The 72,089-nt window shown below is 32.5% G+C and overlaps 1 pseudogene; it reads right to left on the bottom strand.

Moving 5' to 3' along the window:
- Positions 1-29,088: 29,088 nt before the first annotated feature.
- On the bottom strand, positions 29,089-34,433 carry LOC101954512 (ran-specific GTPase-activating protein pseudogene; annotated as a pseudogene).
- Between the last annotated feature and the right edge of the window lie 37,656 nt (positions 34,434-72,089).

Here is a 72,089-nt window from a genome sequence, read left to right as displayed (position 1 = left end):
CGAAAGCAGTAAAACAAGACTATTGAAAAAAATGAGCAAAGTGCTATAGGACATTGGAATGGGCAAATATGTTTTGGAAAATACCCCAAAGCATAGGAAACAAAAGCAAAATTAGACAAATGGGAGTGTATCAAACTAAAAACCTGCTTAGCAAAGGAAACAGCATGAGGGGACTGCATACAGAATGGAAGAAAATATTTGCAAACTATACACCAAATAAGAGGTTAATATCAAGAATCTATAAAGAATTCCAAAAAAATGAACAGCAAAATAAATAATTAAAATAATTAAACACATAAATAAATAATTAAAAAATATATTAACCAGTGGCCAAAGAACCTGATTGAATAGTCTCCGAAAGAAGACACAAAAATAAATGGCTTATTATTCAACAAGTATATAAATAAAATTGTTCAGCATCACCAATCATCAAGGAAATGCAAATCAAAACTTCAGTGAGATATCAGTCCTTCCCACGAAGAATGACTATTACCAAAATGACAAAATATAACAAGTGTTGAGGATGTAGGGGAAAGGGAATCTTTGATAGAAAAGAGTATTTTAAATCTATTGATAGAAAACAGTCGGGAAGTTCCTCAAAAAAATTTGAACTAGAACAACCATATGATCCAGCAATCCCACCACTATACATTCATGGAAAATTAAATCTATGTTGAAGAGACTTCTACACTTCCACATTTATTGTAGCTCCACTCCCAATAGCCAAGGAATGGAATCAACCAAAATGTCCATAAGGTAATTAATAGATACAGAAAACGTGGTACACATACACAGTGGAATACTATTGGACATAAAAATAATGAAGTCAAGTTAAAGTCAAATAGGATCATAAAGTTTCACTGTGCTATTATACAGTCGGATGACTATAGATTAAAAATAATAAACTGTATACATTTCAAAAAGCTAGAAGAAATTATTATGAAAGTTTTTACCATAAAGAAATGATAAGCATTTCAAGAAATAAATATATTTAACCTGATTTAAACATCATACAGTTTATACATATATTGAACATTACATGGTTCCCTATTAATATATGCATTTCATTTTTTGTTTGTATTTATCAGCTAACAGTACAAAAATAATTTAAAAATAAATATCTACATAATGAATGAATGATATAGGCACATATAAGCATTTATTTTATGAATAAATAAAATCAATTTAGTGCTCTTAAAGGAACGTAAAAGTGACTTCTATAGTGTCTAGAAATAACTCTAAAAATAACTTTTTAAAAATTTTGGTACAAGGTCATAGATTACCTCATACATGCCTGACTATATGACAAGGAAATATAGCGTAGTGTCATTATCTGTGTTTTTTTGTTATCTTTACCAGAAGGCTGTGAAGTTTCAAATCAGACATAAATGATTGCTTTTCTCTTTAAAATTTCAGGAGATGTTTGAGTATTTTAAAAAATTTATTTTATAACCCAAAATGTTTGTCTTTTGAATAAATGCAAACAAGTCAATTCTGGATTGAAAAACTCCCAGAAATTAATTTAGTAAAAGATAGGTACATTAATTCTTAAAGAATGCTATAAAGAAAAATAATATGACAGATCAAGGCAGAATCTTGTTCTAAATTCAATACTATTGACATAGGGGGGGGGAAGTGTATTGTGGATTCAAAGCAGGAAGTCAGTATCTTGAGTTGAAAGTAGATTTGAAAAGAGCTCCATGCCTAGAAACTAGTGTTATAAAATAGAGAGAACACTGATTTATGGCAGGGATAGGCATACATTAAGGCTTGAAGGACTGAGTAGTGATGGCATCTTCATGAGAAGGAACAGATGCTATAGTTTCCTAAATGTCCAAATAGGTGGGAATAAGAAAACAAGGTTGAACAGGAAAATAGTCTAGTTTGACCTTGTGACTAATGGTATTGCTTGAGGTCTTTAAAACCAGTTTTCTCTATTAATCATATTTATGAAATTGTTCAGCTATCTCTAGATCAGAGGGCAAGGAAAGAATTTAGGGACCTTTTGGATTCTATTAAAATTCTGTTTTGGGACATGAAGCCCTGGACTTAGGTGGTTATGTTAAGAACACCAAAGAAGGTATAGATATAGGAGGCAATGAATAAAATTAAGATTCAAGATCATTTAATAAAATAACAGCACAAAAGCTAGAAATATACTTTTATATTAATTGGAAAAAAATTGGTCTTAATATAAATTTTATGAATTTTGAATTTGTTAGGCTTATGCTCTCAAATATTTCTGCAAAATGCAAGTTTAGGGTAATAATGACAATTGCTAACTGAACACAATTACTTGGTTGAATAAGCTTAAAATAGATAAGAAATAAAACCATAATCTTAACAGTTTTCACTGTAATATCCTAAGAAATTAATTTAACAATTTTTTTTAAATCTAATTGGTCACATAGAAATATGCCCCATTCTGCTCCTATATTTTTATGATATTTTGTATGACTTTAATTGGCATTTAAAAAATGTTGATCTATATCTAAAATAATATATGTTTATAGCCTATTCTCAAATTGACAGTTTTACCCCAGTTGCTATTCATATCATTGCTGTTATTCATCTTATTTGTCTTGAGGATTTTCCTCAGTTTTTACTGGAAAACAAATCGGAGTTTGAAATTTTCATGAGTAAAAGAACCTAAACTTAGGAAACTAGTTTCCATATTGGTGATTTAACAGAAAGCTAATTGCTAAATTAAATCACTGCTATAAATTATTTTTTGGTGTTCCTATTTGTGTACATATGCAGGGGTTCATATTTTAAATGTAACAAGTACATGGCATGTGCAAGTTGGTGTATTTCCATTGATACTTAATGAGTATTAAGTCACAAAATTGCATATGTAAATTTAAAATTTGTTATCATTATTCTTATTTATTTTTTTTCTCTTCTGGAAATATTATATCATTTATTTGGGGGTTCTCTGACATTTTCAAACTCTACTCTATAAATTGTATTTTTCACTGTTCAGGTATTATACCAAAGATGGTTGAGAATATAGTTTGGAAAGTCCCCTGTATGTACCCATTTTTTTTTTCATCATGAGATAAAGCAGGAAATAAAGTAACTCTCTCAGCCAGGCGGCTCTGAGATTTTTTCCAGCACTAAAATGACCTCATTCCTTAAGGGATACCCAAAGAACACAAAAGTCACATGTGCTAGCTATATATATATATTTATGCTAAATAGAATTTTAAATTCTTAAAGTGAAGAAAAACTGCTAGGACATCACAACCTAAAAGCTGAATGACCTAAAATTGGTTTTCCAGTTCCCAAAAACATTAGCTTCAGAGTTAATCTCTATGTGCAGTTCTAACAGATCTACAATGCTACATTCATTTTGAAACCACAATATTGATTAAGAAACATTTTGTGAACTGTAATTAAGTTATTTCTATACCTTCCCCCTTGGCTTTTCATCTTTTCCATTCCAGCAGCATTCAAGGCTTTCCCTATCCACAGGAGAAATGTTAAGTCTGATCCCTGACTTTTGGCGAGCACCTTAAATAGCAAAGGCTGGGTCAGTTCCTTAAGTTTCCAACTACTGTCAAGATCTACTAGCAGTCATTCAGAAGTTAGGTTACTTAAACTTTATTTTTTTTATGACATGCTAGCCATTAATTTGGTAAACATCCAAAAATTCAACCCAATCTAAAAAGTGGATATCTTACTCCTGTACGCGACTCAAACACTGTCTTAAGATAATACAAACTTCTGCTTTCATTTCAAATAACTGATTTGAAATTGAAGTATTTTTGTTCTTCTTACTAATGGTATTTTTGTGTTTTCTTTTATATTTTCAAACTTGGATTTAAAGGTCTTAAAAACCATGGTTGTAATACAATTGCTAGGAGTGATAATGAATTATACTTTTCTTCTTTTTAATTTCATTTTATTTTTGCATTTTGATAAAAGACCTTTATAAGCATTGCATTTTAACACACAGCAATGGAAGAATATATTTTCTCTCAAGAACACCTTTACTTTGAATATTTGTTTAAGCTTTAGAGAGGGAAAGTCTACTGTACAATTGGTGGTGCCAGTAATTGTTAACCTCTCTTTTAAATTCATTTTTTGCCTTAAAAAGAAAACAAGCAGCATCCTTTTCCTGTCATTATACAATTGTATAATAACAGAGGGAAACTTATTTGTAACATTTCATAATTCTCAGTTCCTTCAAGAGAGCCTGTGTACAAATATCCAGTGTTATACATATTGGCCTAGATCCAAAATATCATTGAGTTCATTAGCATCAGAAATGGATGCAGTAAACATCAAGTCACCACACACTAAGAACATTGGGACCATAGAAGGCATTGTACAAAGGCCACATGAAGGACTACACAGGACTCTGATGGGCACATCAATCATTTTCAAGGATTTGTAGAACTGTACTGAGAAAGGAGTCAGAGCTTCAGAATACATATGCTGATGAAGACAAGCCTCCCATGCCCTGTCTGAGTTTGAAGCCTTCTGTGTTCATGAGATCTGAAATTGTAGACTGGAGAATAGGGACAAGCAGTAGCATATGTCAGGATGTATGTCCTGATTTCTATAACACCCTCATTCTGAACTGATGTTAGTACTTATCCTTTAGAGTGTGTATCCATCTTTCTCATTCATTATTTCATTCCTATTACTTCTTGCAGGATTATTTTAACTTCCCTCATATTCAAATGATGTTGGGGAACAGTATCATCCACCTTAAATGCTACATGTGTATTTTCCTCTTTAACATCTTTTCTTAGCTACCACATCTTATCTATCGCTAGGAGGGTGCTTTATAGACACTTTGAACACAATAGTTCTAAAATAATCTTATCTCTAGACTCTAATCCCAAAATGTAAAGTTTTTCTTTAAATTCGATAAAATGTAAGTCAAAGAAATCATTGATGTTGATAGTGTTAGCTTCTTTATACCATAGGTAACTAAATTTTAGCCATCATACACTTTAATATCATTAATATAGATCCCATCTCTGCTATCTTTACTTTTCGTATTCCAATAACTCCTTATGGATAGTTCTTGACTTCATGTTGAAATTTCTTTTGTAATTGTTTTTCATTATTCTTGCAAAGAATTGTACCTAGATTTTATTTTGCATTATTTCCTGCATATATGCTTGTAAGGTTTTCATCATTCATTCATTAATTTAAAATATTTACTCCATTCAGCACATAAAAGGTAGAATAGCAAAAATAAATTCAATGTCTTTACTGAGCTGATTTTGCAGTGGGGAGAACATGAATGACTTCATTTTTAGCTAAGATGATTTGAGATTATTACAGTGATAGTAGTTAATGCTAAAATAAAAACAAATCTGGGTAATAAAATAAGGATTGATGGTACATATAAGGGAGTTTAAAAGTATTACCACATGAAGCCCAAAGAAGAGATCTTTAGGAAAGTGACTTTTAAATTAAAAACAAAAATGATGAAGATAAAGTCATATAAAAGTGTTGTTAAAGAATGTTGCTAATAAAACAATAGAAAAATCAAAGGTCCAGATAGAGTAAACTTGTTGTCTTCAAGTAATAGAAAGAACCAGACATCCTGAGGATAATGAAAAGCTGGAAGATTTAGGTCAGAGAGTGGCAGAGTCTGCCTTCTTTAACCCTAGAAAACCATGTGTTTACATTTTTTTTTACTGTAGCAGTAGACTTTTGCATTCTTTGAAGTAATGGAGAAGTAAGTTTTGACCTATACATTATAAGAGTTGCATCATTGTATGGAAACAAGAATAGATACGATTTTAGAGAACCAGTAGAACACTGGTGGCTGGGTAAATTAATTGCATGCTGCTATAGAAGTTTTGAATGTATTTATTAAGTTGACTCTGCCAGTACTTAGAGACCACTGACCATATCATCAACATATGAAAGTTAAGCACTCCATTTATCTCATGATAATTACAGACAGATGAAGAATAAGCAGCGGAGATCTGCATAAATATCATTGCAAATGTAGTCACTAAGATAATGAGAAACGGCTTAATGGAGGACAGGTCTCCACTGTAAAAACATACTGGGAAGAACACATGAAAAATTAAATGGACAGTAAAAGAGGGGCTTTCAAAGAATTTCAAAGCAGGGTTTTTCAGTGTTATACAACAAAGCACTCTAGCAATAAATTGCCTAGTTTCAAATGTCAGGTCCTGTAATTACTTGCTGTGTAGTCTCTGTCAATCACTGAGTCCATGAACTTTGGTTTCCTCATCTATGAAATTAGTAAGTATGTTTACTAACTTATGAGCTCCTTTTAAGGATGAAATTCTGGTTTAGTGCATAGTGTACTGCCTGGTAGAGACATGGCAATGAGTAGACAGTAGGTATTATAGCTTATCATTATGGCTGATGTAGTGAGGTGTGTCTGTGGAAGAAGATAATTGAAATAAGTGGAAGGCTCAATACAGGGATTGCTGTGTTTTCACTTCATTGTGATAGCAACTGGTAGCCATTCACAGTTTTCTATGCAAAAGCTATATATTGGAAACATTTCTTAGAGAAAGTTTGTGAGTTATATTGTGGAAAATAAGTTATATGGAAAATTGTATCAAAATATCCAGCTGGAAATCCATTCTAAACAGATGACAAATGTTGAGAGTCTATACTAAGCAACAGACCATCAAGACAGAAAGAAGGATATTCAGAGAAATGTTATCTATTTTACACAGCATGGAATTTTATTGAATTTCTGGAATATGTGGGGAGTCAAGAAAAATAATAAAGAAGGGATATGTTTTCACAGGAAAATTTGGTTTACTTTTGGACATATGCAATTAAAGAACCTACTGGGATATAAAAATGAAGAATTAATTATTTGTTAGAACTGAGATATTTGCATGATATGCATGAGATGACTGAGATACCACAAGATTATGCAATGGGTTAAAAGTTATTCAGGATGTAGAAGAGCAAGGCTTTAACTTTGATCTGAATCCAGATTTATATTCATTATCATGTACCCTTTTTCATTGATAAGCTTGCCATGAATATTTCTAGAAAGGATGTTTTTTCATCCTTTGACTCTCACCAGAAAATTGTTTTTATTAATTCTGGCTGTAATTTGTACAAATGGCTGATAAAGCCCTAATCTCATTATGTTTCAAATATTTGCTCAGTGTTTTTATTTTTATTTTTCCTGAATATTTTGTGTGTTACTTGGATTTTTTTTCTGTGACTGAATTACCATAGAAAAAAGAATTAGAGAAGGAAAAGTTTATTTTGGCTCACAATTTCAGAGTTTCAGTCAATGGCCAGCCAACTTCATTGATTTGGACCCAAGGTGAGACAGAATATCATGGCATAAAGGTATGAAGAAGGGGACCTGCTTGGGATATGACATCCAGGAAAGAAAGAGAGAGAGAGAGAGAGAGAGAGAGAGAGAGAGAGAGAGAGAGAGGGAGGAGCGGGAGAGAGATATGAGTCAGGAATGACATATATTATCCACCAGGCACACCAAGACCAACTTTCTCCAACCAGGCCCTACCTGCCTACAGTTTCCATCCCATAATCCATTCAAATTAATAATCTATCAAATGGATTAATCCACTGATTAGACTATATCTCTCATAATCTAATTATTTCACCTCCTACATTAACACAGGATCTTTTGAAGGACACCTCATGTTCAAATCATAATACTTTGGAAATGTCTAGAATTTTGAAGTTTGCACTCATAAGGACACAGAATAAGTAAAATTTACATGCTCTGTTCCACACTGTGTTTTGTAGAAAAGATGAAGGTTGGACCCTTTATTGAATAAATTGAATAAAGACAGAGTTAAACATATAGAGGACAGTAACCAAGAAAGTGCACTATTTTATAGAATCCTTTTGATAATGTCACCATTATGTCCAACTATTCAAAAGACCAGTTGAGCTATCTGAATTCACAGCTCTGCCCTCATATATGTAAGTTTTACCCTGTAGAAAGAAAATCTCTTACATCTTAGAAGGCTGTGCTGAAGTTCATCTTATGCCATTCAATATCACAGCAGGAATATCACAGCCCATCAGTTCTAAAAGTTAATGTACCATCCTTCACAAGATCCTCTGTAGACTAATATTGCCAAAGGTTAAATGACATTAATACAGAAGTTCATGACTGCATAATGCAGTTTATAATCCTGAGGATATACTTTAACAGCAACAACTATTCTTCTCATATTCCCCTTGTCTTTTAGATATAAAAACTGCTCTTGTGGAAAATTATCATTTCCCAGAGGTACAATTCTTGGTGATGGGGCTACATGGGGCACAGAATAGCTCCAACCTTCAGTAAGAAACAAAACAGAAGAAAGCAACTATGATCTAACAACAATTCTATTCTAACCCTTTGTTTTCTTATGTTACAGTTTCTTTACAAAACAGAGCATGTGGAACCCTAGATTTTACTTATTTTTGAGTTACTGTGAGTGTATCCTGTTTGTGTGGCTTACGTTTGTGTAACATTGTCTTTTGTTTTTCTTGTCATTCTATTCTACTAGTGGTTGCAGATCTTTGGTGTCTCCTATGTGGTTCTTGACTCCAAATGACCCCAAATGACTTTACGACTTTGTTGATGCTTGTATTTGAGATATTTAAACTGCTTGAAATGCATTATTTCTGATAACATATATTAAATCCTTGTGTACTCACCTATTTTCAGGAACTAGATTAGACATATAAAGACTTTAAGAAAGCTTTATTGAACTGATTGCAGAATCCTATGTCAGTGAGGAACTCTTCGGCATTCCAATCCTGTGGATATTCCTTAGCATAGAATTGTGGTGGGTATTTTATTAACAGATGTTCTCTTTTATTAAAGTAATAGCTGGTGAAAAATAGAACCCTTCCACTATTAAAACTAACATTTCACTCCTCCTCCTAACATCTTCACACTCTAGAATACTAACCTTAGTAAATGTTTTTTTAACACCACTTAAAATTTTTAAATATAGCAGTACATGCCAAGTTGAAGTTTGAAAATTTCCCTCCAAAATCTTTTATGTGCATTTGTACAATCCAAAAATCATGATTCCCAATTCAGACTATGACCGATAGTTACCAAGTATTAGAGTCAAGTGAATCATATAAATACAATTCTAGGGAATATTTAAAAGCAAACAATTCTCAACCTACTTGAATATTTTAGAAATGCACAATTTTCTCATGAAAAATGTTCTCAAATATTTAATGAAATTAAGTAACATAAAATTATGTTATGTTTTGTGTACCTTAAGGGGATTTTTGGTAACATGTTTCTTTAAAATAGAGTCCTATGGTCAAATGACTTCAGGAAAATCTGGATTTTTCTAGGAAAAAGTTACTCTTATGATTTCCTAGGCTAGGTTATAAAAGTCATTGGTCCTCCTTCCTTCCTTTTTTCCTCTTAGACTACTTGCTTAGAGAAATTCTAAATACTAGCTCATAAAGACATCTAAGCAGCTCCATAGAGAGGACCAAATGACCAGAAACTGAATCCCTATGTTAATGGTGTGACTGACTTACAGGACAAGTCAGCATACCACCTTGAAAGCAGATATACATCTTCATTCAAGCCCCAGACCACATCCTTACTGAAAGCTCACAAGACACTGAGCCAGAACCACCCAGCTACACTGCTCCCATGTATTTGACCCAGAAAACCTTTGGTAAATAGTATGTGCTTATTTATTTTTTTATTTAGGAAGCTAAGTTTTGAGGTAGTTTTCTAGGCAACAAAAAACAACAAACAAAAATTCTTCTATTTCAGAACTTCTCAGGCTTTTAACATACTGATAAGTGTTTTCACTTAAAAAAAAGATCTAAAATGTGGATTTCACTTGTATTGAGCACAAATATTTTTAACCCATGTGTCTATTTCTCAAGTATACTCCTTAGAATTATAATTTTGTGGAACATTCTTTGCATGGAAAGTGCATGTATGAGAACAAATATATATATATTGGCAGCTAATATGTATCAAGAATCTTATTTTAACTACTAATCTACTTTCTTCCCTTATAGATTTTCCTGTTTTAGATATTTAAAATAAAGAAATCACACAATACATGGTCACTGGCTACTATTTCTTCAAACTTTTAACAGACCCATTTAAAATGATAAAAATGTTATGTAAAGCTTAGGATTGATATCAGAATATTTTGCTTTAATATTTTGCTTTAATATAAAACTAGGAACAATTTCCTTGTAAACCAAACTTATGAATCAAATACAACACTACAGTCAAAACCTGGCTATTTGCAGTGTTGCTGTGGGTCCATTACATTGCTGCTCATTACAGGCAGGTTCCTGTGATTTCATCATGCCTGTGATACCATGTTTATTGAGGACTCAGGTCTCTCACAACCTTCCTATATGTATTTTTGAGAAATCCTGCTTCCAAAAGTTAATGATTCTCACATCTTCAGTTATTGTGATCATATTACACCGTGAGATTACATCACCTTCCCTTTTCTAATCATCTGTTATGATTCAAGTACCTACTGCTCATCTCCAATTCCCTCGTAAGCCACACACATGGGATAGTTTATGCAATGTATCAACTTGACCGGGCTATGGGGTAACCAGATATTTGGGTAGATATTATGCTGCATGTTTCTCTAAGGGTAGTTTTGGGTGATATTAGCCTTTAAATCAGCAGACAGAGTAAGGCACATTGCTTTCCTGCTGTGGATGGGCTTCATCCAGTCAGTTGAAGCTTGACTTGAACATGAAAGGTTAACCCTTCCTTGAGCAAGAAAATTCTGCCTCACTGCCTTCAAACTGGGAGACTGGCTTTTTTCACTGTGTCTCCATCTTGTAGATGTTTGGATTGAAACAATATTATCAGCTGTCTTTGTTCTCAGGCCTTTGGAGTTGGACTAGAATTAAACCATTATCTTTCCTGAGTTTCTAGCTTACTAATCTAGTCTGCAAATCTTGTGAGCTTGCTACTCTCCATAGTTGTGTGATCCAGATCCTTATATTAAGTATATTATTTATATAATTAAATATATACACACAGAAAACCAATGATGTCATATAGCAATATAAGCATATCCTATGAAATATGCAAGATTTATTTATATTAAAAATGTATTCAATGTTTATCTGAAATCCAAGTTTAACTGGAAGCCCTATATTATATCTAGTAGCCCAATATCTAGATGATATAAAATAGGATTTTACTATTTGTTCAAATGCTCCCTAAAACTTGAGTATGGGCCTGCAGACTCCAAGAGAGAAATTGCAATTACGTTTACATGAATGACTCTCCCAGGTCTTCTTCTCTAGCATCATTTTATCTGCTGATAATCTTTTCTGGTTCAAGGTTTGAGTATACTCTATGCAGTTGTGGCTTCTTTTTTTTTATAAGTAAAGTTTTTATTGTTGGTCGTTCAAAACATTACATAGTTCTTAATACATCATATTTCACAGTTTGGTTCAAGTGGGTTATGAACTCCCAATTTTACCCCGTATACAGATTGCTGTATCACTTCAGTTACCCTTCCATTGATTTACATATTGCCTTTCTAGTGTCTGATGTATTCTGCTGTCTGTCCTATTCTTTATTATCCCCCCAGTTGTGGCTTCTTAAACTCCCTCCATCTCTATCCTACTTCTTGGGACTTTAGATTCATGTATATCATATATATCAAACCTCATATTTGATACTTCCACTTGGTGGTTGAATAAGTGCCCCATACTTACTTTCTTACAAATCTTGCTACTTTACCTGCCTGTAAACCTGTTCCTTCCTCAGTGTTTCCCAACCTAGTAAATAACATTCATTCACACATAGTATCAGGCATAAATTTGGTGGTGACATATCTTGATTTCTTTATTTTCTCATCCCAAATACTCAAGTACTATTGAATGTCCCCCCAAACTAATCAATAATCTAAAATTTCTCTGCATTTTTACTATTCTACTTAGGAAGTATCCAATATCAGCTCCCTCCTAGATTATGCAGTAGCCTCTTAACTGGTATCCCTGCTTCTAAAGTGTTCTACTTTGTACTGTCCACTCAGCATCCAGACGGATTAGTACAGAATATCAATTAGATTGTGCTAACTGTGATGATTAATTTGATACATCAATTTGATTGGACTTAAGGATACCCAGATAGCTGGCAAAATATTAATTCTAGATGTGTCTATGAGGGTGTTTTCAGAAGAAGTTAACATTTGACTCAGTAAGTAGTAAATGAATATAAACTCAATCAAAGGAGGAACCAAACAGAACAAAAATGTAGAAGGAGGGTGAATTTACTTTCTTTTCTAGAACTGGGACAACCATCTTCTCCTGTCATTGAGCATCAGTACTCCTGGTTCTTGGACCTCTGAACGCGGGCTTACATAATTATCTTTTTAGATTTTCAGACTCTATCAAAAATATTACATGTATAACATAATTTCTCTGTTGCCAAAATATTATAATACATTCTTAGCTCATTTATCATTTAATAATGTGACTAAAGGAAAAAAAATTCTATTCTTAGATAAGCTACAGTTGTTTACATGGTGGTGGGATGTAAATATAGGATTTACTTAATATAATTATACAAGAGACAGAGGAGTTGGATTTTCAACTAACTAGATTTGGACATTGACTTTCTTAAGGATAAAATGAAGAGACTGGATTTGTTGATATGTATATTCTTTTTGAGCATCACAAGGTTGTAACTATACTATCTAAACTAAAAATCAGGAAATATTGTATAAATATTTTTAAAATGTTTTTGTAGTTTTAGATGAACACAATACCTTTATTTTATTTGTTTATTTTTATGTGGTTCCCAGGATCAAACCCAGTGTCTCACACATGCTAGGCAAGCACTCTACCACTGAGCCACAACTCCAACCCTGTATAAATATTTCAATAGAGAAAACTGTTAAATTTTAAAATAATTTCAGATTTTAAAATGGAAGAACCAACAAATTTGAATCAAAACTCATGGTTTTAAATTACTCTTCCAGTATACTGTCTACATTAGATATTTCTATTAGAAAGTAAAAAAATATAGTGATATAATGAAGATCCTATTATCCTATATTACCAAAGTCATGAAATAAGCAGATACAAAGTGATTTAGTGCTCCAAGTGATGTAAAGGAGTCTCTTGACATGCTTCCTATGGCTGCTAGTTAGATATAGCAGCGGCCATCTTCACACTATAACAGAAATGCATAAAAAGGCTAGAAGCTGCTGATCTTCATCTTTACTAGAGCTAAGAACACATTGGATTCTACCTCCTATCTCATTAGTCTAAGTCATACCATCTCCGTTATACCTAACAAAAATAGCAGAATTGCCAGGATTGGCTTATAAGTATTAACATTTAACCTCCAGGTCTAGTGAGGTTACCATAAAATGTATATTATCTAATAACTGGATAAAATTAGAGGTATGATTTTTAAGCAAGTAATTTGGTTAGGCACTCAGGAATGCCTCATGAAATATAAATACAAATTATGAACATTGAACATTATATAATATCCTCTTTTTTTCAGCTGCCTTATATGGTACATAAGAATAATACTTACTTTAAAGGGTTATTGTGATTATTACATGGGGTAGTGATCTTTTAAATATGCTTATGAAGAAAATATATGAAGAATAAATCTACACACACACATATGTATAAATAATATTGGGCTTTTTAATTAATGGAGACTGGCTTTACTGTAATTTTTCTAAATTGGTAAAAAAAATTGACTCTATTTTGTTTGGCATAACAAACTCTATTGTAATTTTTTGAATATATCTCCTCAATGTGCGTGTTTTTCTATATGCATAGTATCCGTTGAGTCCTTAAATACACCTAAAAGGCAGGTTAATCTCCATGCCAGATCCTATTCACCTCCTTTGTTGCATTCTGAACAGCTGTGATGTGAAAGCTCAGGTTGCTCCCTTGCTGCAAAAGTTCACTTGGGCATAGTTTCACCATTAGCTAGGAGGACAGGTGTTTTGAAAGTAGTCTGACACCTCTGTGCACCCAGGAGAATGCACAGCAAATGCTCCACCATGTAGAGAGTAGGACATGAACTGAGCAGAGATCAGGGCCAACATTGGAAAGTGGCTGCTGTTGCTATTAGAAACACAATTATGAATTTCTGCCTTGAATAATAGAAATACTGATTTAAAACTACTACATCTAATGAGAAATCACATATTGTCATTTTTAGCTCAGAGAAGAAAAGCATTCCTTATTCTTGATAGTATTAAACCAGAAGGGAATATGTGAAGGACTGCTGGGTTATGACATGAAAAGCATTGAAATGCCACTGTATCATTAACTATCTTCCCAGTTGAAGAAATAGGAGATTGCTTTCAATTTTCTTGTTTCTATTTTGCTTGTATATGTACTTAGTAATGCCTATAGAACAGAAATATAATCTATTTAGAAGTATTAGACCACATCAAGGTATGAAATAAATGTAACTTGGCAAAGTAACTTACAAAAATATGTGTCTATATTCATTTAAAAGTAATTAGAAAGTGCTAAGTATTTAAATTGGTTTTGCTGAACCAACCCTTCTTTTCACACAATTCTCTTAAAACCAAGAAGCAGGAATGACCACAAGGTTCTATTTTCCAAATATATAAAAAAATGAATTCTTCAAGTGTTTTGGAAAATAAAACCTTTGTTATTAATTAAGTGTGGCCAGAAATGCTTACTTATATGTGTAGAATATATATAAATACTCTAAATTTCCCTATTTACATATTTGGTCAGTTAAAGATAATGCAAAGAGAGATTGTTCGGTATTATATAAAGTAGCAATGCTCAAACTTATTTGACAAATCAATACCCTAAACTTCCTAAAAAAAATCATTTATACTCCAATTCTCTCTAATCGGACATCTAAACTGCTTTTGTCAAAATCATAAGTGAATTTCAAATTATTACATTCAAGGTATAATTTTTAGTATAACTTTCAGTGACACTTAAGCCTTATTTGATATAGTCACTTACTCCTTCCTCCATAAAAAAAAAAAAGTAAATTCACGATGTCTCAAAACAAATCCTTCACTTTACTTCTGAGATTCACTTTCCTGATTTTCTTCTTTCCACCCTGGTTTCCCCTCAATCTCTTTTTCAGGTTTCTGATTTCTCACAAATAAACAAGTTTGGAGTGATCCATGGCTCAGTCATTTGTCTTTTTGTCTTATTTTTCTATGGTCATTGTAAACCTCATTTATGTTATTCATAGATTTAATTTCATACAATAAGGCAAACTAAAACTATTTTCTTATAAATTAATAAAATCACATAAATAAAATTATGTATTTTGGAAACCCTTTATTTTGGGTCTATTTTATGTGTTTGTTTATTTAGTTATTTCTACAACCAATCTTTTCCTAAGAATTCAGCGGGAGAGTAAAAGCACAGAACTAATCTTATATAGAGTTTAGGAAAGAGGAGCTCTCAAGGGTTGGCAGATTTTGAAAAAGACAGTGTTGAGGGATTGGTTGAACTTTAGATGTGAAATGAGTGTGCAATGAGGAGAATGTTTCTGATTGGCTGGCTTTTAGAAATCTGAGCAACAGAAAGAGACTGCTGCTCTCTGACTGATTTGAAGAAGTATACTACTGAAGGAAGTTGTCATTGACCAAATATGATGCATTTAAAACTGACTCAGGTAGTTCCTTATTGCTATGGCCAAAAACAATCAGTCTTTTCCCAGGAAGACAAGAGCTCATTTCTCTCAAGAGGAATAGAATACATGTGTTTCCTTTTGTATTCAGCAGGTGTATACACATTTCCTTATATTTTCTTTTTTTCAAAAAAAAAAAAACCTAAACCAAAAAAAGGAATAGAATTCTGAACAAAAGTAAAAATGCATTTAATGCATGAATTCAGAAGAGGAGCTAAGTGCTATTGGTTAGTAGATTATTTCCACAAGGAATCCTGTAAGGGAAAGGGATATTTTTTTTAGTGTTATTGAAAATAATCTTCTCTGTGTGGGTGATCACAGCACATTTATTAATTTAACAATTTAAAGATTTACCAGACTACATATAAATAGATGAACAAATGTATATTGGTATCTATATATGCATTTATATATGAATATACACATGTATATATCTGCATATATACATAAATACTTGTATATGCATATATATAAATATTGTAAAAATATGAATTTTCAAAACTAGAAAAAAAATTGGCTTAGGAAAGAGTTTTTCAGTTATTGTGTATTTGCTTCATACATTTTGCAAATGTGGCTTAACCAAATTTCCATACCAAATTTTACCACTTATATTTTATTTTCTAATTAATTTGGGCATTTGAGCTTTTTTTTGTATTCAATGACAGTTGTGCTGTCATCATATATAAGGTTATCTAATACTATTTTATTGTCATAATTATAATTTTAAAGAAATTCAATCCCTATTTTGTTTTTTTATTATAAAAAGAATAATTTTCCATCAATAATGTGAACAAACAAAATATTTTTATGTATAGAGATACAGTGAAATACAAGTATCTGGGCTATGCAGCCAAGATGCTTGGGTTGAAAGCTCAACTACACACTAATTTGCTATAGTACATTGGGCATGGCACTTTATATATCTGAGCATTTGTGGCCACAAAAATAAAATAGGGTTAATGCTGGCACCTATACACAAAAATTTTGGTGAGTACTAATGTGTGAGATTAATGCAAAATCCTTTGCAAGATACTAGCACATAGTATGTAATCAGTACATACTGGCTGTTTTTAAAACTACAATTGATTCTATTCATATTTAAATTTTTAACCAAGTTAAAATAAAAATGAAATGTGATTTCCTACCTATCCAATGGGCAACAATCCAAAAGTTGATAATAGTGTGTTGGGAAATTGTAATTCCTACATTACTGGTGAGAGTGTAGATTGGTTAAAGGAAGTATTTTGTTCAAAAATTAGAAAATAATTTATTGAGGGTTCATTGGCTATATCAACAAATTTTTGTAACTGTTAAAAGTAGTTTAGAAACAATTCATGGTCAGAACCATATGTAAAACATGTGGCAGAATCATGTTAGTGGGCATATAACTGCTCAAAACTCTGAGCACTAGTAGTTTCACCAGCATTAAAGACACAGGACTCCTATGGGCTCTGCTATAATCATTATGATATTGCCAAACTTAATACATTCTTGCCCTATAGACTGGTCATGGTTACCCCTCAATTTATTTCAGAATTTTCTGCCTTTTTACATTGCTTAGTCCTCATTCAAGGTCCAAAATAGGTCACAAACCCTCATGTTAACACCATAAAAACCTAAAAATAAAGTTAACATTATATTTATTTCCTATACTGAGAAGTGCCCTGAGTTACATATAACATTTACTCTCCCTTTTCCCCTTGGCAATGTCCTTATCTGTAAGAAGGGAGGAGACAGACCAAGAAAAACATAGCTACTTAGGGCTTTTAGTGGTATCATGGGGCCAAACACAAACAATGAAGTTCAGGGACAAACGCTGAAGTACAGAGCTTTCAAAATAGTTAAAAGTTGAGAAGCTAAACTTCTGAAAGAAGGAGAACATAGAAGATATCCCAATATCCTATGTCACTATCTCAAGGCATTTTCATATTATCTACTTGAGGCCAAGATAATAAGCAGAAAGCTGAAGCTGAGAGTTATCAAAAATGTGCAGAATCTTTATCTTATAATATTTGGGTTTTAACAGCAGAGTTTAGATCATGCCCTGCATAAGTAGCCCTAGTATATACTCCAGGTTTCTAGTTGAGCCCACTGAAAAACTATATACTACTGATAAATATTTACTGGTCTCTATAAATTCTAAATCCTAGGCTCTACTATTCCTATTATAATTTAACAAAATAAAAAACTGATGATAACTGAAATATAGGAAATAACAAAGTATATAAAATAAAAAATTAAAACATGAAGTATGGCAATTAATAATAAAAATTTTTACAGGATGGATGAACAAAAGAGAGACTTTGTAAACTATAATATAAACTAGTACAACATACAGAAAAAAAATAAAGGATGAAAAATAGATAAAACAGCACCAAAAAAAAATTTGAGGCACAAATGAAATTGACTATTATCCTAGTTAAGGCAAAGACAGATAAGGTAAGGGGAGGTGAGATAGGACAAAGGAAAGATTCAAAAGGGTTGTTAAACCCCAATGTGATAAATAAAAATAAAACTACACATAGGAAAATCATTTGAAATTGGCAAACAAATGAGAAAATCTAAAAAAAAAAAAAAGAAGAAAGAAAGAAAGCCAAAGCAAAAGCAACATTACCTCCAAATGAGAAATAATAAGTTGGCAGCTGAATTGTTTAAAAAATAATCTGTGCATGGAATAATTATAATCTTATTGTTTATTATATTTTACTTGAAACTGGCTCAGTAAATATTAATGTATTGCCTTATTAAAGCAACAAGTAATATTTCTTTTAGTAGCAGTGATGTTCACATAGATACAATGTCTTTATACCTCTTCAGGAACATGGCTTATTAATTCAACTACTGGGACTGTTACTGGTAAATAGAATTCAGCTGCCAACATTCTAAAAAATTGCCTCAATTTCAGATCATGATGAAGATCCCCTGATCTTTCCTGATGAAGATTATTACCAAAGGTCATGAACCCATTATAGGTCAGACTTCCTCCAGGAATTGTTAAACACAGGATTAAAATATTCAAATTGGGGTGTCTCTGGAGGGTTATCCCATATTTAGTACTTCCTGTAGAGATGGTGAGTCCTTCCATTGAAATTTCCCTATAGCTTAGTTCCTACCTCTGACCGATCCAACTTCCTCACTCATTGATAGCTCTTGAATACAGTACTTCCTAATAAACCACCTGCTCTCTACTTTCTATCTCAGCATCCATTCCTCAGGAAAACAGTTTGTGACAAGTAGGTTCCATGCTCTATTTCTCCATCTTTGGATCAGGTTTTTATTATTTGTTAAATTGAAATAAACTGCATCATGTTTTTCCCCCTCTAGCTATTTAAGGTATTTTATACTATCTTCTTTGTATAGAAATACAATAAAATTTGTATAGCCAAATGATAATACTAAATCAAATATGAATAAGAGAAAATGTTAGAGAAACAGAAAGAAACATAAAGAGAGAGAAAAAAACCACATGATTTGATTGGAATTTCCCCAGATTCAATTTATTGATAAACAGAAAATCATTTCCAAGCATCCCCAAGAGAACTTTTAGGAGATTTTCAGTATCATTAAAAACAGCTGTATTTTACCAGTGATGTAGTTTTGAGCAGCTGACCATCATTGTGACAGAGTATCAGAAATAATAAACTTGAAAAGAGGAAATGTTTATTTTGGATCAGTTTTTGAGTTTGCAGTCCATGGCTAGTTGACTCATTGCATTTGGGGCTACGGTGAGATGATTTATCATAGAAAGGATCGTGTGGCAGGAAAAACTTGTGCACTCCATGGCAGTCAGCAAGAAAAGAGAGAGAGAGAGAGAGAGAGAGAGAGAGAGAGAGAGAGAGAGAGAGAGAGGTGCTGAGATCCCAATATTCCCTTTAAGAGAAAACCCATAGAGATGTCAATTCCTTGGACTGGGCCCCATCTCTCAAAGGTTCTACCACTTCCTAATAAAGCTTGGACTGAGAACCAAGATTTCAACACATGGGCCTTTGGGGGGACATTGAATATACAAGCTAAAACATCCTATCCCTTTCCCAAAAGCTCATACTTATCTCATAATACAAAATTCATATAATCCATCTCCATGAGTCTCTGAATTTTTAACTGTTCCAGCAAATATCCAGGTCTAAATTTTCCTCAGAGACTCAAGGCAAACTCAGGTAAATAAATAAATAAATTGCATACTTCTAATACAAAATAAAGGATAAGCATACCTATTCTGAAAAGGAGGAATAGGAAATTAATAGTACAAAGGAGTACAATGTAAGAACAAATCTCTACAGGGCAAACTTCTTACGGCTCCCTGTCTGGCACCCATGTCATTTGGTGGTATGATGTGAGCCTCTCTTGGACTGGCTCTGCTTACTGCCTATAGCATTCCTCAATGGACAGTTCACATTGTTCCTAGTATTTCTAATTTCCTCAAGTCTCCACTGTACCTTCAACATCACTCTCATAGTTTCACTATGCATTGTGCTGTCAAGATTGGCTTGCCAGGATTCTAAAAGTTCCATATACTTTTTGGTCTCAAAGGCTTTCCTTGAAATCTTGGTGGAAGCCTCTTTGACCTGCATACCTCTAATTCTGCATGCCTGCAAACCAGCATCAGGCAGACAATGCCAACATTTTCTCACCAGCGTGAACTATACCAGTAGTATTAATTGCAGCAACTTTAAGTGTCTTCCTACCTGTAAAGAATCCCAAGGAAATGACATCTGAGTCAGTCTGGGATAGGGAATGCACTTTGTGCATCTTTTATTTTTTTTTTAATTGTTGGTCGTTCAAAACATTACACAGTTCTTAATACATCATATTTCACAGTTTGATTCAGGCGGGTTATGAACTCCCAACTTTACCCCGTATACAGATTGCTGTATCACATCAGTTACCCTTCCATTGATTGACATATTGCCTTTCTAGTGTCTGATGTATTCTGCTGTCAGTCCTATTCTCTACTATCCCCCCTCCCCTCCCCTCCCCTCCCCTTTTCTCTCTCTACCCCTTCTACTGTAAATCATTTCTTCCATTTGTATTATCTTGTCTTACCCCTCCTTTCCTTTTATATATCATTCCCTTCTCACTCCCTTTCCCTCCCACCTCTCATCCCTGTTTAATGTAAATCTTCTTCTCAAGCTCTTCGTCCCTACCCTGTCCTTGTTTACTCCCCTTATATCAAAGGGGTCATTTGGTATTTGTTTTTTAACGATTGACTAGCTTCACTTAGCATAATCTGCTCTAATGCCATCCATTTCCCTCCAAATTCTATGATTTTGTCATTTTTTAATGCAGAGTAATACTCCATTGTGTATGTGCATCTTTTATCAAAACTGTGATCTGGAAAAATCTCTGAAACAAGTTTGGATTTCCACATCTTTGAACATACAATGGGTCAGGCCTTGCTAAATTCTGAGGTGAACTTATGGCATCTTTTCTCTTGCCTTGGTGCCAAGTGATTGGCTTCATTTTGATGGTGCTAATTTCTTTATTAATTGCACCTTCCTTTGAAGCACCTTTAAGTGTGTTCCTTTACTGGCCAAACTGAAAGTTTCTGCCCTACAACACTTTGCTCCTTGTTCTCAGTGGAAATTTTAATTCTAAGTAACCAGTAGTATTCATGCCACTTCCTAAAAGCTGTGCTGCCTTGAAATTTCCTCCACCAGATAAATTAGTCTTATCACTGCTGGGGATTGAACTCAGGGCTTTGACCATGCAAGGCAAGTATTCTACCAATTGAGCTATATCCCCAGACTTGCACCCATATTTTTTTGCCAAAGTGTGACATGGATGGTCTTTATACCAATTTCCAATTAAGTCAAGTCTTTCCATCTGAAATCTCAAGAGCATAACCTTTACTATCTGCAGTTTTATCAGCACCCCAGTCTTTTGTGTCCTTACCATAATTGCCTGTTAAGCTCCATTTACAGTATTCTCGACTTTCTTTAGCCAGTTTCTCCAAATTTGTTTCCAAAATTATTCTTCAAACTAATGTAAGACTCTTCTATATCATCCAGGTGTATCATGGAAACAATACCACTTGTTAGCACCAATTTTCTATAGTAGTCAGCTTTCTATCACTGTGAAAGTGACTGAGAGAATCAACATAAAAGGAGGAAACATTTATTTAGTATTATAGTTTCAGTCAATGATCACTTGACCCATTGCATTTGGGCCTGTAGTGAGGCAAAACATCCTAGAGGAATAATTGGTGAAAAAGCTTCTTACCTCATGATGATCAACAAGTGAAAGACAGAGAAATGGTGGCAGAGACTGAGGTTTCAATATTTCCTGCAAGGGTATGGTACCAAGTCCTAACTTCCTCCTACTAGACTCTGCCTCTTAAATTTCCCCACATATGATGATCAGAAGGTGCAGGGAGGTCTCCACTTGCCAGATAACAAATATATACCCCAAAGCCACGCCCCCTATACCCACCTTCTCCAGCCACACCACTTCAGTTACCACTCAGTTAATCCATATCAGCGGATTAATTCACTGATTGGGTTAAGACTATCACAGCCCAATCATTACTCCTCTGAACCTTCTTACATTGTGTCACACATGAACTTTTGGGGGGACATCTCATGAACTTTTGGGGGGACATCTAAACCATAACAGCCAAGGATATTTAAGAAGTCTGAGCCATAATGTGATAAATGGATCATTAAAATTAATATTGAGATGGCCAAAGATATATTTATGGGTGAGAAAGATTAATAATCAGAGCATCATGTCAATAGAAATAGATCTAGCAGCAAAGAGATTACACGGATTTTTTTTAAGAAGAACCTGTAGAAATGAGTTTGTATTATAATCTGTAGAAGTGTGCAAGATGGGAAGCTCTTCTGCACACCATGAGTCAATAGTTTGAGAAAAGGAATTAACTTTATTATCAAGAGCTATGTTAAATTGATTTTTGGAGAGTTGTAGGGAAAATCCAAAAACATGAACATATATGAATATATATTTTTTATATATTATATAAATATATGTATATAATATTATATAATATATGTATACTTTGTAATTATAAAGTAGAAGAACCATATGGTAGGAGCAGCCTCTTGTTTTAAAAATTTATTCAATGATGGTTTATGAATGTTGACAAAAAGAATGACAGTTTATGTCACTAGGTAAAAAAAAGTAAAATAAAATATTAGATAATTTTCAAAATTCCCTCTAGTGTTTATTTAATAATCTAGCATGGCAAAAGATTATTTGTCAAAATCTCTATTGCTGAGTATGATAAAATAATGCTTGTCTTGATAGATGATTAGATTAGAAAATTTGAAAATTAAATTTTGAAATAGAAATTTTTATATGCAAGTATAAAATACTTGAAGAAAAATATTAATCAAATTTTTAATGATTCAAAATTAGAAGAAATATACTTATCTTTTATTTAACATCTAAAAAATTTTAAAATAGGCAAAATAAGAATTTTCAATAATATTAAAATGAATTGTAATCCAAACAATCCTCAAATATTTATGAAAATAAAGCACAAAACCTGAATATAAAGATAGTGTACAAGAAGGCAAATAAACAATTCATAAGTGGAGGAAGTAAATAAATAATACTTTGGGTACATCATATCAACAATTATTTAAAATGAAAATATTTGTCTGGAGAACAATGAAAGAAATCCTCATTTTTTCCCCTAACATTCAGAAATAGTTTAGCATATTTTCTTCCCAGTTGGTTCTTATTATGCTGAATATTTTTTAAAATAACAGGAATTTGCAAGAGCTATCATGAGTTCAATTTAATGATTACAGTTGTTGTTTTCTTTAAGGCTCTTGTATTTTGCTTTGTCATTTCATATTAAGATGAAGACATTTTAATATTTGTTTTCATATTTGCAATTTGATGTGTCAGGTATTAGAAGACAACATTAAATTGTGTTTTTTTCCTATTAACATTGTTCTTGTTTCTTCTTTTCTTTTGCTGTCATTCATTATCTTGAATCTTCTTTTAACATGCAAATTTTGATTTATATGTATTCTATTCATTCTTCCTCAAGATAGAATGAAGTTGTCATTAGGAGCTGGAAGTGTTATTTTCCACATTTTTGTCATGTTATCAATGTACCATAAAAATTGCTTATTTGATGAAGATTGACAACAAAGATAGAGAATGCATTCTAGGAAATCAATTTAAAGGATCATCTTTTATTTATTATCTGATTGCACAATGATTTAATGATATTATACATCATGTCAGTATCAAGCAAACAATGCAAATAACTCAACACTACTTTAAAGCACTTTACTTAACTCCTTTTTTAAAAAAAAATATTCTCAACCATATGCAAATGAACTATAGCCAATGTTCAGGCTTAATGAATGAATAATTTATATTAACATGAATATGATATCCCTTATGCCAGGGGCATCTGAAAGTACACACATACCATTACTGCCACTTTTTGAAATCCATTTGAATGGATATGAATTATTCCTGTGCTATACAAGTAGTTAAGGAGTAATGTGTGTGTTGGAGAAGGAATGTATTTGAATGAAAGTGCTTATGTTTAAAGCTGATCTTAATCTGGGCCAATGATAGGCTATTTTAATTTTAACTTTTTTAGTGGCTGCTTTCTGACTTGAGAGAATAGCAAGGATAATGGAATCCCGAGGTGATAAACCTTCCTTAATCTAGAATAAGCGTACTGTGATAGATTGTCATCTGCATATCGGTTTCTTACCCTTCATCCTAAAAACTTATTTTATTGTAAACAATATTCCTTTAATGATTGATCTTATTTTTGTGATTTACATAGTATCCACTATTTTCTAGAAGTGACAAAATTCAGGGTCTAGATTTAAATATGGAATTTATTTGAAGGAACTTTCAAATTTATTATCAGCATCATTAAATTATGTTAAACAACTTGATCTACACATTAATAATCTTCATCTGAATATTATACCACTAGATGGAGTTTTGGGTTTTGTTTTAGAGTGTTTGATACATGCTACAGAATTTTAAAGAAAATTATTTTATATACTTATTTTAAATATTAGCAAGAATTTGATAGCAGGAATACCTTTCACTGGGCATTATTAGGATATAGAATAAAACTTAATTTCAAAATATACTTCTTTGGGTGACATACACTATTGATTTGAAGAACACAAAACAGCATAGTGCTAACCTTGGAACAGTGACACTAAATAAAATGTAAAACAGTATGAAAATATGTTAAGTTTAATGACAATCCAGAGCTAACACTCTGAAATGACATTTGCCTTTACTTAATAAATGTTTTAGTGAACACTGACCTCATGGTTAAAAATAATTAAAATAAAAAAATAAAACCTTAACTGGTTAGTTATCAGGGCCAGCACATGGCCAAGTGAGTGCTGGTGACAGGAACCAGTAACTCACTTCATCTTCTTTCCCCACCAGCAATTGATGTAACTACAACTTGCTTGGTAGAATATCAAGAAGGAAGCTGTACTTAGTGCCTTCAACACAATATTTAGAATCCTTATTTCCTAGGAGAGATGGCGATAGATGACTGTTGCCTGCCATCATTCAAGAAAATCCATAATCAAAGTAAAAGGCAAGAAAATCTCCATGTAAGACTCTGTGCTTAGACAGGAGAACATAGATACCAAAGTATGAATAAGGACTTTAAATGAAAACAAAATTGCTCCAAAAATTTAACCCAGTCCTGAAAATCTGAAAATTCTGTAAATCCCTAAATTTCTGTAATTGACCATGGCTAGTAATTTACATTTTTCTTACATAATTCTTTTGGGTAAGCCCACTCCCAGAGAGCAGGTAAATGAGACACCTGAGGTTTGCTGAAATCAAATTCTATTTGAAATGATTCATTTTTATCCTATTAATACACTTTTTAAGTAACACTTAGCCACATACTACAAAAGCTTAAATGGCTATTTTAGAAATGTTTCAAGGACTGAACAAATGACTCAGGTGTCTATTCTGTTTTCATCAAAGCTGGAAAATGGATTTGGAGAGGAAAAGAAAGTTAAAAGCTGGCTAATCTGCTTCCTATCAGGACAGGGCAGAGGGGATTATAACTACTTGTGCTAAATGCCCGCAGGGCCATCTCTGCTTGAAATGACCTCTCCTACACACTGGATGATTTTTAATCTCTCAGACAGAAAGTCACTGACAACTTTGAGAAGAGTAAATGAGATGGCACCACACACAGCATGTCACCCTAGATGGAGGTAATACTTTTTTTATATATCTATGTTTTAATGCAAAAAAAATGGACAGATCAATTTTGGGCTAATATTTGTCTATTCATTCCTACTCTGTTCAATCCAATTGTTTCAAAATTTAATCTAGTATATTTTTGGTAAAAATTAAAAGTAATAATGATAACATTCCATTAAACATCACTCAGTTTTTAAAAGAAAGAAAAAAAATTTAAAAATTGTACATTAAAATTATAGAAGCCTTCTAAAACTTGTATTATAGTATTGCCTATTTTTACACTTTACTTTGGGATAGATTTTTCTAAAATACTGATTTAACAAAATAGTATATAAAATAATAATGTATATATATAGTATATGTATATATAATTATATATATATAATATTATATATATATAATATCTTTGGGAAAATATTATGGTGGACCAGGTAACCCATACTATTTTATTCAACCTAGAAACTTCTAGACATTTCTTATATGCAGTCGCAAAACCAACTGAAACTTTCTTTCTTTCCTAAAATTTGCCTCCTTGAGATATAAGCAAATAATGCTACCTCCTTTTAAGGAGAATAATTAAAAAATGCTATACATAGAATACAAATCAGTATTTACCTGTATAAAATGAGAAAGAAATGTGCATTATTAAATTTCCACAAAATTGTGTTATTTAAAAAATGACTTTAAAATCCCATCAAACTAAGCATTAAGGCATACTGAGACTCAAGATGAAAATACTTATAACTGAAAGATCTTTGTTTTATATGTAGCTAAGTAGTATGCTTAAGATGACTTGAACTTATGATTAAAAGTATAACCAAGACGATCAATGCTAACATGATTGTTTCCATTGAATTTTAGTAGGCTAATTCTTTCATGAGTATAGTAATCCATATTGTTCGATTGTTTGCATCTCACTTCTATTTATCAGATAATGGTTTTTCTATCTCTTTGTGACTGTTAATAACAAAAAAATAATTTTTGATGTTTTCAATAACAGGAAGAAACATTTTGGTCATTTAAACTCAAAAAAATTCAGTTTTATAAGTACTATATAAATCCAATAAAATTTTTTTGGCCTACATTCATAACAAAACACTTATCAAACACCAATTTCATACTGGTAATTTAAGGGGTTCACATGTGAATACATACGTAACAGATTCAGAGTATTCTATGTAGTGATTTATTATTTTAAAAATCATAAATTGTTCAATGAACCCTTTTGTCAAATTAGTAGTCCTTCTATTAATAAAGCTCTATGGGGTGACGGCCAGCATCTCATTGGGAGGTTCTTTTTCCTGCCAAAGAGGGTTTAAGTCACCCGAGAAATTAAAATCTAGAATAATTAGTGAAGATTAAAAGACAAAGAGTCAGAAAGAAAATTTCAAAAGTGGAGCCCCAATAGGTTTACTCCACAAGGGAACTGGAGCAAGACAATAAAGATGGCTCTAGTGGTTTATTTAAGGTGGTACATCAAAAGCAGGGGTAAGATTTCAAGGATGCAGTCAGCAGGTTGATTGGGATCTTGGCAGGTCACTCACATCTCAGAGAGGCTGTGCGACTATAGCAGATCATCCCATCTCGAGTGCTGTGTGGGACATGAAAGAGTGGAATAGGAATTCACAATGTCCCTGGGCAGTCATACACAGAAGAAATGTCCACTGAAAGTTCCCAGAAACCACATATTCCTACTCACTACTCTGTGATATATGGCGGCCCAATGCAGCCCATGGGTGGCTTGTGATATTTTCTATATTAAAGTCATTATGTTTGTTAATGAAGAGTTGAATTGTGAAATGTGAAATCAGTCTCAATCATAAATAGAGCAGCCCGGTCACTTTTAGAAATAAATTGTATTTGATATAGATCATTGACACATTTCCTTTTTCAAACTTTGGTTTAAAATGCTATGAATAGCAGTGCTTGACCAAAAAAAAAATCCATATTTTCCAACTAAAATTCCTTTGAAAATAAAGAAAATGAAGAAAACATACCAGTGCTGAAAAGTAGGTATGTGCATAAAATTACTGGTGGAATTGGCAAAAGATTTTCACTAATTGGAAAACTGAGTATCTAGATAGCAAAATTAAAGACCAAATTATGCCAGATTGTAAGAAAGTATATCTGAAATAAGTAGAAGGAAATAAGTCTCAGATTTATAAATGCTGTTTGTAAGAAAAAGTTTGTTCAATTCTATGCAAACTTTTTGAGAATCTACATTAAGTGAGTAATTTTCTAAGAAATTAGAATTATATAAACACTGATCTTAAATTAACTTGAGTGATAAAAACCACACATAAAAGAAAATTTTTAAAGAATTCAACCTTCACCAGCTATAGACAATTGCATAGGAATAATTTATAGAACTTCTGAGAAACATTTCATTTCTGATAACAGTACTTTTTTAAAAAAAATATTTTAGTTGTTGATAGACCTTTGTTTTATTTATTTATTAACAGTGCTAAGAATCGAACCCAGTGCCTCACACATCCTGGGCAAGTGTGCTATAGTTGAAACAGCTCCAGCTCTTTTTTCTTTTTTTATTGCACTGGGGATTGAACTCAGAGCATCACTCATGTTAGACAAGCGTTCTACTCCTGCAATACACTCCTAATCCATTGAGTAATCTTGAAGTTTTCTTTTTCTTTTTTTTAAGGTTTTTTTTTTATATTTATTCGGTGGACACAACATCTTTATTTTATTTTTATGTGGTGCTGAGGATCGACCCCTGCGCCCTGCGCATGCCAGGCGAGCGCTACCGCTTGAGCCACATCCCCAGCCCAGTCTTGAAGTTTTCTAAGAGAAAAACTAACGAACAATTTCTAAATTTTTTTGAAACTGTAAAATATTAATAATGATTTCATAAACTTAGTACAAAGGGAGAAAACTAAGAACTAATCTCATTTTTTATATTGGTGTAAAATGATTAGTAAAAATTCAGTAAACAATTTTTTTTCAGGTTTCAGATGCATTTTTTTATTCATTATTTTTGATGACTATAAATAAGTTTTTCCACTATGAAAAAGAAAGTGAGCATAGTACATTTTCATGGCTGGGCAATGGATTTTCTCAAGTCATCTTCAATAAGGTAAAAACTTAAGAAAAAAACCCTGAATATTGGAATTCAGTTATTTATATAATGTCCTTATGGAAACATAACAGAATAAAAATAAACCCAAAAGGAAGGGCAGGGCAAAATTTAAAAACAAAAAAAAAAAGAAAAAGAAAAAAAAAGAAAAAGGAAAAGAAATTAAGACGACTCATTGCTTCTCGGATTTCTCCTCAGTCTCCTCTCCAGGTTCCTTGTTCTTCTCCTTCACAGAAAGAGCTTCCAGCTTTTTGGTTACTTTTTCAGCATTATCATTTTTGCCCAGTCCTTTCTTTTCTCTCTCTTCAATCGCTTTCCTGCATTCTTCAAACTTTGTTTTGAATTTTTGTGCATTCTCAGCGTTTAAGAAGCGGATGGCCAGCAGCTCTGGCTTCTGGCACTCATCAGCAAAGTCAGCATGGGTGTCCAAACCCAGGCAAGGTCACTGGCTTCAGTTCCATGTTGGCATGATATAGTAGTTGGCACATATCTTCAGGGTCTTGTCCCTCCTGTCTCCTTATGTTTCAGGAGCTCGACATCACCAGTGCCTCATTCCTTCCATTCTGGAATATCATTCTCTGAAGCAAATCGAAATAGCTTTGCTGCATCTTAAAAAGATCCTCTTCATCTTCCTCCAGCGTTTTAATTTCTTGCTCAGAGAGCAAAACTATAGGCTCAAACTGGGGGTCGTGATTGGACTCATCGGCATTCTCAGTAGAGGTATCATGGTTCTGATAACCCAGGCCCTGCCCCTGCACTTCAGCCCCTAGCTCCACAGGCCCTGAACCCACAGGCTGGCGGGGGGTTGGTGGAGGAGTCCGGGCCACTCACTTGGCGCCGATAGCGGCCCCAGTAAACAATTTTAATCCGAATTAAAAACATATTTCAGCATTAGAAGATATATTAATACAGTTCAACATATTAATAATCAGTATAAAACTCATATGATCATTCTTTGAAAAAGTACTTGATAAAGTTAAAAATAATGCATTTTCAATTTAAAAGCTCTTAATCAATACAAATTAAGGAATATTTAATCATATAAACATACTAATTCATAAATCAAGACAGAGCTAGCTCAAAAAGGGCCATATTTAGATACTCACTTGGGTCCCACAGATACTCAAGTTTTTATCTCACTCATAAGGGGCTATCAAATCCCTTCTACACATTCTTCCAGAAGTAGGCTGCTAATTCTACTCATGAGTCCCTAATAGATCCTGAATGCTAGTCCTTCAAACTCTGGGCAGCTCTGACTCAGAAACACTAATTTGGGAAGTTAGTGTTTGAGTATAGAAGTAATAGGAGGCTAACACAGGGCAAGCTAGGGACAGATTAGAGTGTCAATCCCACCAAGTACACTTTTAGCAGGTGTGGCTGCTGGTTCTGAATGACTTCCTCTTATTACTCCTGGGGTGTCAGGCTTGGACATCATTGAAATTGTCTACTCTTCATTGATCTTTAACTCAAAACAATATCAAGAAAGATGCCATGGAACCAGTGGGCAGATCAGGAAGGCCAAACGACCAGTACCCTTCCAGATGCTGTATGTTCCCATCTACGTTTAGAGCCTGGATACAATTAAATAGTGACTGTGGAAGTGGCATTCATTAGTGCTAAGCTTAGTCTCTGTTTCCAGAATTTATCCCTATTCATAGTCTAAATTCTAGATAAGGTGGACCAGCAGACAGTTTTTGCTGGAGGTGAAGTTGGAGGTTAACTAGGAGGCAGAGGCAATGAAATGGGTGTGAGGCTGAGATTCTGCCTCTGGTAATCTATACACAATATAATAACTAAAATACTGATTTCAATGCAATTATTAGTGGACAGTGGTGACATTAGTGAACCTAACTCATTTAAAAATCCATGATATATTAATCCAGGTAAATAATGATAAAACAAAATTTGCTATTAAATTGAAACGTATTTTATATAAAGGTAATTATGTTTATTATAGAGAAGTTAAAACACAAAGAAAACAATCATGAAAGTAGTTACTACTACCAGTCCTTTTGAATAATATTATTTTGAACAAATTTATTTCTTATCGCCTACTGTTGTTTACTTTAGATTATTTAGTATGTAGAAAATTGTTTAACTTAAAAAGTTTTTTTTTCTCAACATATAATTTTAGATAGGCAAGATGATTCTATATACTCCAACTTCTAAGCATACGGAACACAAATATATTTCCCCATGTGAGTTTTCTACGATGATAAATGTGTGTCTGGTTGTTTACTGATAGTAAATAAGAAAAGAAGAAAAGATAAATATGCGTCTGGTTATTTACTGATAGTAAATAATAAAACCAAATATAATTTAGGAATAGGCCATTCGAATTTCTTGAAAATTAAAATGACTATTTTAAAGTTTAATTTTCATCTTTATAGCAATGATGTTGTCAATGACTATAAGAACCTGCTGCATGCGTTGCAGCTTAGCTTAGTTGATTCTAGGAGAAAGCACAAGTCATTCTAAGCAGGCATCAGGTACGTGTACAGATTCTATCTACTGCACCCAACAAGGCTGTGCTGATTGGAATACCTTCTGGTACCTGAAATGAAGCAAACACAAATAAGGAATATAGAGAAAATCAAGCTTTCTTCTTGAAAATCCTAGTGGGTTGCACAGAAAAAGCTTCATAACACATATTAAAACATGAAGTTTTACTAACAGGGATTTGGCAATTTCTCTTGCCATCAGTAACATTTCTTGTCAAGTGATAGGCGTATTTTCCATGTTACAATTAAGAGGAACACAATCTTATCTATTTTTTAATATCTTCCTTTTTGGTTCAGTAGAGCGCTTGGCTCTAGCTTCACAAGAAATAAAGAATTATAGTTAGTTCTCTAGCAGTGAGTATTTGTGTCAGTAATACAAACAAACAAGAAAGAAACCTTACCATTATGTTTCCATTTGTGTTTGATAAGTCAGTGAATCATTCTCTGCATCTATCTGTAACTCTTTGAATGATTGGGGAAAAATTTATATATATATATATATATATATATATATATATGTATTCATTCTCAGAATTCTGCATATCAAACACAAAATATGAACACACACACACTTCCTATCTTTCTCCATTTCCTTTTTGTATTGCATTTATTATAATATAACTGGTTACATATTTTATCCTCTCATTGTTTCCCCACTAGATGTTAAGGTCTATGAAGGCAAAAATATCTCTATTTTGTTACTACTTCAGCTTCCACACCTAGACTATGACTAGTACACAGTAGGATACAATGATAATTCTTGATTGAATGATTACATGAGGAAAATCAAATTCTCAAATTATGAATAATACAGAAGCTCATTATTTAATAATTTGTACAATATCAAACAAATAATTAGTAATAGGGCTAGAATTACACATATTCAGTAATCCAAAGTTAACGTTTTATTTCTAAACCATGATTCATTCCTGCAAATGTGGAACTCTCCTGTACTTCATTTTCCTAAGGGTCCATACTGAATTTAAAAATAGAAAGTGGGTATATTTGTAAGCCACATGCAAGAAAACTATTAGCTCTTCTTACTGTGTTATTCGTTAGACTTTTTAGTATAACAGAAAGCCACTTCTAAATTTTTCTTTATGCTTAATAATTTTAAAACAGTGATCAGCCCTATTTCTTATGCATATAGCTGCTAACAGGAAATTAAATATACATTGATACTAATTAGTCTATCCTGGCAGAAATTCTTTCACTGCTGCTCTTTTTATTTTACACTTACAATAAACTTAAAATGGTGAACAAATATAGAGGTACAGATATAATGTGCCTAATGACTCCCCCCACAGATTCTTAAATAGCATACTGATTCTTCTTTGCAAAAGCAGATACAAAATTGCAACCATTTTGAGGCCATGAAAAGAGGACAAAGAACTTAACAAACATTTAAATTTCCCCACAAAGCACTTCATCTTTGTCAGAATTTAATTTAAAACATTTTTGACATTCAATTATTCACTGTAGACAGACTCAGAATCAGATCATCTGCTGCCAAAGCTAAATTACCAAATAGAGAGACATAAACCTGAGTGTTTTCTGTGTAATGATAGCCCATAATGATAAAAAATTCTTCCTAAAGGCATCATGTACTGTAGATATTAATGCAGATTTCAAGAAGGAAATGAAAACCTAAACAAATATGCTTGCAGACTCCGGAACATAGAAATATCTTGAGAAATAAGGTTGAAACTCTTAGTAAAGATTTTAATTGGATCTAAGCTTGATTTAATAAATGTTATGCTGTTATTTTACCAGTGTCATCCATTTATTAACACCCTTTCAAAAACTGCCTTCTTATCTATTTGCCTTTTATCTTGTTGATAGGTTTTATTGAATAGTCAAATGTGGTAGATTAAAATAGATTAACAACTAAATATAGCAATACTGCCACATATTAAGGGTGATATTATCATGCATTAAAATGGAATCTCTATTAACCACATGTGGCTTATCAACATCACAAAGGGATCAGATGTGTAACAGGGGTGTTTCCCAAACCAGAAACAGATACTAATCCCTTGTCTTTAACCTTCCTTTCATATGGATTGTATTTCCACAGTCTATCCACAGCATTTGTGTGTAAGATGGTACAATCCTAAATTTGATCACTTGAAATATCTTGGGCACTTGATTTAATTTTGAATATCTTTGGCAGAGGTATCTGACTGCAGATAAAGTAATAATTGGTGTGAGGAATGCTTTCCTTCATCATTGGTAACTCATGGGTGTAATCATTAGGGCCAATCTTCCAGGCAGATCAATTTCTTCTGTATCCACAACTCCTCACTAGTACAAACCACAAAGTGTCTTTTTATTTAAAGTCTGACCATATCACTTGCATTATTCACCATTTTTTTCACATAAATAAAGTGTACATCTCATTTTTCATTTTTACACATACTTCTACACTTTAGTGCCATATTCATTTTTCATGGAAGTGACTACCATATAACCTAAAAAACAATAAAATGCCGATTTAAATTAAGATATACAAAAGAACAATTTAATTTGAAGGTATATGGTATCTCACAGAACTGAATGAAGAGATATGGCTGAGATTTAGGAATAAATAGATTCAGGAAGTAAAATATTCTATAAATAACTCTCTTTCATCTCTGCTGCCTTTTAATATATTCATTCTTCCCCATCTCTATCAAACAAGCCAAAAATACAGCTGTCATTGTGTGTTAACCATTCTTTCTCATAGCCCACACCCAGAAATCACAAGATTTTAGTTATATTAACTCAACATTCTCCCTTATACTTCCATTTCTCCCAGCCAAATTCTTATTACTTGTACCATGGCAGCATGCTCTTACCTGAATTATTACAAGTCTTACAGTTGGTATCTTACCCTGGCCTTGCCCTCCTCCAATGTAGTTGCATGGAGTCCAGCAGCCAGGCCTAATATTTCTATTACAAATAACTGACCATATAACTCCACCACTTTAGATTGCCAATCATATTCCCATTCCTCAGATAACAGTGTAAACTTCATGTTCTAAGTTTCCTACTTAGTAAACCTATGTATTCTTCTCCTGTTATATACCTTGCCAGATTTGCTTTTTATACTTTTAGACATCATAATTTTATAATTTAAAAATATTTAATTATTGTTTCTTTATGATATGCTATTCTACTAACTCCAGGACATTTGAGCACACTGTATGCTTTATTTGGACAGCTATATGAGTTTCAATCTCTGCTCTGCTATAACAAATTAACAGAAACCACTTACTTGAAACAGCACAAAGATTGTCATAGTTCTGCAGTTAGTTGGTTCTGACTTTTTCAAATCAAGATGTTGGCAGGCTATATTTCATTCGGCAAGAACTAGGAAAGATGTGTTTCCTCATTTATTCAAGATGTTGGCAGAATATTTTTCTGTGGTTACAGAACAGAGAGCATGCTAAAAAACAATTAGTTGCACATTTTTAAAGAGTGGATTATACGGTTTTTTAATTATATTTCAATAGAGCTATTAATTAAAATGGAAAATGTTGCTGTCACCTATTTATATATAGTAATCAATACTGAAAAAAAATATTTATAATACTAAGGAACCCCTTTGATGATTGATTTATTACTCTTGTTGCTTACTCACTACATTATCATTATCATTGAATTGTTTATATGCTTTTTGTATAATCATTTAAAAGTATGCTACAACCTTCAAATGCTACTAAACTACTACTGAGCCCGGCATGTGATACAGGTCATATGAAGGTGATGGACTATAAGAGCTCAGAATATAGTGGTGTTTTTTTTTTTTAAATGGGAAAGATGTAGTTGGAGTGTGTCCCCCAAGTTATCTTGTGTTAAAACTCAACCCCCACTGTAAGGTACTAAGACAGTGAAAATGTAATGTGACTATGTTTTATAGAAGGGGATGAGAAATACATAAGGTCATTAGTAGAGAGTCCCAATGATTGATTCCTGTGGCTTTGAAACTACAGAGACAGAGACCAGAAGACACACACATACACGTGACCCATTTCTTGCATGTGATGCCCCAATTCACATCAGGACTCTGTGAGAAAGAAAAACATCAACAGACATGACTCTGTAACCTTGCATTTGTAGAGTTATGAGCCAAAACAAATATCTTTGTTTACAATTTTCTCGTTTTGTGATCTTGTGTTATATGCAACAGAAGATAGACAAATAAAGCTTCCTAACCAGGGAGTCAATGAAGCCCACATAGGAAGATATAATGGCCTCCAGGCAGAGTAAAGAATAATTCTCTGTCATGATATTTTCAAACTGTGGAAGACTCTAACTTGTGAGGCATCGCAATGGTGAGTTTAATACATTGAAGGCAGAATAACCTAGAAACATGACACTCAAGTTTCTTTAGTAATCTCTGTGTGTCGGCAAAAAAGAGCACAATTAGGTTGGCAGCCTAAAGGTGGAAAATAAGTGATGCCTTCTAGAAATGTCAAAAAGAAATTATTGGCAACTTATCTACTCTCTACAATCAATTTCTATGCCTTTAATCAAGATTTATGAAATAAATTACACAATTGGCATAAAATATCGCCTCATGACTAATAAATTATACATTCTGGGTACATGCAATATTATAAATCACGGAGGGAAAAATAGCTGTATTATTTTAAATGTTATAACCTGGTTACATGACAAATTTTCCTCAAGCAATATGGGAGTTTTGAAATATTACAAAATGACTTTCCAAAGATTAAAGGGAAAAAGGACAAAGTGTGAAGGAGCCATTACAGCTGTGTGTCCTTAGCTGGACAAGACAGGACCTAACTTGACCCTTCCCAGAATATAGTGCAGTATTCTTTTTTGTTTTATTGGTTGTTTACAACATTACAAAGCTCTTGACATATCATATTTCATACATTAGATTCAAGTGGGTTATGAACTACCATTTTTACCCCAAATACAGATTGCAGAATCACATCGGTTATATTGCAGTATTCTATTTTATCACTTGGAAATCATCTGCAAAGCTTAAAACTTCCTCCCTAATTTATGGTTTGGAAACAAAGGTCTGAAATGTCACCTGTATGGATGGCTGAAACAAAGAGGAACTTGATTTACATGGAGGTAACAAAGGAATATAAAAAATACAATATGAGTATACACTAAATGTGAAAACACATTGTTGTGTTAAAAGAAAAATCACTACTGCACCAGGGAGAGGGTACAGAAAATTAAGAAAAAAGACAAACTGTGCTTTTAGGTTGAAAGTAATGTTTGAAATGGTATTTAAAAATGGAAGATCAGTTTAATACTTTTGAGTGGCCCATTCCTGCAGGCCAAGACAAGAACAGGTCAGGTTGACAGATTTTCCAGGGATCAGAATGAAATAGATGAAAATGTAACTGGTCATAATTGAGTCTACAGTAGCAATTGACTATAACGAGGAGTTCTGAGTATATAAAAGGAAAGCCTGTAGAATGGTGAAAAAGTTTAAAAATCTATCAGAAAAAAACCTAGGAGTTGACTCAGTGTCATGTTTTTCCTTACCATTTCCTCTAACCACAAAAATTTTGTAATTATCCTGCCTTTATTCCTATTTTTAAGCAATACTATGATCAGAGGGAAGTGGTGAGCATGCTAATACTTTAAAGCCTCTGTGTAGTTAGTATTTCTGTGGTTTTAATTCATAATTTCATTTTAAAAGTGATTTGGGAAACATCTATCTCATGACACTTGGCTTTCATTTTTACTTATGCCATGGCCCTAAAGCTTGATATGATTCGTAATCTCAATCAATCAGGAGAATTTTAAAGAAGTTATTTAACTTCCATAGACCTCTGCTTCCCTAGTGGGAGATTAAATTTAAGATGACGGCAAATGTTAACCATATTATCTCATGATTTGAATATGTATTACCCACCCAATGCCTGAATCCCCTCCAGAAATTCACTGTCATTGTGGTAAATTACTTTGTGAAAACTCTTACAAATATAAAATGCAGTCTATAGTTGGATATTCTTAGTTGTAGTAAACCCTTTAAATTAATATAATATATAGATGAATAATTGATTGTAATAATTCTACATTGATACATTAGTAAAATGGATAAATTATCATTACTTATTGAAAAAAAAATTTCCAGTTCAATTTCTACTCAGCAGAGAAGGCATTTTTGTAACATATGAGAGAAAGAGCTATGAAAAATAAATGCCATTAACATGAAGGGTATTATGTTTAAATTCACTTCTGACAAATTAAATTAAAATGTCAAACTGATTTTAGACTGTGTAGTTTATTAGCCAATCTGCATATTAAAACCATATCCATTTTCTCAGGGAACAGATGTGAAGACCATGCTAAGCTTTTTCTTCTGACCCACTGACACTCAAGACTAGAATATGCCACCTCATTCTCTCTGTTCCTCTGAATTGTGCTCATTTATATATGACTCTATTATTATATATTTTCTCTGCTAATATAGCTTTTCTAAACATATAAAAAATCTTGGTAGAGAAATTATCATATTTACTACTAAATTTTAGTTTATCTACTCTGCTTAGGAAGCTAACTAACATTTATACAACACTTCAATGACCTCCTTTATAGAAGTTAAAATATAAATATCCTTACTTCACTCTCACTGATAACATTTAGGATACAAAACAAGACGACATAAAAAATTCAAGTTAATATAGCAAAACAAACAGAAAGCATTTTCCTCCTTAAATACAAGATCTGAATCTATAGATTTTAAAGAACAGATGTTTAAAGAAATGATGCTTAAAATGATTAATGTAAAAATTTATTTTATTTTTTTTATTTTGGAAGTTTATGGAAGACTTATACAGTAATGAAACCCAAGAAAAATAATAAATTTTCATAAGAATTAATAATTATGTTAACCTGTTCTTCTCTCCATAAAAAACTTTGTCTATATGCTAGTTCTGGGAAGACATTAAAGAATGAAAACAGAGAAAGAATAAAATTTTACCTGAGAAATGGATAGCAAGCTACATTACCTTTCTGCTGAGACCACACTGATTGCATTTTCCAACATGTATAAACATGAGGACTAGTACATCCATGATCCTGAACATGAACTTCAATTACATAAGAGTTGAAAGAGGATTCTAAAGAAAACTGACTCCTTTAAAAATAATTTAAAATATAGATTAAAGTTCATAAACATTTGTTATTCAATCACTGAGCAAAGGTAAGCCAACTTTAGACACACACACATGCATACATAAATAATGTAAACATTATGCATTTGCAAATGATCCACTGACCTGGATTAACTGAGCAGTAACTGTAGACAGGTACAATGTGATTACAGAAGGTGAGTCACTGGGGGATATCCCTCTGGGGCTTATATTTTGTCCCTTTTGAGCAAAGCTATTTCCCTAATAAGACAAATTTTAGGTACTCTATGCCATAGTCTTTGACAAACTCCATGGTGAGTAGCTCAGTAGATCTTCTAATGTGTGTTAATAATTTATAATTTTGCTTCATTCTAGCAGATGTATTTGTTTTAGCTATCATTCAAGAGGTGGCAAAATAGCAAAATCAATGGATTGTTTTATGCTTCACATGCATATACTCTCACACCACACATATCACACACTCACACATTTACACACACACACAAAGACTGTTTTGTTCTCTTAAAATGATTAGCTGTCTCCTATAACATTTATTGACTGCTTTCCATTATCTGGATCAACTTTGAGTTTTAAAATACATTCATCATTTCTCTTTTTGGTGCTAGGACTCCAAATATAAAATAAAAAATTCTCTATAACAGCTCTTAGTAAGAGCATCTTATTGAAGTCCAGAATGTGTGCAAATATTTATAAGATAAAGTTATATTCCAAAACAATAATTTTATATTCACTTTCAGAGAAAACCTTCCTCTGCTTCTATTGACACAAAGCTGCTTTGATATTTTTGCAGTTATACATTCTATCATAATCATTATTTGTATCTGAAGCTCACTATGGGTGCAACTAAGTTTATGTAGTCTCCTGATACAACTTTCAAATACTAACAAAAATAAACTTTAAAAACATAAACCTATACATATGATATAAATTTGGGGAATTTGATTAACTATAACACATTGCACTAAAATAGCAGTAATAATATGCAAACCATTAAAGGAAAACACATATCCTCAAAAAACAGACCAAAACAAGGATAGAAATGAAAGAAGAAAGCAAGAAACTAAATTGCATAATCACATTTATGAAACATTGTAGGTTGAGAAGTTTTAACTAGCAAGAGTTTATCCTGTTAAAAATGTGATAAGAACAGGCCTTTATAATGGACATAATACAATCTGGATATGTGAGCTCTACCTAAGACCAAGAGAACTACAACACCAAAGAATTAAAATGGAGAATGTGTTGGCCAGAATTCTTCAAATACCAGTTCTGACAGATTGGTATTGTTTACCTTGTGGAAACACTCTAAGGATGCATCCACAATAAAGTGCCATTACTAACATATAATTTTACCAGGATCAGAGAATGAGTCATAGTATTATTCTTGCTATTCTATTAACAGGGGATATATAAAATAAACCAGTTGTGCCATTTAGCGAGACTGTAGTAGAATATGGGTAAGATTACTTCGTATTTAACTGGAAAATTGGTATTATTCACAATAGTTAAGATATTAAATCAGTCAAAGCATTCATAAAGAGATAAATGGAGGGCTAGGGTTATGACTCAGTGGTAGAGCACTTGCTTTGCATGTGTGAGGCACTGGGTTCCATCCTCAGGACCACATTAAAAAATAAATAAGTAAAAAATAAAGATATTGTGTCTATCTACAACTAAAAAAAATAAAAGAGAGATAAATGGATAAAGAAATGCAGCATAAATATACAATGGGAGAAAGAAAATTCTGCCATTTGAGAACATGGATATACCTGTAAGTGACATAAGCCAGGCAGAGGACAGAAAATACTATATGCTGTCATTTATACATACAATCAAAAATATTTGACCCTACAAGTGCAAAATTAGAATGGTGGTTCTCAGGACCTGGGGAGATATTTTTCAAAGGGTGAAAAGTTTCAATTAGACAAGATGAATACATTTCTGATGTCTGTAGTATATCACAGTGACTAAAATTAATAATCATAATCATATATACTTAAAACTTTCTAAGACAGCAAATTATAAACATTCTCCCCACACACATGTGCCCACATAGGATAATGACCTAGGGTGATAAATACGTTAATTAGCTTGATTGAACTAGTCATTTTACAATGCACATATATGTAAATATATCATGTATGTCATAAATACATACAGTTTTGTCTATTATACCACAATAAAGACAACTCTGTGACTCTGCTCTAGAAGATATGTTTCTCTTTTATATCTCTGGATTCCTGATAACTGATATGGTGAGTAGCTTGCTGAACTACTTTTTTGCTTAGAATACACCCTCTCCCTTCCAAATCTTTCTCATAGGATAGTGCAAAGTAGATTTCCTAAGAAATTATGGGTGTAAAGGCAATTCAAAACTGCAAGACATTGTGAGGAGTCTCTGTGACTAGTAGAGTTACTTAGCCATTTAGCTGTTTCCTTTACAACATTTCTGAAATTATTCACCAGAGTAGAAGTCATCAATTTGCAGACCTGTTGGCTCTCCTGAATGAGACATGCAGTCTTGGTCCCATTATGAATTTCCATCAGTGCTACCTGAATACAAAGCACACCCAATATTAAGGGGGGGTCACCACCTTGATTAATTTATTCAAAATATTCATCTAAAAATAGAAAGTGTTTATTTGGGACCATGTCTCATCTTTTCCATTTGCCTGCATCTTCAGGAATGTCTTCAAAAGGAGAATCTAGTGCACTGTTTAGGAGATGCAAAGTGGAACAGAGGCCTCTTAGAAGTAACAGCAAAATATCATGGTACTTCATTTTATGCATGTTTTTTTCCAATCAATTATTTCACTTAAAGCAGAAAAAAATATAACCCTTTGTCTAATTATGATGATTTTATATGCAAAGAAGTAAAGGAAAACAAAGGCAATTATATTTTTAGAAACAAATGAAATGGTTTAAGTGATTTAGGTTTCTGAAGCAAAGGTTTTCAATTAAGAAAAATAAGGGTCTATGTTCAGGTCTTTCTGCCTTACCTGGGTACGGCAGTACAATCTGTGACAGAGAGCTTCCTGATTACAACATGGGTAATCATAAATTGGTAAGCACTGAATCTTCAAATCATGTCAGCCCAACCTAAGAGACTGTGCACCTGCTTTCTTGCCTTGGTTTTGAAAGGGGATTATCAAGCCTATCATATTTTTGAAGGAAATACATAGCTGGCTGAATAGTTCTTATTCATAACAAATTTATTTAAGAGTACCAAGAATGGGCTGTTCTTCAAAATGATGTTTAATATCAGCTCAATATTCCAAAGAAAGCTGAAGTTATTTGAGCTCTTTTTTTTTTTGTAAGATCGGAATGTCAGTAAGCCTGTTTCACTTTTATTAAAGTACTTATTAGCTTCACTGTAATTACTGTCTCACCAAACCCAGAATTTCAAGTCTCACTAGAGCCAAACAGCCAACTGTGCAAGGAGGAGACCGATGTCAAACTAGCATCTCTGTAAGACTCCCCATTGTACCCAATTGTCCCTTTAATATTTCATAGGTCTATATGTAGCTTCTAAATTATTCAAGGCACCTTCGTTTCTTGAACATCACATCTTTTTTTACATGGGTTTTGTCAAAAGACCTGAAATGTGGTCATCTACAAGGAAACGTATGCCATATTAAGATGCATTTGCTGAACTCAGGAGAAACTGACAGTCTTCCAGAACATTAAACTGGCATTCTCTTGGTATGCCTTTGCCAGCAAGGAGGATGCCTGCCCTGGGAAAAATAGCCTGTCCAACAAAGTATTGCTGTACTCAGAACAAAGCAGAAAAGACTTCTCTAATAATACAGGTGTTTGTCTTTTAAACATTCCTTCTAAAATATTTTCATTTATTTTATTCTAAATTATTAAATAAAAAGAGATATTTTGTATTGTAGTTGCTTTTAGTCTCCTTTTTTTATGGTTGTCTAAGGATCATAAACAAGTTACATTGAATTATCAAGCCTGCTGTAACAATATATTTTTGAGTATAGATAAACTAAAATCAAGGAAATTTTAGTCCTAAGTTTGGTCCATGCATGAAAGAAGATAGCATCTGAACCAAATTTGATATGCTTAGTAAGCAGTCAGAAAGGATAAACCATATTCAATCAAATTGCATGGTGAAGTGTTTCTCGAAACAATCTTCAGAAAGAGGATTATTCAAAATTATTACTTGACGCCTGAAGAAATTGAAGCTCAATGTAACAAATTTTCTTGATTAAGTCACAGTAAGTAAGTGGCAGAGATGGGAATAAAAATTATTCCCCCTTCCAGAAGAATATACATACATTTCTCCAGCTCTGATCTCTCTTATTTTTACCATGATTACTGCAAATCAGCTACATAAAAAGCTAATTCAAACATGCATAGCCAGGCACAGAGGTATACACCTGAAATCCCAGAGGCTGGGGAGGCTGAGACAGGAAGATAGCAAGTTGAAAGCCAGCCTCAGCAACTTAGCAAGGGCCTAAGCAACTTAGTGATACCCTGTCTCTAAATTATTTACACACACACACACACACACACACACACACACACACACACACACACATATATATATATATATATATATATATATATATATATATATATATATGTGGCTGGAGATGTGGCTCAGTGGTTAAGTGCCCCTGGGTTCAATCCCCAGCACCAAGGTGGGACAGGAACAGGCTATTTCCTTATTGGGATAGGCTATTTCCTTATTGTGGGAATGGTCTGCCAAGACTCAGGTTCTACTGAAAATAATAAAACAGAAGCATAAATCATAGTTGCAATAGGCAATGATCATCTGTGCTTTCAATTTATGCCTCAGTATTGTTTATACAGGTCAGCATTTTCCTTCAATTTCAAGATCTTCAATTGAAGATCTTGATTTAAGTACAGATATTAATGCCTTAAGCCACTTTCTCAGAATATTCACAGATATTCTGACGTTAGAATATTTAGAACTCATTCATTTTTTAAATGTATTCATAATGTTCATAATCTGTAACTTATTCTTTAACAACTATGATGTTCTTTTCTGGGAAAACAAAAATTAGTTTCCAGAAATTTCCAAGAAATATGTCTATGGAAATCAGAAATTGTAGTCTAATAGGTTAAATGGATTCAAATGCCAAAATGCTGTTCAGTATCAAATTACTTATAAATTTGAGACAAGAAGTTTTATTACAGAGATCTGGTGAGACTAAAAATCAACAAGCACTTTTTAAATCATAAGAGAACTATGCATTTAATATGTGAGAGTTATCAAACAATAATTTTTAAAATTTAAAATTCTGTAAATTAATTACTAATGAAAACTACAAAATAATAAAATAAAATAAAAAAGAAAACAAAATAATAAAATAAGAAGTTCCAAGCACAGGGAGACTAGGTTTCAAGTATATTATCTATGAGAGTTTTTTGAAAGAATTAATGAGCATATAATAAAACACCACACTATAGGGTATCATTTAAATATTAATGTTAGCAGAAATTTTTATGTGATACTTGACATTAGTAAGCATGTCTAGAAAGTATAAGTAGGCAGGTTTTTTTTAAGCAATTTATATTCAACATTTAGATAATTAAGAATGTCATTGTCCTTTGCCAATGTAAATTCAATTATAGGAATCTAGCACGAGTGACCAATTTTAAAAGGAAAAAATATTTTATCCATATAACACTTCTTCAACGTTATATTTATGATAGAAAATGTCCAGTAATTTGAAATTAAAAGTCATATAATAGGAATATTTTTAGAAACTACATTAAATAAGAACCAAATTTATATAAATTATATATACACATACATAAGTCATGACAGCATCAATTTTAAGACTATAATACTTGTACATTAGTTTCATTAAAAAATAAACAAAATTTCTATTTTTAAATGCTATTGACTTTTCTATTGTCATTATTCACTCAACATATTTTTTTGCCGGGAGGGAGTTAGCAGGGATTGAACTCAGGGATCTCGACCTCTGAGTCACATCCTCAGCCCTATTTTGTATTTTACTTAGAGATAGGGTTTCACTGAGTTGCTTAGTGCTTCGTCATTGCTGAGGCAATGGTTTTGAACATGTGATCTTCCTGTTTCAGCCTCCCTAGCTGCTGGGATTATAGGTGTGGGCCACTGTCTCATGGAGATTGCATTGTGTTGATGGTAAATAGGAAGTAATCAAATAAAAAGTGAATAAAGTTGCAAATAGGGACGAATATTACTGAATAAAATTATTCTATGTATTATTTGAGAAGGAGATTATTAGAGCATATATATAGGAAAGCTATTTTATATTGTATGATCAGGAAGGGCTCTACTTATTAGGTATTTTTAGGCACAAATTAATAAAATGAAAGAAGAAACCACACAGCTTACAGACAGAAGAAGCAGCAAGTTTAAAATCTCTGCTTTTAGATTCTACTTGTCCAAAGAAAGCAACAGCAAACCTGGAAGAGAATGAGAAAAGACATCACAATATCAGAGGAGTAGAGGAACCCCAGGTCATAAATATCCACTGAGTAGGATAAATAGCCACCAGAATATTTTGAATAAAACAATAACCTAATGCCTCTTGATTTTACAAGTGTGGCTTTGGGTTCTATGAGGAGGAAGCCAGGAGACAAAATATGATGCCAAAATAGTGTACTGGCAGGGGCACAAGTTTGAAGAAAGAAACAGAAAGGTTCTGAGACTGTTTTCGTCAGCTTTTTTGCTGCTATGACTAAAAACCTGATTAGCACAAATATAGAAGAGGGAAAGATTTATTTAAGGGATCACATATTCAGAAACCTTAGTTTACAGAAGGCTGGCTCCATCCCTTGGGGCTGAAGGTGAAGCTGAACATCATGGAGGAAGAATGTGGCAGAGGGAAGCAGCTCACATAATGATCAGAAAGCAGAGATAGATAGAGAAGTCTCCAATTGCCAGAAACAAATATATATCCCATAGTCACACCCTCAATGAACCAATTCCTCCAGCCTCATCCCACCTGCCTCCAGTTACCACTAAATTAATCCCTATCAGGAGATTAATCACTGATTGGGTTAAGACACTAACACCCCAATCATTTCTCTTCTGAACATTCTTGCATTGTCTCACACATGAACTTTTGGGGGACACCCCACATCCAAACCATAAGAGAGACTAAAATAATACATGTAGGAAATGATGGTGGCTTATACTGGGGTTGTAACAGTGGAGAAAATGAGAGATTTGCATACATTTGCAAGAAGAACTAAGTTAATTGACTTCATCTGAAATTCTTTTCTGATTATTATATGTTTTAGTCAGCTTTTTCGCTGCTATGACCAAAAGATATGACAAGAACAATTCTAGAGCAAAAAAAGTTTATTCTGGGCCTCTTGGTTTCAAAGGTCTTAGTCCAAAAATAGCTAGCTCCATTATCTGAACCTGAAATGAGGCAGAACATCATGGCAGAAGTGTGTGACACAGGAAAGCAGCTGGGGACATGGCCCCAGGAAGCAGAGAGAAGGAAGGAGAGGTCTTCTGAACAAGGAAAACATATGTACCCCAAGAGCATGCTCCCAACTACCCACCTTCTCCACCCAAACCCTACCTGTCCACAGTTACCACACAGTGAATCCCTATCAGAGGTTTAATTCACTGATTATATTAAGGCTTTTATAGCCAATCATTAATCATTTCACCTCTAAACTACCTGCATTGTCTCACATGTGAACATTTGAGGGCCACCTAATGTATAAACCATAACATTTCCCCACAGTGTATGTGAGATGTAAAGTTATTTGTAACTGAGATATTCTGGACCAAGTGCTTCAAAGTATTAGCTAAATTCTCTTTCCTTTGGCTCTCAGGATTATCTGCCTTAAATCATCATTTGCATGCAGTCTAGATAAGTCATAAAATGAGATTTATCTGTTCAGATATAAGTGGAAATAATACATGTCACTTTTTGTTTTGTCCTAAACCCACAGAAATACAATTGTTAGCTCTCTCTTCCTCTTTCTAGATGACAAGTTACATAACGAAGGGAGACTTGTACACTTCATAGTCAAATGTTATAACTTTTGTGTGTTAGTTTTTCATCCCTATTACAAAATATCCAATAGCAACAACTTAGAGGAGAAAAATTGTATTGGGGGCCCACAGTTGGTTTCAGAAGTTTAGTCCATGATGGGCTGGCTTTACCTTGAGGCCTAAGGTGAAGAAGAACCTAATATTGGAAGGATGTAGCAGAGGAAATCTCAATTCATGATGGTTTGAAAGCAAAGAGAGAGAGACAGAGAGGGAGAGGCCCAGGAGACAAGATACAATCCCCAAAGGAAAACTCCCAGAGAACAATTTCCTCTAGCCACACCCTACCTGCTTACTTTTACCACCCAAATATCTAAACTGACAGAAGAAGAGACAGAATATCCCTGTATCAATTAAAAAAAAAAACTATCTTTGAAATTTAAAATCCTCTCATTTTTTGTCCCTTGTTTTTACTGGTGTATTCTACCAAATGTTTTTAAAAAAATGATGCCAATCCCACCCAACATTTTTTTTTTCAGAAAATAAAGAGGGATAAAATGCTACTCATTGCATTTCATGATGCCAGGATTTTCAGGCACTATTACCAGATAACATTTTTAATAAATCCTCAAAATCTCCAGTCCTACTCATGGAAAAAAAATATAATTCTAATTCAACATAAAAAAAACTGTTTTTCAAAGTGGCCAGTGGTCCTGATGTATCTGCAGGTAACATCATATTTAACAGAAAAAGAAAATACAAACCCTGGATACATCAAGACGGCCTTTTTATCTTCTAGCAGGAGCAGTTTATTCTTAAGAAAGTTATGTGTGTCAATCAAGTACATAGATATTAACATTTTGAAAAAAAAGTTAGTATCCACTTATTCTAAGATTAAACTCTTAAAGATACATTTAAATCTTCATGTCAAAACTAGGGTAAATGAGTTTTGTAATTGTTCTGCACTTTTCTCTCAAAAGATCTTGATTGACCCGCATATTCTTGGTCCTCAGGCACCCGTGGACCTCCACCCTCAAGTGAGAACTGTTTTTCATATGACTAGCCATACTTTCATATAAAATGAAGGCTGTGCAGGAATATTAAAATACAGTTTGTAGTTTTAGCTTAATTTTGCATAAAGGTAGTGTAAAACCTTTCATTTATGTCTAAATTTTTCTTTTCATTTTCAATAAAAGAATTGAAATATTGTATCTTTTTCAGAAGGCAGGAGCATTCTTAAGTTTAATCAGATCCTAAAATAATGAATTCCTAGGGAGCTGTTTGATATGTGACTTAGATATATTCATTTTTCACTGAAATATTTAGCATAAGTGTAGAAGGATATTGGGAGCAAGAAATAAATCTCAAATTTGGGCACGCTGAGATTAAGTTGTCTGGATTCATCTATGAAAACATTATAAATAGGGAGTTGCATATATTGTGTATGGGCAATCATGATAGAAGGCTGAAGAGGACATGTACATTAAAGATTATAATTAACATTTGCGAGTGGAAAAGGGTTTAAAGTAGAATGCTGAATAAGATAAGCATTTAAAGATTAGTCACAGGAGAAAGAACTGTCAGTGGAATTGAAAAGGAGGAAAGTAAGGGTAAAACAAAAAAGTAGCCCCCCCCTTCCCCAAATCTGGTTGGATGCCAAGGAAAGAGTTATAAGCATCCAATCCTGCCTTACATTTCCAGTAAGATTTAAAAGGAAAGAAGGATGAATAGAACTGATGACACTGCACAAGCAATTCAGAGTGCAGAGACAGATTGAAGTAGAGTGAGAAATAATTGCAGGCCCTGTCGAATTAAGAAATCAATATGCTATAATTTCTCAGTCAAAATATGCTACATATTTGCAGGCAAAATTAGATACCAAGTACAGTTATTACTTTTTCACTTAAAATATGATTGAATGATGTATGTTCATAATTGTTGAATATCTCAAGTTTCTTATGTTATTTCCCCACTAAATACTAAGGTACCCAGATTAAGAAATTGGCCATTTATGAGTATATGCAGATGCTCAGACAATTTAGTTACTAGAACTAAGGAGCAAAAATGTATTAAATGCAACAAATACCAGGAGAGATATAAAAGTCGATCCAAGCTATTTAGTTGTAGGTAATGTGACATTTGTGGACACTTTCTTTTATTCATAATAGAGGATTACAACAATCAAAACAGATGGATTGGCATAATAATAAATAATTCTCAATCTTGGAGTTTTCATATAATATGATTTCTGTTTTAGTCAGCTTTTCACTGCTACTACCAAAAGACCTGACAAGAACAATTTTAAGAAGAAAGAGTTTATTTGAGGTTCATGGTTTCAGAGGGCTCAGCCCATAAACAGAGGACTCCATTCATTGGAGGTGAGGCAGACCATCATGGCAAAAGATTGTGATGGAGCAAAGCAACTCAGGACATGGCCACCAGGAAGCAGTGAAAGAGACAGCTTCCCTCACCAGAGACAAAACATATACCTCAAAGACACACTGCCAATGACCTACTTTTCCAACCTCACCCCACCTGCCTATAGTTCCCACACAGTTAATCCCCATCCCTGGATTAATTCACTGGTTAGGTTAAGGATCTCATAACTCAATCCTTTCACCTATAAATCCTCTTTCATTGTTTCACACATGAGCTTCCTGGGGACATCTCACATCTAAACAATAACATTTTACTTCTCTCTTATGTCACAAAGTGTTATGATTTGGATACGAAGTATCTCCCCAAAGCTTCTGTGTTAATGTTCAGAGGTAAAAGAGGTTAGATTTTGAGGACTATAATGAATGGATTATATTAACAAGTGGATTAATCCATCAAATGGATTAATAATTTGAAATGTCCAATATACTAGGTGTTAAAGTAAGCAGGTGGGGTGTGGCTGGAGGAAATAGATCTATGGGCGTGTTCACTTGGGGGTTATATTCTTGTCTCCTGAGCTTCTCCCTCTCTCTCTTTCTACCTTCAGACTACCATGAGTTAAGATTTCCTCTGCCGCATCCTTTCACTATGATGTTCTTCTTCACCTTAGACCTCAAGGTAAAGCCAGCCCATCATGGAATATTATTACAAATTATAATAATTTGCACATTTTATCTGGACATGCAATTATTTGTGATAAAAATGTATAAAACATAATCCCTCCCATACCATTAATATCTCCTTTGTTTGTAATGTCATGCCTACTGCCATCCCTGACATCAGTTATATGTTCCTTCTTCCTTCTGTTTTCAGTCTAGTCAAAGGTTTATTAATTTTAATGTTATTTTTAAAAGAAGCTTTTATTTAATTGACTTTTCTCTAAGGTTGTCAACTTTAATAAACTGAATGTGACCCTTATTTTAAATATTTCACTTACTTTTGTTTTAAATTTTTTCTTCGTCTTTTGAGATGGAAATTTAGTGGATTGATTTTAGACTCTTCTGCTGTAAATATTGAAAGCATAAATTTCCTTTTTCACACTTTCACTTTCATCTCATATTTTATATATTGTGATTCTATCTTATTTAACATAAAACAATTGAAAATTTAATTTATAATTTCTTGTTTTTCTTTTCTGTTCCTTTTTTGCTTTTTCTTTTGTTTTGCCTCCCCCTACCTCCCCCCAACCCAATCTGGAATTGCCCAGGGGCATTTTACCAGTGAGACATCTCCCCAACCCTTTTTTCTTTTTTATTTGAAACAGAATTTCACTAAGTTGCGTAGGAGCTCACTTAGGTACTGAGAATGATCTTGAACTTGCGATCTACCTGCCTCAGCCTCCAGAGTCTCTGGGATTACAGGTGTGCACCACCACACCCATTTTATAATATCTTCTTTAACCTATGACTTATTTTACAAAGTGCTGCATGATTTTATGATATTTCTGTAATTGATTATTTAATAATATATTCCTTGATAAGAAAACATTTTATGTATAATTTTATTCCTTATAAAATTATTGAAACATTTTAGGACATGGAATAGGATATATTGGGTGTAAAGATCATAGCACCTGAAAAGTATATATTCTTATGTTTTCAAACCTAATGTATATTATAAATGTCAATTCCATCAGGTAGAGTGACAGTGTTTTTTAAGTCTTTTCTATCCCAATTAATTTTCTGCCTTATTTGGGAAGGAATGAAAATATTTTTCAGATTCTGTTGTTTCTTTTCTATGTCTTATTTGATATTCCATTTAAGGATTTTTCTGATGGTTTTTAGTTTATAATATGCATTATAAGATATTAAGACTATCCTCAAAATTATAATAATATTTTGCATGTAATATGCAAAGCTTATGAAAGCATAATTTCACTTTTTCCTTCATATTTTTGTACTGTGGTTATCAGTAGCCTATGTTTTGCTTCTATATATTATAAACTCTAAAATAAATTGTTAGTGATTTCTCTTTAATCAATTGTCTTTCAAGTTAATTTTAAAATTAAGAATAAAATTAATTATATTCACCAACATTGTTTTCTAACAACATTGTCACTCTAACAATTTCCATGCTGTAACTAGGACTCTGATGATAATTGTAAGCTACTGGTATGATGCCACTCTACATAGGATTGGAAGGAGGCATATGGAACCACAGATTGAACCCAGGGGTATTTAACCACTGAGCCACATCCCCAGCCTTTTTTTTTTTTTTTTTTTCAATTTTTACTTTTTGAGACAGGGTCTAACTAAGTTGCTTAGGCCGTGCTAAGTTGCTGTGGCTGACCATCCTCCTGTCTCAGCCTCCCATGGAGAGGCAGTGTGAGCCAGCTACAATAGACCAATGTGTTCATATCTCTATACCTATAATAAACTTCCATAACTACAGAGATGAACGATGTACAATTTTGTATACAATATCCTGTAATTATTGACATTTTTAACAAGGGAAACTGTTGTTAAATCCTATAATTATTAATGATAAACACCTGAAACCAAATGTTTATTACATGTTAAACACTGTATGAGGATGACAAATGCAGTATTCAAGGTGTATCTTTAGAGGGCTAGGGTAGTGGCTCAGTGGTAGAGCACTGGCGTAGCATGTGTGAGGCACTGGTTTCGATCCTCAGCACCAAATACAAATAAATAAAATAAAGGCCCATCAACAACTAATATATACATGCATATATATTTATATACGTATATATATGTATATATATATATATTTTAATAAAGATGTATCTTTAGTCTCATCACTTTTGTGATAAATGAGTTGGAAAAATATGAGGATTCTAAAGTCAAATCTTCACTAAATGACATGAAGTATGCTTCACTTTAATGGTCACACTCTGGCATGTATCAAATTTAATGAGAGAATTTTATAGCAAAAAAAAGAAGGAAATTCCATTGGTAATTTCATTGATAAATTAGTAAAAATTATTGTGATAAAAGTGATGATTGTCTGTCCTCAATCACTCAATTAACTAGAGCTCATCAAATATGATCAGTTATAAAAAGTAACAAAAATATGAGAAACGCTGGAAATATTTCTTCACAAAACATACCTAAGGAAAAATATTATGTAAAAACATGGATGTGTAACCCATGTGATTCTGCAATTTGTATACGGGGTAAAAATGGGAGTTCATAACCCACTTGAATCAAATGTATGAAATATGATATGTCAAGAGCTTTGTAATGTTTTGAACAACCAATAATAATAATAATAAATAAATAAATAAATAAATAAATAAATAAACAAATTTAACTTCAGTATGTGTGTTAAGAAATGAAAGATTGTGAAAAGATTCTGAGATAGTGGCAGTAAAAATAGGTTTTTCATTAATATATTTTCAGGCTTAGAAAATGAAAGCATATAGGAAATTATTTCCAGATACTCTTTAGTCTCATATTATATATATATATATATATATATAGTATAATGCATATACATACATATGCATGTGCATATTTATATATTTTTATACAGATATATAAGTAGACATGTGTATTTGATGTGTGTGTATGTGTTCCACATAAATATACTCCTTACAATGTATTTTATATTAAATTAACAAATTCAAAATTGAACATCTTATTCCAATTTTGTGTGATATAATTCCTTCTTAGCTTTCCTACTTCCATATTTATAACCCTCTTATCTGAAGATGAGAATCCTGACTCTCATTATCCAAAATATAGTTACTCATATTCTCAGTTTCATAATGCATGTGGAATATTTCTGAAATAGTTTAATCACCCTTAGAATATGTACTCAACCATTATGTTCAAAATTTACTTAATTTCTTCTTCCTCATTATTAGTTTCATTTGCTTTGTTTATATACAATTTTGTTCCATCTTTTTTCTGTCCTTATTGATTTTCATTATTTTTAATTAAAGTTAAATTTGGTTTTAATTGATACCTAAAAACATAAAATTTGTACATATTAATGGGATACCACCCGATGTTTTGCTACATGTATATATCATGTGATGCCTAATTTGGGTAAACATATCCTCAAACATTTATCATTACTTTATGGTAGTAGCTTTCAACATCCTTTCTTCTAGCTTTTTATAATATACAGTAATTATTGTTATTCATGTTCACTGTACTGTGCAATAGCACACCAGAACTTCTTGCTTTTTTAAAATTGCAGTTTAGTACTTGTTGATCATACTTTCCCATTCCACCCTCTCCAGTTCTCTTTTCCACCCCTGATAATCACTGTCCTTCTGTCAACGTCCATGAAATCAAAATTTAAGTCCCACATGAGTGAGATCATGTGGTAATTTCTGTGTCTCACTTATTTCACTTTGTATAATAATCTTCAATTTTATCCGTGTCACAAAAGAAAGGATTTTATTCTTTTTTATGACTGAATAGTATTCCATTCTATATATATACTACAATTTCTTTATTCATTAATGGACATTCTGATGATGGACATTCTGGTTGATTCTACTTCCTGGCTACTGTGGATATTGCTGCAGCAAGTAAGGGGATGTGGAAGTCTCTTCAGCATACTAATTACATTTCCTTTGTCTGTACACCCATCAGTGGGATTACTGGGTTAGGTGGTAGCTCTGCTTTTAACAGCATATCCACATTGTTGTCCATGATGACTATATTGATTTACATGCTCACTGATAGTTGGTAAGGATTCACTTTTCTCCACATCCTCACCAATACTTTTTTTTTTTAATAGCCAGTTTTTCCCAGGTGATGCATTGTCTCATTTTGGTTTTGTTTGCATTTGTTGAGTTTTTGTAGACTTTTTGTCCAATTGCATACGTTCTTTTGAGACATATTTGTTCAAGTCTATTGTACATTTCTTAATAGGGTTGTTTATTCTTTACTATCAACATTTTTTTAGCTTTGTCTATGTTCTGGATATTAACTGCTTGTCAAATTTATAGTTTGCCAATATTACCTCCTACTCTATAGGTATCTCTGCACCCTCTGATTGCTTCCTTTGATATGCTGAGCTTTTAATTTGATACAATCCCATTTGTTTGTTTTTTGCTTTGATTGCTTATGTTTTAGACTGTCCAGTAAATCTTTGACAATTCCAATGCCCTGAAGTGATTTTTTCATGTTTTCTTCTAGTAGTGCCTTAGTTTCAATCTTTTTATTTATTTTTTTATTGTTGGTCTTTCAAAACATTACATAGTTCTTAATATATCATATTTCACAGTTTGATTCAAGTGGGTTATGAACTCCCAATTTTACCCCGTATACAGATTGCTGTATCACATCAATTACCCTTCCATTGATTTACATATTGCCATTCTAGTGTCTGATGTATTCTGCTGTCTATCCTATTCTCTACTATCCCCCTCCCCTCCCCTTTAAATTAAGTCTCTAATCCACTTTTAGTTAAAGTTATACCTGGTGAGATATAAGAATCAAGTTTCATTAGTTTGCATGAGGCTATGCAGGGTTCCCAGCACCATTTATTGAAATAAATGTCTTTTCTCCAACACATGTTCTTAAAAACTTTGTGAAAAATCAGTTGGCCATGAATATGTAGTTTTACTCCTAGATTCTCTGTTCTGTTCCATTGGTCTGTATGTATGTTTTTGTGCAAAAACCATTTTGTTTCTATTTGATTACCACAGCTTTATGGTATGGTTTGAAGTTAGCTTTTATAATGCCTCCTGACATTCTTTTTGCTCAAGATGGTTTTGGTTATTAAGGTATTTCTTGGTTATCTATAAATTCTAATTTTTTTTTCTCTAGTTCTCTGGAAGAGTGATATATTGATAAGAATTACATTTAATCTGTAGATTCCTCTGGGTAGTATGAACATTTTAAAAATGTTGATTCTTTCAATCCATGAACATCAGTGGCTTTCCATTCCTTTCTGTCTTTGATTGTGTTCATAAGTGTTTTATACTTTTCATTGTAGAGATCATTCACCTTTTTGGTTAAATTTATTCATAAGTATTTTATTTTTATAGTTATTGTAAATGAGATTGATTTCTTGGTTTTTGTTTCAGATAATATGCTATTGACATATAGCATTGCTATTGATTTATTTATATTGTATTTTTATAGTGTATCTATTTTATTGATAATATATTTATATATAATTATATATGTATACATCATACATACATATTTATTTATATTATATTTATACTGATTTATTTATATAATGTTAGTTGTTGGCTTACTATACATGATCTGTATTATCTTGATGTACATTCTCTACCTAAACTGTTCAGCATTTTTATCATGACAGAAAGTTAAATTTTATGACATGTTTTTTCTTCATCTATTTCAAAGATTTTATCATCTTTTGTTATTCATTTGGTTGTTGTGGTGCTTCTTCTGTCTTAATTTGTGAATGTTAAACAATTTGTGCATTCCTGGGATGAGTTACACTTTATCATGTTGAATAATCTTTTAAATCTCCTGTTGAACTTGGTTTAAATTTGGTATTGTATTGATGATTTTTGCATTTATATTCCTTTAGGATATTGGCATATAGTGTCTATTTAGTTCCATATTTATTTGATTTTAGTTTGAAGATGAGGAACATCACCATGATTGTAAAAATCAGAAATACATAAAAAGTTATACTTCAACAATGATCCTTCATTTCTCTCCTGATCCCATACGCTGTTCTTCCCTTCCTTTCTACTTATTCTCATCTTATTCTATCAATGCCATTCCTTTTCATCATTTCAATGTAACATATTCATTATTTTTAATTCACCCTCTCCATGCTCTTCTAACAGATGAGAAAACATTGCAAATTTTTCTAAATTTGCTTTTCTACTTACAAAAATCCCATACTATAATACACTTTGATATTCAATTACTAAAATGTCATTATGATGCCATTGGTGATATTTAAATATGATCTACATTTTAGTAGCAGTATTGTTCTGTTATGTTTCCAACTGAAAAAATTCAGATGGTTATGTAAATGAAAATACTCACTTTAGGAAATATATATTGGATGATCAAAACATGTTCAAAATAGCTGGCTCAGTGGTGCACACCTGGAATCCCAGTGCTTCACCAGGCTGAGGCAGAAGGATCCTGAGTTCAAAGCCAGCCTCAGAAACAGCAGTAGACACTGTCTCTAAATAAAATACAAAATAGGGCTGGGCATGTGGCTTAGTGGTTGAGTGCCCCTGAGAGTTCAAACCCTGGCACAAAGAAAAAACAAATATATATATATATATATATATATATATATATATATATATATACGGATTACAGGTGTGTGTACATATAATGGTAAATGTTTGTGTGCATAATTTATACAAATAATTAAGAAAAATAACATGCAATGTACACTTATATAAATTTGTGTTTATAGTATACACAAAACTTTTAAAAACTTCATAACTAATATAAGATATGGCAAAACATAAAAAACAAAAGACATTTGTGAAGGTCTAGATTGCTAAAATTTAATGGAAAAAAGAATATAAATGAGATCAACACATTAATAGGTGCCTTTACTCATTCCATTAAAATAAAAATATTTTCAAAATGGAAAGTACTGGAGAGTACACAAAATCATAACAAAAATGTATAAGCAAAAGAAACTATAAATCATAATCTCTTTATTTGACTAATTTCAATACAAAAAACATTCAAAGCAACAAAGAAACAATATCATATGATAGCAGTTAACTAATCATTGAATTATATTATAAACTCAATATTACAACACTTCCATAAAACAAAGTACAACTAATTCAAGGAAAATAGAAATATGGTAAAAAGAGACTTTAATTTATTTTCCTTGATGAAGACATATGAAATAGAAAAATAAATTAGCAAATATAAGAAGGTTTAAACACCATTTAAACACCATAATTGATAGGAAAATTTTAATTGTCAATTTTTTAACTCTTACGTTACATAATAATTTTCTTTAAGAGAATATGATGCATTTGGGAAAGCTTACCCTACTTATAAAAAATACATCTTAATAACTGTTATACACTAGAAATAATAAAAATGACATTTTAAACATAATTCCTTAAAATACTAAATTAAGAGCAAAATTAAAAGTCCCTTTCACTTAATATGTTTTAATGTATAAATTTTTAAAACTGAGGTTTAAGGGAAATAAAAAGATGTATGATATCAGACATTTTAGAATGTATTGGCCATGAAAATATGACATACTGTCAAGCATGATGGCTCATGCCTGTAATCCCAGTGACTCAGGACATTGAGACAAAAGGATTGCAAGTTTGAAGTCAGCCTGGGCAACTTAGAGAGGCCTCGGACAACTTAATCAGAATTTTCAGAACTTGTTTCAAAATAACAATATAATAAGTGCTGGGGATATAGCTCAGGATGTAGTTCCTGTGTTCAATTCCCAGTACATAAAAATAATAATAATTATATATATATACACACAGACATACACACACACACACACACACAGATGTAAAGCATCTGAGTAAATATTTGTTGCAGCAAAATAAAATAAAATACATGAATTAAATATCCAAATTTAAAACATGGGAAAGGAATGTCATAAAAGAGAATACAGCAAAGATTTAATTAAGATAAAAATGTCTTAAGCAAAAGGACTTAGAATTCAGGAAAGCAGTAGAACAAATAAATAGAAAAAGTTGCAATGCCAGGTATTTTAAGTAAAACATGGAATGCCCAACTTAATTTTAATTTCAAAAAACAACACAAAAATTTAAATATAAAACTCAGAATTCAATATGTAGGATAAACTTTTATTAAAAATAATTACATGCTGTTTTTCTATGTGTCCTTTTTTCTGAAAATCAAATTTAACTGAAACTCTTGCAATGTATCTGAGAAACCTAAAATAAATGCAAAATACAATTTGTTGTTAAAAAGAAATTTGCAAATGACAAAAGCTGCTAGTAGATCCAAAGAAAACAAAATAAAACTTCAAAAACTTAAAATTAGAATTGACTAGGAAGAGTAACAACGAAAAAGAAGAAAGTGCAATATGGCAAGTTTACTTTGCCTAATTTTAAGTGAAAAATATTATACATTTTTAGGGCTGGTAATACACTTCAAAATTTATTTCTGTAGAGACAGAAAATCTAAACAGACTTTAGTCATACCAAAAATCATACCAAAAAGAAGGAATACCAAATAAACAACAAATTTAAATAAGCCCCAAACTCTAATAGAAATCATCTTTAAAAAAAAGAAAGAAAGCAGCCCCCAACAGAAAGAGCCAAGCTCAGACACTTTTCCAGAAAATTTACCAATTTGTAAAAATAAGTTGTAAAGCCATTTATATTATTCCAGATTATGGAAATGGAAAAAATTACATATGTTCTATGAAGCTACTACATATTGATTCTAAAACACAAAGAAAAAACAGTAGCATAAAATAAAGTAGTAAGCAAACACACTTATGAATATTGATGCAAAACTCACATTAAATGTGTCCAAACACTAACAAATAAAGCACTATGACTAAAGAGGGTTATTCCAGGAAAGTGAAGTGTAGCTCCAAAATAGAAAGCATTAATATTATTTATTCCACTAAGAAAACTACAGAAAAAATCATAAGGTATTCTTCAATTGCATAGATATATTTCACATTGTTCTTCCTCTATAAATATTAAAAACCTTTGAAAAAGTAAAATTTGATAGAATTCCTTTAATAGGTGCATAATAAAAGCATGGATACAAACTCACACAAATGGGTATGCAGAGTAATGGCAGATTAAGGACCAGTATGTTTTATTTCACTGGAAGTTTTCAGCTTAAGTCAGACCTCAGGCAGAATTCCAACTATCTTCAATTCTCCTTCACAATATATTGCGGAAATTGACCAATCCTATTAGATCACATGAATCATTCCACTCAACAACTCCAACTTTCAATATCTCCCAATATTTAAAGAAAAATATTTCTACCAGGTGTTGGAACAATTCCATGATTTGATCTACTTAAATTTTTAGGCAAATGATACATCACTTCATTTTATAATCTCCAAACAGTGATATTTTCATGCTCCAAACATTATCTCCATCTATTTACCTTTGTCCATAGTGTTTTCTCTGAAATCATTACTTCATCTTCACTCTATATTTGAGGAAATACTATGGATATATTAAGGCCCAGTTTCCACATAAGGGAAAATGACTCTTCCTTTGGTTAAATCACACACTCTCCCTCTCTACTCTTCTTTGTGTCCTTATCATTTTTTGTAGATTCCAAAATTCAATTATCATCGTAGGTGGTTCATCACCATGTGCTTTAAGATTCTTGCCTTACTTTGCCCACTAATCTACAGGTAAATATCATGAAGTCTACCCAACTCTCACCAGTTCTCCAACTTTTAAGACCTATTTGAAAATCACATAGCCAAGCCTTGAAAATTTACACGTAGCACTATATTTCCACTGTCTTTATAGACTACAAAGACACTATCAGCATTGTATTTATTATTGAAATGACTTTAATTAGTTTCATGTATTGATTTTCCAGTTATCTGTTAATATTACTGGAAAATTCTTAACATTCCAGGTACCTACATAGCTATGCACTTCTGTAAATATTTTCTTAAATTCTAATGTCTCAGGAAAACTTTCCCTGACCACATTATTTTACAAGCCACGTTCTGACTCCTCCCCTACACCATTCAGCTCCCCTCTTCTCCTTATCAGGATAGTATTTATGTGGCACAATATCTATTTGTTTCTTCCTAAGGCCATATGGGTTTTGGTCTGAACTATGAAAACACTATTAAAATTCAAGCTTCGTGACAGCAGGAACTATGATTGCTTTACTCACTAATCTGCATTCACTTCCTGGAATAGGCCTCAACATTTAGAAAGTATTGAATTAATGTTTGGAGTTATCATATTCTTTTACATAAATTAGATTTGGTAGCTAGTTACGAAGTCACCAAAGTTGTGTACTAAGCTATACTGGTAGAAAAAAAAGTTCTTTCCTCAGGCTTTTTTATCATGGGAGGAACCTAGAAAAACAAAACTCGTTTGTTATTAGTCATATTTCTTCATACATGGAAAAAAACCCAAAAGAGGTAGGAGAGACAAAGACAACTGATAAAGAGAACAACAACGGAATGCACAAAGTTCATTGCTTGAATTCCCTGGTTTTATTTTTTCCTCAAACCTATTCTCATGAGTACATTTCTGACCATCCATAATACCATGCTCAAGACTTCTTAAATGTGTGAACAAATACACTTTTCTTTATGCTTGAAAAGTTTAAAGTTGTTTTTGTATGGTACTAATTTAAAAGCAACTCACTTATATTTGTGCATAAACCAGATATACCTAAAAGATGTTTTAGTCAAGAATCTGTTTCTGGAACTGGCATCCATGATATGGCAACAGCACGTGACCAGTTCTTTTCATGGTAAGTCAATAAATGTGCCAACTCTGGGCATTTGGTGAACATTTGCTGGTTCATATATTCGGATATTAATATTTCAAAGACTGCTCATGTTTTAAAATCACTTATAAGTATTTATATAAGATTTAACAATAATTTTGTTGATTTTAAAAATTTCTACGGTTTATATTATAAATGATGGAAAAGATGACAAAGGCTTTTAGAACCAGAGACATAACTGTACTCTATATTAAAGTAGATGCTAGATGAGGACGTTTACAGGCTGTAGGATTGCCAGAGCACATGTAGGATGGCCAGTTAAATTAAAAATTTGCAAAATAATTTTAGTATAAATATATCCAAAATATCGCAAAAGAAATGTATATACTGAGAAAATGCTTCTCTGAAACTCAAATTTAGCTGGACATCCTGCATATCCATTTGTTATTTCTGGCACTTTACTTTGGGAGAAGGTGATTCTTTTTCCAGTAACTATAGCAGGTCAATAAAGTTCTGATTTTGGGGGGAGTTTGCTTTTTGTGATTAATAAGGGATATAAAGCTGAAATATATGTGGGTGATAGTGGTAGAAATCAAAAAACTTAAAATCATGAAAGCAGTAAATCATTTGTTTACATGGCTTTGTAGTACTCAAAGCATTTAGCATATACTTATTCCTTTCATAGGATGACAAAATACAAGAGCATCTTTTATGTTCCAGACAAAGCCACCATCCCTGAGACCCAGACATCTACGAATTATCCTGACCAGTCACCATGACATTAATATTCCCAGCTTTTGGGAATTCAGCATGATAGGAAAATTCCAGTGTCAGGCAGTTCCAACTAAAAATCATTCCTGCTGTCTGTTGAACTAACACGTTTTTTTCTCCCTGTATCTTCTGCCCACTAGGTCCAATATGTCTCTGGAACAATAGGGAGAAAATTTAACCACTCTGCTCTCATTCTATTCTTGGCAAAAACAGATCTCTAAATATAATAGAACTTTATGCTGAATATAGAAAGATGTATATACATAATTACTATTTGTAACAAAATTTTTAGCATACATGAAAATGTTTATACATTTAAAACATATTTTTAATCTAAAAATATTGAGCTAAGCAAACTAAAGTGGTAAAAATGTCTGTATACTATATGGTGTCCCAGAGTGGCAAAAGGATTATAGTCCATGTCCAGAGTAGGAGTGATGCCCCTCTTGGAAATTTCTCTATGCAAAGGTGCCAAGAAACCCGCCCACTTGTCACCATACAAGAAATTCCTTGGTTACCATGCAGTTTTATCAGTTTATGACCTAAGTTTCAAATGCCAGCCACTGGATGGGTGGGTGCGACCTGATGACTGTATTTGAGCTGTTCAAACTTTTGACCTGTGTCCTGTTTCAAAGTAACTTTCTTACAGTGAATCCCTTTAATGTTAAATCCTGTGTAGCAAACGTGTGGAGCCGGCTTATGGACAGTCTCTCTCCCATCAGAAGTTTGGTTGGTCCACTGAGCCTGGATTTCTTTATATTTGTGTCTGTCTGTCCTTTTTTCCAACCCTCTCATTGCTCTGTTGGGGAAACTGATTAAACATTGTCCAGGCAATGATAATATGGTGTAGTTTTTAAAAAAAACTTCTAGAGAAGACACGATTCATTTACAGAGTCATGAAGAAAATGGTTGGTAGTTGAGCTGATTGTGAAGGGGCGTGACAGGATATGGTGGAGTGATGAAATATCTGAAGTTGATTGGAGCTGTAGCTACATGTGTAAACATTTCTCAAAACTTACTGCATTGTACATAAATTGGGCACAATGATGTAAATTATGCCTAAAAATGTCTATTTATAGATACATCAAACTGATAGATATTTTCTTCCATTTTTAAATATTTGCTACAATAAAATGATACCTTTAAAACAGGTCTCTTAAGAGAAAATATCCTGTATATCAACCTTAAATTACACTGTATATGTATTGAACTCAAATCCTTTATGTCTTAAGGCAGAAAATGTTAGGCTTACAGTTAAAGTACAGTAAATCAGGATGAAAATGTTTTTATTGAATTGTTATATAAAGAATATTTCAAAAATAACATTCTCATAAACAATTTGAAGTCGGCATTGTTGAAGTATTGTTAAAAATATTGGATTTATGTAATACCTTCTCTTCCACATGATATTTTTAGTCTTATTTTAAGGTTAGTTTAGAATATAATCCTAATAAGTATGTTTGGGGCACACAACAGAATGTGACCATTCTTAGAACAATACAATTATCATCTCTAACTTTGTTACATTTGTATTCTTCTAAATATTTAGGGAATGTATCCATTTTGTCAATAATAAAACCCAGTAGGTAGTAAATTTTAGGTGATTATATCAGGCTTCGGCTAGAATCCTAATTTGAAGTAATTTTACCTCTTAGGAAACATAACAGTTACTCTTAAATTGTACTTCCTAGGGTGCTCTAGGCTTTCAGGAAAAAAAATATTTCAAAGAACAAGAAAAAAACAACTTGCAAGTTAGTCAAATAAATGGATATTATATTTACTAAATATCAAGGTAGGGTATTAGCAAATGCTAAAGGCATCTAAAATCATTTCATAATTTGATAGAATGACTAACAGGTGGTTATACTGCTGTGCAAATCAGCAAAATGAGGAATGATGAATAAAATAAAAACAAATCACTTTTTCTTACAAAAAAATCTGGCTAAATAAGAATAAATCCAATTTTAGCATTAGTTGACAAGCATGAAAAAAAATCATATTTTGTTTAATCCAGAAATTGATATTGGGGGCTTAGTATACAAAATAGTTTATAAAAATCTGTAAAACCTACCATATTGGTTGTTTGTAACACCTGCATAGTAAAGGAAGTCTCTTTTATGTATATTATGTATATGTGTTCTGCTTCAACAAAAAGTGTGTTTTTGTAAATATATTTGTCTAACTTTTCAATATCTTCTTAATCTGTTTCATATTTAACTTGGTACAATAGAAATATTCCTCTTTTCAAGTTTATGGGCAAACTTAAAAAATGTAAACTCTTGCAATTTTCTCAACATATATTTTATCCTCTCATCTCTTCCACCACCTTATCAAAAGTCCTATCTTCTTAAAATTTTCTCCCTCCTTTTGCTTCCATCATGTTATGTTTCATTGATTTACTTTTTATCATTTCTTCATTTCTAACAAAACATCTATTTTTAAGGCCTTCCCCAAAGATAAATAAGCTCATATTTACTTAAAATCATACTTGGTTTCTGCAAAGAATAATCTTCATTCTCTCCTGTTTTTGTAAAATTGGGTGTTTGAATAGAATTTTATTAGCAAATAAAAGTAATGGGTAAAATAAATAAATAAATAAGAATAATGGGTAAAAGCTTATGGAATGAAACTATCTGCCTACAGAATTACAAAGAAATGTAAATATGATAGATGTGGATTTATAAATACTGTCTTATAATGCTATTATAATGTTTGTATCCCAGTGTCTAATAAGATATTGCTAAGAACATTTGTTTAAGTTCCAGTACTCTTTTAATGATAATGCAAAGGCATTGTTCCATTAATTCGTGATGAGGAAAATATTCTTCCCCTACTCAATTATGCAAGATCGTACTCATGAAATTACTGAATCATTGAATACATTGATATATAAATTTATAAATAAATTTGTACATAATAAACAATCTTTAATCAATAATTTTAATATTGCTACATATTTTATTTGTTGTCAATGATACCATTTTATAATGTTGAGGTGATAAGTACAAGGACAAAGTTATGAACAATTTTAAAATTGTTGATTTATTTTACTCATTTAACTATTCATCAATTTTAATGATGTATTTTTAAAATATTTATTAGCTATTTAATAAATAATATTGCATTATAAAATATGAAATAAATTAAAGACAACCAAATGTTAATATTTACAAAATGTCAATATTCTTATATGGAAAGAAAGGCCAGTATCCCATATCTCTGAAAGTCAATTAAATATTAAGTCAAAACTACTATAATGAACTCCCAGTTTCACTTTTCAGATGGCAAAATACTTGGATTCTATGTAAGATCAAGAGTGTAGGGAAATTTATCCTCTTAAATACTAGGAGCCATTTTATGAAAATTTGGTGAATGTATCTGAATTTAATTATTTTTATTTTTCTTAATAATTTCATGCCTTCTACATACTTTACTAAATTCCATAAGCCAGTCTCTCCAGATGCTAAGCATATGTAGAAGAAGGAAAAGACAATGACCATCTACTGGTTTAAGAAAAAAAAATTATAGAGCTTTGGTAAACATTGATGTCAATTTAATTATTATTACCCTGACAACAAGATAGTAGGAATTATAGTCTTAAGCTTAAGGGCTATTTTTACGCAGCATAATTTTATTTTTTTATTTGTTCTAATTACTTATACATGACATTAGAATGCATTTTGACACATCATACATAAATGGAGTATAACTTCTCATACTTCTAGTTTTACATGATGTAGAATCACACCAGTCATGCAATCATATATGTGCATAGGGTAATAATGTCCAATTCATTCTATTAACCTTCCTACCCTCTTCTCCCCTCCCCTCTTTCCACTTCCCTATGTGTAATCCAAAGTAATTCTATTCTTCCCTAGCCCCCCGCTTATTGTGCATCAGCATCTGCATATCAGAGAAAACATTCCGCCTTTGATTCTTTGGGATTGGCTTATTTTGCTTAGTATGATATTCTCCAGTTCCATTCATTTACGTGCAAATGTCATACTTTTCATTCTTTAAGATTGAGTTATATTCCATTGTGCATATGTACCACATTTTCTTTACCTATTCATCTGTTGAGGGCACCTAGTTTGGTTCTGTAGTTTAGCTATTGTGAATTGAGCTTACTAAAAACATTGATGTGGCTGCATCATTATAGTACACTGATTTTAAGTCCTTTGGGTATAAACTTAGGAGTGGGATAACTGGGTCAAATGGTGGTTCCACTCCAAATTTTCTAAGGAATATTATGATAATGCAAAGGCATTGTTCCAAGCATATTATTCTAAGGAATAATATGCTTTCTATATTGGTTGACCAATTTGCAGTCCCACCAACAATGTTTGAGTATACTTTTCTCCCTACATTCTTGCTCACATGTATTATTGCTTGTATTCTTGATAATCACCGTTCTGATTGGAGTGAGATGGAATCTCGGTGCAGTTTTGATTTGCATTTCTCTAATTTGTAGAGATGTTGTACATTTTTCCATATATTTGTTGATGAATTGTATTTCTTCTGTGAATTGTCTGTTCAGTTCCTTAGCCCATTTATTGATAGGGTTATTTGTTTTTTGGTGGTAAATTATTTATATATCCTGGAGATTAATGCAGAGCATAATTTCTTAAGTCTGATGTCTTGTCATATTCCCTTTCCATAAATTATTTTTTTTCTGTAAACAGCTCTATTCTGAAGAATATGATCAGCTTTTTACCATTTTTATGAAATAGAGAATTTTTCTACTACTTCTTATTGAATATTTGTTTAACTATATGAAAGTTATTTTAGTCAGCTTTTTTGCTGCTGTGACTAAAGAATAGAACTGTTTACAGAAAAAGTTTATTTGAGGGCTCACGGTTTCAGTGCTCTTAGTCCATACCAGACCAGTTCCATTCCTCAGGGCTCAGTTCCTGAATATCATGGCAGGAGAGTGTGGTAGAGGGATGCAGCTTACATCATGTTGATCAGGAATCAGAGAAAGAAACTCCACTGTCCAGACACAAATATATACCCAAAGCCATGCCCCAATTCCCATATCCTCCAGCCATACCCTACCACTTCAGTTACCACTTGGTTAATCCCTGTCAAGGAATTAATTCACTGATTGGTTCAAGATTCTCACAAGCAAATAATTTCTCCCCTGAACCTTCTTGCACTGTTTCACATGTGAGCTTTTGAGAGATACCTCACATCCAAACCATAACAGAAGTTATAAGGCTAAGTTCTGGAAAGGAATTATTTAGAGAACAAAGCAGGCTTGGGAAACCCACAATTTCAATAGAAAAAAAAGAAAGAAAAAAAATTATTTACAATAAAAAATTAGAGCTGCAGAAATATGTATGTTGTATACCTTCTTAGTATAGTAGTCACATAGTGTGGATAATGAATAGTTATAGATATAGGCATAGGCAAATTTACATAGTAATTCATTGCAACAGTAGATGTAGATTAACCCTATGTAAATGCCATCAAAAAAAGAGTGCTTATAAAATTCTGGTTTGTCTATATACAGTGAAAACTATGAAGAAAATTTCATTTATGAACAGTAACATTTGTAAAACACACTCAAGACTATGCATACATGCACACTGTAGAACCATATGAACATTCTGCTTCATTCAACCTATTAAGCTTCTGCTAATTTCCATCTTGTTTCTGTACTGTCAACTCAACATTATAAGCATGTCTCAACACAGTTGATTATTCCACTCCAAGAATTCTCCAATCAGCTTGAATCTTGGCTTACAGACCTACTTCAGCAATCTTTAATTGTTTAGTCTCCTTATTTCCAAATTCCTGAGCTGATTGTAAGAGTCATAGCATACTATACATAACTCAGGATATGGAAAACGAAAGATTGAAATTACGTACTGTAAGTCTACCTCATAATCATCTTGCTTTGAGGGATACATGATACAGAAAACCTAAAAAAAAAAAAAAGAAAAAAGAAAAAAAGGAAGAAATGAAATAAAATTGAGAAACTAGTGCCCTTAAATAAAATAAAACACTATTCTAAATGAAATGAAAATATCTTTCTGAGAAGGCAAATTCTACATGTGTTTATTAGAAATAGTTGGTAAAAAGATATGAAATTGCAGGTCTATAGTGATGTGATGCATGCATCTTATGTATAGCTTTTATGTTATATAATTTGTCTAATTAATATATAATAGTTTTATGTCTGTTATCATTTACATATTTTATATACATCTAATAAAATATTTGATATCCTATTTGAAAGAATCAAAATTTATTTCAGCTCCATTAAGTGAATTAAGCTTTCCAATATTTTTTAGCTTTTATAGCAACACCTTCCTTACCATTAGAGATTGTGATGACTCTATTTCAGTTCCTTATTTATCAGCATTAGTTTATTCCTGTGAGATTTGATTTAACCATAGTTGGGAAATATGCCACTTTCATTTGACTAGCTGTCATTGAATGTTCATGTTAAACAGAAAATTACTGTCATGTAGTGACTACCAGAGACTGGAGTGGTTCACTTGGAGGTAAGCTTAGAGGTTTTAAACCACTTGCATAGAACTCATGATCTAGATTTCACTATATTTTTAATAATTGTCATTTTGACCATCAGAACAATATTTTGTGTAGCGATTTATGTAATTTTAAATTTAAAAATTTAAAAAATGTTTTTAAAATTTTATGGTACTGGGGATTAAATCCAGGGCTCTCTCCTACTGAGCTGCATCCCCAGAACCTTTCATGTTTTATTTTAAAATATGAACTTGCTAAATTCCCAAGCTAGCCTCAAACTTGGGATTTTCCTGCCTCAGTCTGTCAAGTAGCTGAAATTAGAGAAGTGAGTCACTGTACCCAGTTGAGAACAAGTTTTTAAACAAGGAAGAATAAAATGCATTTTGGACTATTTTATCTCAACATATTCATGAAATAGATGAAACTGTGAAAGTTGAAAGTCAATGATTTCTACTTCAAGATTTAAATCATGTGATTTATAAAATCATATGTTGTACCTAATTGGGATTTCATATTTTTATTTGCAAGAATATAATTTGTACATTTCCCAAAGACACATTGCTGAAATCAAGAGAATAAAGCAATCCAACATTGTTACTGTGGGAATGAAAAACAGCTACAAGTAGATTGGCATTAAGAGCTCTTAACTTCAAATGGGCCAGAGATGGCATTCAGTTAATATAAATTATTTAGATTAACTATAATATAAATAATTTTCAACTGTTTCAACTTTGAAATATATGGATTCTTTAGAGTGTTACGTTTTGGTGGTGTGAAATGAAAAACTGGCAAGTGGAAACAGCTATCCTGAGAAAGATTAAAGGGTAGCTGACAGAAACATCTGTTTAGGGAATAACTGAGATGTTCTCAACATCAACTTTTATTTTATGAACCTAAGACATCAAAATACTATGTATCCTTTTAGTTTGAGAGAAAAAGTAGGAAATAGAATGGATATTAAGAATTTTAAAAGCTGACTTTTAAAAAGCGTGCATTGGTTACTGTTTCAACTTCTTTAAAAACTATGGTGAAGTTAGTTGAGTGGAGTCTATTTATAATAAGATAAATATAAGCCAAATTGAAATCCTATGGAACATCAGTGTAGAATTTCAATAGAAATGTACTGGCCTTGGTCTGCTCATGCTATAGGGAAATGAAGTCTCAACAGATACAACACTTTTCTAAAACCAGGGGCTAAATATATGACCAGTTATGGGAGGAAGGTCAATATTAAGAAGAATCAATATTTAAAATTATTGAAGGCAGGGATTTTTAGGTGAGGGAAAACCCTTAATATTGGAATACTATTTATTCTGTTTCACAGTTTGATTTTCATCCCACTTCTAAGCATTAACAATCACTTCAAAGTCTCCTAAACTTCTTCATGCATGGTTGGGTCCTCTCCCATTTAGGTCAAGGAGAAAGAAGGAAGTGACGCATGGCTGAAGCTAGGGAGGGAGACATTATTCTAAGACATTTGTGATCTCTCTGGCTCAAATGGGAATATACAGGAGTCTTATGAATGGGTTTGAAACAGAAAATGGCCAACCAGAAGCATAGCCGTCCTGAGAAAGATTAAAAGTGGAACAGCAGAAACATCCACTTAGGGAATAAAGAAATTTTCTTAACTTCAAATTTTACTTTATTTATGAAAGCAGGGCTTATCAAAATACTATGTATGAAGAAAAATTAAGTTAATAGGTTAAGAGTATTGACATGATATATCCAATGAAAAAAGATTGAAAGATTATAAAGCACACCCAACTGGGTTTTGAACCCAGACCTCCCAGACTCCTTGGAATCCTATGCATTTTCCTCAGTCCTCTATCAATAGATAAAATGATATTTCATATCACCTAGCAACTGTAATACAGAAAAATGTATTTTAACTTCCATGGCACTGTACAGATTCTTCTTGATAAGATTACAACTTTGTTTTCCCTTCATTTTATAGTGATTTTGCTAAACTCAGATCTAGTAACAGATTGCTAAACTAGTTAAAGTAATAATGAAGCTTCCATAAGCAAGAAAGTTAATTGTCTTTCCTCTTCCCACTCCAACTATTTGTACCATTTTTAATGATCAGTACTATTTACATGTTGATATGTATCAATCTAGACCCTGCTTCTGTGCATCATCTACAGTCTATAATGTGTTATATTATATCATTGTGATATACAATTTTATGAGGCAGAAATCCAGTTTTTACCCAAATTCCAAATAGTCCTCTTTTCCATATATTAAATCCCACATGTACATATGTAATCTTCTCTTAAATAAAGGTTTATTGAAATAAACTATAAATGTGGTTTTGCAACATTAAAGTTTAACCATATATGATATAAAATCTATTTCCAAAGACGTATGCCTGGCAAACATCATGTACTTGTTAAATATTTTCTTTTGTATTAGAGTTTGTTATAGTGTATTAACAAATTACCAAAATTCAGTAGCCTAAACAATAAAAATTTATTATCTCACAGTTTCTGCATGTGTGCAACTTAGGTAAAGGGTGATTACATGCTATCCAGAAGCAGCAATCAGAGTAGAATCAAGGTGGCAGCTGAGGTTAGTATCCCATCTTAGGCTAAGGGTCTCCTTTTAACTTGACTGGTTGTTTCCAGAATTCAGTTTCCAGCTCTCTGTAGGTCTGATACACAAAGCTCCTTGTGGCTGCCCAACATTACTTGACATTTGGCCCTGTCTCATAACATGGCAGTTTGCTTTTCAAGGTAAAATAAGATGTCTCTAAGAGAACATCCTTTGTGTCTGATCTCTAGACCCTCTTGTAAAGGGTTCATCTAATTAGGTCAGGCTCCCACAGGATTATCTCTCTATTAACTTAAGGGAAGCTGACTAGAGACATAAACACATTGAAAACTTCCTGGACAGACTCTTCTCTCACAGCCCTCAGAAAGAACCAAACCTGCCAATACCTTGATTTCAGACTTCTAGCTTACAGAATTGGGAGAAAGCAAATTTCTGTTGTTTAAATCACCCAGGTTGTGGTACTTCATTACAGCAGCCCTAGAAAATTAACAGAATTGTGCCAAACACCATTTCCCACCTTCCCTGATTTTTGTTCCTATTGTTAGCAAACATGCACTTTTGTCATAATTCTCTGTACTCTGGATAAGATGTGGTCCATCCTGCACAGCATAATTTGGGGACGATTATGTAAGGACTTTGGTTATGTATTTGAAACGTGTTCACATAGAATAGATAATTGAAAAAGAATTTTTTTTCTTGGAATCAATGTAACTAAGAATTGTTTGAGTTCTGGTGGGATTTCAAGTGCCTGCCTAAAAAGAGAAAGAATGCATTAGAGTCAGCATGATTCAATTTCCCAAGCTTGGAAACAGCAACAACTAATATGTATTGATGGGCTTCTTTGTGCTGAACAGGAGTTCCATATATGTGTTGTTTTACAGGTGAATAAACAAGTCCCCATGAAATTAAACATTGTCCCAAAGCCACACAGCTAAAACATTATGGAGATTAGTTACTGAACATGGATATTACCCAAGTTTGCATAGTCTCATTTTAATCAAATGTATAGGACACTAATATATCAATCACGTTGCTGATATATTAATATGTGTAGGATATCTTTGCCCTAATATAGTAATTAAGAAACAAGAAGTTATCAGAAGGGTATTTTGTGGGGTTGAGATCACAGTGAAAGTTAGGATTGGTTTTGGCTTTCATAAATAAAAAAAAAAAATCAAAGAGTGAACAAGAAAGAATCTTCCATCTTCCTCTAGTAAAAAAATAGTAAGGAACTAGTCACTTCAGAATAGAAACAACACAAGTACTTCCAATGTTTCCATATTATCACTAAAGTGAAACATGTATCTTCTAGGCTCTAGCTATTGTATCTACATTCCAAATAGTATAATGGGTAAAAAAGAGTAAGAACCCCTATCATTAAAGCATTCCTTCTGTCTTCTCCAAAAACTTATTTATCCTAATACTACATTGGCAAGGACTTAGATACATGTCCATACTTAACTATGTGATAAACACAGAGGGAACTTTTAGCTAACACTTTGATGCCCTGAATGTTTGTGAACAGAGGGGTACAAGACAACCCAAAGCTTTTCCCACAGTCAGCTTTAAGTAGGAAGCAATCATCTACTCAGAACACCAGTTCAAGTTGGATTAAATAGAAAGAGTATGGTAGTTTACTAGTTTGAAGTCCAAAGGAAAAATGGCCTACAGGCATAGTAAAATCCAGAAGTTAATTATAACATCAAGAATGCAGATTTTCTGAAGTCTCTACTCTCCTGCCTTGGATAACTCCCTCCTCCCTCCCTTCCTTCCTATGCTTGAGTCCCTATCTACAATTATAATGCCTGTGTGTTTTCCATTCACACCCAACAGGAAGACTCACTCTGAAATTTTCATCCATTGTTCTTCCAATAGAAGGATTAGGCAGCTTTGAAACACATGTCCACTCAAGGGTCAATAAATCATCATTTGAATTTTATTAACAGATTAGTTAAAAC

The sequence above is a fragment of the Ictidomys tridecemlineatus genome, chromosome 4, assembly GCF_052094955.1.
Source record: "Ictidomys tridecemlineatus isolate mIctTri1 chromosome 4, mIctTri1.hap1, whole genome shotgun sequence".
NCBI lineage: Eukaryota > Metazoa > Chordata > Mammalia > Rodentia > Sciuridae > Ictidomys > Ictidomys tridecemlineatus.
This window is presented reverse-complemented; position numbering and strand designations above follow the sequence as displayed.